Genomic DNA, 72,089 nt, shown 5'->3' with positions numbered 1-72,089 from the left:
AACCCTAACCCTAACCATAACCAAAAACCCTAACCCATCGTTTTTCCCATAGGTTTAACACGCGCCATGCCCCAATCTGTGCCGTCTTAAAAAAAAAACGCCCCCGGGCGCCGTTTTCCCTAGATACGCCACTGACACACACACACACACACACACACACACACACACACACACACACAACGGTTTGAAAGCATGAAAAACCTAGCTCTTTCAGTTACGAGTCGCAACTGACACGCACACAGACAAACACAAGGCTGGAATCAAAGCGAAAGTATGTAAACTGGTTGTATGGTCGTTACAGGAATCATATTAAGGAGATTTACAAATGCAGAATAGAGATCCGTCTGGCTTGCATTGCGAATGCATGGGTCGTGATCACGTCGATATTGTTTCCATGTACCATTAGCAGTGTTAGCGAATAAAGTGCATAGTATTAAAGGTATTACCGTTGGGAGCAGTGACTTCAAAAGGATGTTCGAATCATCACGTTTAATGCATATGTGTAGGTCAGTTGTTTCACAAAACATCCTGCCATATACAATTTTGCAATAGAGATTAAAATATAAGGTGATATCAACATTTTGCTCAATAAACCAGACCTGTAGACGGTTTATCAGATACAACTTTACTATAACAATCGATAACATAATTTTGTATATTTGATGCTACCTTGCAGCATTTCAACAGTACAATACAGCATTGATTATACAGATTAAAATTTTTACATTTTTTTCTATCCCTAACTAACACAGTTTCGGACCATTTTGAAGCACTAAAGTTGGGTTTTTATTTCATCTACAAATGGTAATGCCTTTAAGCCTGGTACATGTAACTTTGGTTGTAATATCAGGAAATAATAGGCCCTGTACTATAGGGCCTAGGAACATTTTAGTGTGTGTGTGTGTGTGTGTGTGTGTGTGTGTGTGTGTGTGTGTGTGTGTGTGTGTGTGTGTGGAGGGGTGGGTGTTATAAGAGATAGTGATCTTTGTTGGATCAACAGTCAATATCGAGTGCACCCTCTAACCTGTCCGATGTGGTAGGAAAAATCGTATAAATGGAACTGATTTTTATTCCACAAACTATTGCAATCCTCTGCAAAGATGTTGACCTGACATATTGATTTTTTTTTTCTCGCAACGATGTTCGGGAAGGAGAAGATGAAACTCTTTTTGTTTCTTTATTTTCATTTCTTTTTATGCAGTCAGTATACCTTTTGAGGAGCACTTAACGATCAATGATTCTGTTTGAATAGCTAAAAAAAAAGAATGAAAAGATGTAGTGCAGAAAAAAAATAACAAACGCTTGATCAAAGTCGGTATTTTGTTATGTCTGTTAGTTAGTAATTGCATTTCTTCTTATGTGGATAGATGAAATGCCTAAAGACTTTATTTTTCCCCTGAAACATTTCCATGAAAGGTCGAAAGCCCAGAGAGGTAGGGGTAAAATCTATAAAACTGCATCATGAAACACAAAGACACGGCCGCGGTTAATATGGAACAATCAGTGGTTGCTATTTAAAAAAGGAAGGGGAGTTTCATCATCATACTGAAAAAGTAGTTTCCGTTTTTATTTAGTCATTTATTTATTTACTTATTTATCTGTTCGCGTGTCTTCTTCTTAGTGGAATACCCTTTTTTTCAGCATGCAAAACCAGGCGAGCTCTATGTTGTGAATGCCTCCCTCGAAAGTAGGTCAATTCGAAAGGATTCAATGGCGGGGATTGACAAAGGAAACAAAACACTGACTATATACAGAGGCAAAAGAGTGAGCATGCAGGATATGAAAGTTCTTGACAAGCCAAGTGATAAAGGATGATATATACATAACTGCAAAGTTTCTTTGGTCTGTTAACATGGCAGAAAACTGCATTATGTTCCCTGCTTTTAAATTAAAGGGATGCTTTACTCAAGATAAACAAAAAACAAAACAAGAGTAGAGTCAACCAAACAACAAAGAAACAGTCGAATCAAAATCTGACAATTAGAAAGTTATTGAATTCAGTTTTAAACTTAGCCATGTTTTGGTGAAATATTGATATCATTACAAACACGAATACGCAAATAAAACCGTGTATTTGTGTCATTGCCTCACAGCTCTGCTCCTATGATAGTTTGCACATAATAATGTTTCAGCTGCTATTCAACAACTGTAACTTAATTGATCCTTCTTAGCCATGTCATCGTTTCCATAATGACATGTTTGAACTCTGGATCAGGTCGATAGAAAGCACAATATCAGTTTCATCTACACTTTGTTAGCAAAAAAAGAAAGAAACACAAGCAAACAAACAAAAACAAAAGAAGACATGAAGAAGGAGAAGAAATGTTGAGGAAATTCATTTTACTTGTGTGTACAAGCCACAGTATGTGAGATTGTCTCATTACTAATTTGTTTAATTGTGATCAATCAATGTCATTGTTCATGGAAAACACTTAATCTTATATAGAACATTAGATTCCACAGTCGGTTTTTTTTTCTCTCGTTTTTTTTTCCTATTTTCTTTTTAATCTTGTTCGTCTTAATCGATTTAAAGGACATCTGTAGCGTACTGCTTTTTCATAATGTTATTCTATCTATCTGCCAACTTCAACGTGAAGTGGATTTTCATGACAAGGGATAAGCGTTCGTCTTTCATGATTCTATTTAAAACGTAGCAATCACATGTTGAAATTTCCGCCGGTATATGGGCTGTGCAACGTACAATGATATACAGTGTACATTCTCTCTCAAACAGATCGTCAATTAGCTGGGCGAGTGTGCCACTGAAAAAAAAAAAGACGTACTTCTTTTGACCTTTCAAACAGTCCATTGTGGTCTTCTGCGTGCACATCCTTCAGAAAAGACAAAATTTGCTTTCGTATTAGATGTGCAAAAAAACAAATATGTGGTTCACGTGACAGAAGCGAATGGCTGAAGAGATACCTCAAAGACCTCAGTCGATTTACCGACATCTTTGAGCACCATCTCGATCTGGCTCTAAGTCGCTCTCTTTATACTTTCTTCAAAGCGATGCACAATAAACAAGTTTACTATATTACATGGGGAAAGCTTGAAACAGGGTATGACAGGCACACATTGTTTCGCATAAGAGATTAAAAAGAAAATTGGAAATGCGTCCTCATGACCAAATCCTCCGTTACGTGAATTAATATTTCATAGCTACCCACTTACATTTAGTTGACGACCATCACACCGTATTGCAGTTATGTTTCCGGCATCACACTGACACACATAATAAATATTCTTCTATAGACTTCAACATCATATATCACCTAACCCACGCTCTCTGCGCGATGTCGTATACGTTTCGACTGCTGTCCATTAAGTGAGAGGATAGATTTACAATGAACTTTATAATACAACTTATTTCCTGTTGCAACATTAGTTGAGGCCATCTTCCTGCAGTCAAGTTGTGTTCATGAAGATGATCCTTTTATTTTGATTAATTTCTCAAAACTTTACATTGATGGCTTCTTCTCCTATAATCATTAAATACGAAATGTATCTTTGCTTCATAATAGTATTGTGTTCTTACATATATGTTTTGTATATTTAGATTTGCATACAATCACATGCCGACACATTAAATTTTGTTTCATTGTATAATTAATGAAATGCAGAATTCAAAATGAACTGAACCACAGGGTGGTAACCGTGGTATTGTCGTACTCTGAGGATTGCATAAGAAAGTCCCCAAAATGGCACTGCGACAATTTAAAACAACTTTTTGATCGAGATAGTGTCTGACCTCAAAATGTGCCTGGATATGCTTCAGGACCTAGGGCATAATATTCAATTCAATCATAGTATATTTCCAATCAACGAAAATCAAAACATAGTACAAAGTATACATGTCATGAAATAATATTGTTCAAACATTTGCAAAAGATTCATGTAGTATCCGAGATAAATTATATAACAACATATATCTATATTTATATATACAATAATTAGGAGGAACAATACATATATACTCGTGGGCGTGTGGAAAATAGATTCGATTATGGAAAACAGTGATCCACTAAAAATCAAAGCTTGTGGGACGTGGGTCGCTAGATAAATAATAAGTAAATAATATATTATTCTAGGGTTTTTTATAGCTATTATATTTGACATAGATTATTTAAGTCATTTGTAAAGATATACATGTAGTTATATTGAGATACATAATAATATGCTGAGAGCACCATGTTCAGGTCATTGCAATTCCCAGATCATAGAGACATGGGAGACAAGTTTCCCCTCTCCCGGATCAATGCCATCATCTGTGGATCAGCTGGCTGGTCGAAAAGGCAAAGGTCTGTTCAGCTGCTTGATCTCGTGATATCATCCTCTGCCTCGCTACACAAACACTCCTGTACGCTCGTCTATATCGTACCTCCCTTCTGCAAATGAGGCTGCATCGTTTTCACGCTTTTCTTCTGAAGTCGTGTTGCTATAGCAACGTGCAACATCTCATCACTTGTGTGCTATCGTCCACCGCATCGCTAAATAATCGCCATAATCGGATACGTTGCCGAACGTTCTCGTCAATACTGCCCTTCGAGTGAGGTCCTCCATAATCATCGCCATCGGTGTCCTCAGATGGAGGAGATCCATCTGCGGCATCGTCTGCGCTGTTGTCGACATCGGACTCGCATTCCGCCGCAGGCCAGTCGATGATACTGGTGTCGTCTAACACGCCGGAGATGTCTGCCACATCGTGGTGTTTTGTGCTGCCTAGCAGCTCGTGCACTGTCGTACATAGCTGACACATAGTCAGACGGCAAGTGGGACAGAAATTACTCGCCCTACTTGGTCCATCGCGTGGGCAACTCTGGCAGGTCTCATAGCCGCGATGACGTTGTCCATGGCTGTTGCTCCTGCTGCGAGAGTCCTGCAGCTTCTGCTGGATTTGCTCCACCGTCGTGTCGGACGGCAGCTCTCCTACCCCACCGATAGGTAACGGGTAAACCTGCAGGCAGTTGGGACACTGTATCTCTCCGTGCACACAAAGTCGATGTCTTACCAAACTAATCAAGCAGCGGAGACAGTAGGTGTGATTACACCGTAACCGTCGGGCATCCTCGTAAACCCTCTTACACAGCGGACACTCGAGTCCTTGCATCCGATTTTCCATTTTGGCGCGACCTTAACATTTCATCCACTCCGTGAGAAAAAAGGTCGGATCGTAAACGTGTCACGAGATTTAGATTGTTGCAATGCCGCCATGGAGTATTATAAACACTAAGGTTCAGAGTACAGACAGGAATTTCCGGTATTAAGCACTGCTGCAGCTGCTGCTTTATGGGTATTACCATCCGTACTCTCTATACAGCTGAACGTATATTCCCTGTCAAAATCAGTTCACCAATATTCTTATTTGCCAGGCAGTCAGTGAGAGTATAAATTATGCATGATAACTAATGGCATACTGGCTAGTATTCTTAAAGCAGAGAAAGAATTCACTCTCCACTTAAATGTATCTTGAGAAGACCGAGTCCTGTGCATTGTTCTAATTAATTACCGATCACTTGTCACAAGCGAGAAGTTTTCTGGTGGTATATTTTAGCTCTATACTGCAGTGTACTGTACACGCGTATCACTTTTGACTGCCTCGCTTGTTATTTTTGATAATAGAGCAAGTCAGGAATAGATGTTATCAAATATCGTGATACTCTAAACGTTGATTGGTCATAAAAACTACATCTTGAAGTAATATCGATGCTTCGATATCGTTAGTAAGACACCGGACAGAAATTAACAGTACTTACAGCTTTCTTTCTCTACAGTATATGTCTGCATGCCTTTCGATAGAGTGTATAGTATAATACCTGCTAGTAAGAAATTACAATGACTGCATAGTTTGTCGAATGATTAGATCGCAACTTCTTTCACATAGTTACAATGCAACCTTGACAAACAAGATATACATTTTTTCCACAGGTATGCCATATGGCTCATATCAAACAGAAAGAAATAAGAACAGATGTTTGCCTGAACAAGGAGGGTACTAATGTAATATCCAGAATCTTACTGACTATGTACATCCTGTATACTAAGTTCCGTAATTATCCTTATCGATGACTTAAAGTGGAATTATACATAATGTCAGCATTGCTCCCAGAGGGAGTTCTGGCATTGTTGTAAACTACGTGTTATAGGACGATTGAGAGACATCGATTTGAAGCTTGTCCGAAGAGGTGTATCTGAAAAGAGTTGACCCTATGACCTCCAGTGACCATCTGATAAAAAGTTAATAACCATATAGCCTTATTCACATTACTGCATTGCTTCACTGGATGACCTTTCATTAGGTCTTTCCGAACAAAACTTTCTGTTGAATGGAAATAAAAAACAACAACACACAATTGAATTGAATTGAATTGAATGGAATTGAACTGAACTGAATTGAATTGAATTGAATTGAATTGAACTGGATTGGATTGACTTGAATTGAGTTGAATTGAATTGAATTGAATTGCATTTCATCAAAACTTTCTGTTGAATGGAAATAAAAAACACAATTGAATTGAATTGAATAGAATTGAACTGAACTGAAATGAAATGAAATGAATTAAATTGGATTTAATTGAATTGAATGTAATTGAATTGGATTGACTTGAATTGAGTTGAGTTGAATTGAATTGTATGGCATTGCATTGTATTGCATTGCATTGATTTTAACTGAATTGAATTGAATGATATATGCCAACCTTTTTTTTTTCGAAATCTATTTTTTTAAAGACTCGGCAGCGTGGGGTTATACAATGCAATTGGAATACAAGTACTGGTCCGAATCGGATATATTCGGAAAACCCCGTATTAGATGTTTTCAGCTTTATCAATGATGTAAGTAGGCCTACTACGAATGATAACGAACAGTTTGTTCGGACGTTTGAAAATTTTAAATCTTATTACGTATGCCAGTACAAAATTCTCATATTGTCAACGCTAGATTTCTTAGTTGTTTTTTTTTTCGTGTACAAATACTTCAACTATTCCTTTTCTAGCACATAATTATTTTAAGAAAATAAAACCAGAATGTATACGTTCTGATTTTTAAAGATTTATATAACGCTCAAAAGCCAACTTGATTTTCAATAGGTATATAATTATATTACGTAACTCAACGCTATGCATGATGGGATCAAACCTCATGTATTATTCATAAGAATGATGTTTCACTCTTTCTGTCGAGATTGGCGATGCAATCTTGCGCCTGATTGCTAAGTGTACGAGCAGCGGAAGAATCTCGACTGGAGTCGAACGCCATCGATGAGCGTATGCGTCTGTAAAACGAGGAATTTTCGCGTGGCATTTTAATTTCACGAATTTCGCGAGCACCAAAATTCGCGAAATTAAAATGCACGCGAAAGTTTTTGTCTACACTACATGCATTGAACGCCAGTGGCAATTCGCGAAAATTTCATGCCACGAAAAAGGCTGTCGGCTCCAATTCGCGAAAATTTCATGCCGCGAATATATTATGTTTCATGTCAGGCTTATGGTTTAAATGGATGATACTGTATACAATTATTGGTCGAGGTGAGGATTCAGCTTTCAATGTTTAAGCAACCACTCGATGAAATCTTAAAGAACATATACAATTCTAAGGAGAAAAGACGGTTCAACTGAAGAAAACCTGTTTTAAAATGACTGAGATATCCAACAAACAAAGTAAAACAAAGAGATCCTAATGCAAGTTGTGGCCTGTCATATTTTATGGTAGAATTGCATTCTTGAATATCTCAGCAAGTGTTATTTCAATACCAATTTACATCAAATAAACTGTGAATTCCTCTAAGAATTACATGTTCTTTCATATTTCATAACAGGTTTCTCATTATCTCACAAACATTTACACACGCAAAAATTTGGAAACCTGCAGTCCCATCTAAACCAAAACTGTATCATCATCCCTTTAACCCGGCGGGAAGCAAATGAAGATAGAACAATCGGGCCAGGCCCTCTCCCCACAGCAACGCTATTGGGTCCATAAGGCCTTACAGGATCCGGCATCAAGCGTGGACTCTTCTTCAACTAACTTACCAACGCTCCTGCTGAAATCTGTCACACCTGGCTGCGATGTGAACCCCTGAGGGATATAAAGAGCATAATACTCTGATGCAAATCTTAAAAGGGTCGTGAGATATTATGTAGGCTAGAAAGGTTTTACACGCATTCACTCTGTTTTTTTTTTAATCTGTTGAATCTGAATAATAATTGATCTCAGCCAAATCATCATGATTCTCCTTATCTATCCGTCATAAAATTTCGATATTGAAAAAAAAAAGAAAACAGCCTTTATTCGTGACCTTTGAACATTCCTGATTCTATACCTCGAAATCTATATCAAGCATGGACGTCAGGTACTTGTGCTTGGAGTCTGAAGTTCAGAGTATTGATGGAGATATTCTCCGGTAGAGCTTGTGTGCTTTCTTTCCTATAATATCTTTTCAATACGCCAGTTCGGAGTTAGCTCATGGGCACATTGCTACGAATTACCTTTCTTTTTGTCAGTCGGGGGCACTTCACTCGATTGGCAGAGCAACATAAGGCTTAATAGGCATGACGTAAGAATTAATGGGATTCATCAATCATGTTCAAGCAAAGAATGAACTTTCGTAGATCAAATGACCAAAATGATCCGTCAATTAATAATTGTGAAAGCATTCATTTCATTATTTGCATTGAATGTACTCTTTCTATTGACGTTGCCAAATACTACTTTTGCTGTCAAGTGGATGTGCTGGCAAGCAGCATGTCAAAGGATTACATGAATAATCATTACATCACAGATGCTTATCCCAATGAATTTAAAAACCAACATGCCTGTTCGTACGAATGACCTTTTTTTGTGTGTGCTCATGCACAGCGTGGAAATGCGAACTGACTTATCAATTTGTGATGTATAGATCTTTTCTTGAATCCGACTGGTCGTTTGTCAGACTTTTAATGTCGGCTTTCCTAATTGTACTTAGGCAGCTACACTGTAGGACATTATCATAACTACCTCATCTTGTACCGCATTGTACCTTGTTTGATAGACAATTAAAGTGTTCGTAAATGTTTTGTGTGCGTGTGAGTGTATGAAGGTTGTTTAAACAGGTATAGTTTCATGTTTCATGTGTGTCAATGTGTACATGTGTACGTTGGAAAGGTTATACATTGATGAGTTGATATGCAAATAAGACGTAGGTCTATAAACAATGCCGAGGCGTATAGAGTGCGTGGGAAATCTAGGAGTAAGGCGAGCAGCGGTGGTTAAAGAGGTGATATGCACGTGCACGTCACGGGTACTATGTTTATAACGGTTATATTCTATCTCGATTACAAACATCACGTGCTCCTTGCGTAAAAAGCATTTTTTTTACCATTGGGAGCAGTGATTTAAAATAATGTTTAAGTTATTACAATTGACTGATACATAAGTTTATATGTGTAGGTTGGTTGTATCACAAAACATCCTACTATATTTAAAAAAATGCAATAAAGCCGAAAGTAGAAGGAGATATCACTATTTTTCTTTATTAAACCATAATTGTAGACGGTTTAGTCTAAAAACAATGTAATTGTAATTATACTTGTTCATATTTTGTGTATAATTATTTAAAAAAACTTATAATTCATTTTAATGATAAACATTTTTGCATTGGCTGTTTCTATATCCCTCACATTTAAGATCTATTTTGAAACACTGAAGCTGGGTTTTTGTTTCATCTGCATAATATAGGGGAAAATAATGCCATTAAGTGAGGCCTGTTGTTTGTTTCGCTGAGGGCTCTTTTCCGCTTGTCGTGTCGTATTTCGGTATCTCTTTTCTTTTAGCTTGCAAAGCTAGCTTTGTTTAAAAGAAAGAAAGAAAAAAAAGGTCAACAAGCTTTCTCCATTAACTGTGCCCCAATCTCTACGAAGAAATTGTAGCAATTCTACATCAATAGCAATTAAATCTATTCATAACAAAATGATAACCACCAATATTCGCAAATGAGACTTCATCAGGATTTCACTCTCATCTCTATTTTTGTCTTTCTTTCAGTTTCTCCATAAACAACATCACTATGGAAACCAAGGGCATTCAACTGATGAAACACATTATAGCGCGTAACCGATTAAGTTCAGCACTAATTATATTGATGGAAATTCCCGTTATTTTCTGCCATATATCATATAGTTGTACTTGTTTGTGCTTTAGATAATAACAGGAAGACCATGATCACGAGCTGATTGACTTTCACATTCACTGTTGGAGGCACGAAATGCAACCCTCCCTGAAATTCATTCTATTTCTCATTATTTCATAAAAGTCACTTTTCAGGAACGTGGGAAAAAATTTTCTCCATAATTTGACGCTCACAATAATTTAGATAGAATTTTCCGAATGAAATGGACGACCCCTCATCACCTTCGTTGCCAGAGTAGGCACATTTTGCTTTCTGGCATAATTTTAGGCGCTTCGGTATCTAGCACTATGCTAGGCATAATTTGGCTGTGTTAGCATAATTCTAGCATAATATTGTTACAGAAAATAGGCCTCTGGGCGTTTTATGTACTGTGGTAGCACTTGTTTGTTTGTTTGTTTGTCTGTCTGTCAAGTGATTTGTCGACGAAATTGACAATAAAAAGTAAATACATTCGGGCATTCAAATTCAGAGTCCGAGCGATCAATTTCATTTATGGGAGTTCTATTTCTTTTACGTCAGTCAAATTCACGCTTGGGCGTTCAATTTCCAAATGCGAGCATTGCATTTCCTACTCGTGCATTCAAATTCACGCGATAGTCCTGTGATAGTCCCGATGAGCTTGTTTGGAGCGTTCAATTTCATTTTCAGGAGATCTAGTTCCTACTTTGTGCAATCAATTTAACGAGGAAAATAGAGTACACCTTTTTAAGAAAGGAAAAAAGGCATACACAACCAAAGTTCAAGATTTTTCATTGAGCAGGTGGCCCTATAATACTGCAAAATGAATACTAGTAATCTTCGTCATATTGTTAAATTCCAATATATTCAAAGATATAAAATGTTAAAGACACACATACACGGCCCCAACTAATTAAATTCAGGACGTCTTTTAAATCGAATGCAGTTATTTGGAACATGGTTGCCTATTCACGAATTTGAATGACCGACGCTTGACATGAATTTGAACGCTCAATGCTGAAATGCGAGCTGCTCTCTTAAATTTGAACGCTCTACGAGTGAATTCGAATGATCGGATTTTGAATTTGATTGCCGATTCAGTGCTGCGGGCGTGGAATGCGTGAAAATGAATGCTCGGAATAGGAACATTAATGACTGAAGTATCAAATTGTGTGTCTATATCATGTCTATATATCCATGTTATGTATGCTCTGTATATGTATGTATCGATGTTAATTATATGCATGCAGACAAATTTCCAGAAACGGACATTAAAATCGAATTGAATTGAATAGCAATGAATTGAACTGAATTGAAACCTACACATTACAAACTTGCATATACTGTTAATATAATTTAGATCGCGTATGAGCCACTGCAGATTTCCCCACCATTAATTTGACCATACACTCACTGCATCTTTCCCACTCAACGAATGATGTTGGGTCAACATTATTCAAATTCCCCCCCCCCCCCTGGAAAAGTTAATCCGTCAGAACAAGAACATTCGTCTTTTTCAGTAAAAGCTGAATTCATGCCAGCGATCCACCAAACCTCACTACAAGGAGAGGCAGAAGAAGGCGGAGAAGAAGAAGAAAAAGAAGAGGAGGGAAGAAGAAGAAAAGTAGGCCCTATCTGAGCAAATGTATGTAGGCCTACATACACAAGAGGCATGTCGTCATGAAACCCGTGTACAGGTTTCGAGAAATCATTTTGGTCGCTTCATGTCAGCTGAGCTGAATCAATCAGATTTCAAGCGTCCGCATGCATTATTTCCAATCAAGGGACACTGGTATCAGACAGTCTAGTAAGAATAAACAATGATCCGTGTATCATACCTTGGCATGGAATGAATAAGAATGACAGTATATTGTACCGTTTGTTTGCTCAGATGTTCGCCGCGTGCTCGCAAATACAAGTGACAATATTTGGCCGATTAAGCCCCGTCCCGTCTCGCCCGTAGAGTTAAACAGATACTCAAGAAGAAATAGACCTCGCCACAGCATCTTGATCAATACTAGCATTCGCAATGTCTGGGGAAAAAAGGCGATGCTTCTCAGTAAAGATGTGAGTTTTTGTGATGCACCCGAAGTTTTAGGATTCTGATACTTTTGATACTATACCTCCTTTACGCCATTCTGTGAAAGAGAGATCTGTACGTCTTATATTCCATACGTTCAGTGCTCTACAGTGTGTATCTAAAAAAAAGATAATATACGTGTATATACAGTATTATGTGTGTATATATATATATATATATATATATATATATATATATACATGTATATATATATATGGGTAAGAATTTTGAACGATGTACAATTGAGCCAAAACAAGGCAAAATTTAAAAAGTAGGAAATTCTCAAAATCATTCATCTTACCTGAAAGAGCATAACTCAAGCTTTAATATGAACCCAATTATACTAGGATTTTCCCAGGGGAACAAGTTTTTATTCACCGCTGAAGTTTACCATGTCCAGAGCAGCGAACGTCCGTGAGGAATAGTACTGCACATACATTTGAATACCATTTAACATAGTTTCCAAAGATCTGATTCAGTTCAAAATCCTAACGAAATATCTTAAGGGACATGTGTACGTGATTGCAGAATATCAAGCCTGTACTTCTAACCTGTTCGTAATGGTAGACAACTGATGATTTCACTAAATTCGTCATTTCTGTGGAAATATTGCTCCTCCGCTAAACACTTTCTTAACTTTACGCGCATTTTACAGAAACTCAATATTTTCACCTCTTATTTCACTGTCCCATACTCTAATCCTCACTCCCAAATAATAATATACCTTTTTAAGATGTATCTCATCTGGGCAGTCTCTATAACCCAACAAACATAGCATAGTTTTCATCACGGAGGTTCGCATGTAGCTCACGGACGTTCGGAACAAACAAGATATTGAACAATGCAGCTCTCTTGAGTTGGAAACGCATTCTACTCTCAACAAACAGCAATTTCATGTCGAGAACAAACTCCTCTGCAAAATCCTGAATAGATATTACCAATTCTCAATTATATAAGCTTGTTTATCTTCTCATACTGGGGAATCAAAGAAAACAATTTTTTCCATCTCTCGTAAATGAACGTACAAACGTACGTGTAATCTCAGTGACGTAGTCCATCCTTGAGAACGAATATATTTATCAAAATTTCGTTTTCATGAAGGAGAATATTCAGGTCCTAAAGTTGTTATAATTATAAAGTCTACAATGCAAAATTTGCTTTTTATATAACGAACATGGTCACAGCTAATATTGTGACAAAGAATTAATATAGAAAAACAACAGAAATGTGCTCCGTTATAGAAATACGAAGTTTAGCTGGGGAGGGCAAACGAATACGTTAGGAAGAAATCCCTCTGTGTTTGCTCCTTGTGTTACACTCTGTTATCGAGGAGAATTTGTGTTATTATATTAGTCAGAAGTGATGATTGGTTCGATACTGCGAAGTTTCGTCATAACAAGTCCATAATAAGTCCATATAACTTGGATGGATGTTTGTGACTTCGATATTATACAATATGGTTTGTTATAACAAACCTTTTGTAGCGCGTCATTTCGGAGGCTCGTTATTCATAGTTTATCAATACAAAAATTGATAGAGTTCGTATAATTATGAAGCTTTTTTTTCGGTAAATGATAGGATCTCCGAAGGTTAACCGAAAGGCTTATTAATTGGAACATGAAAAATTATGTTCGCTTATCCAATTGTGGAGAAACAAGTTAACAACTAAAATCCTCCAATTTCAAAACCTCATAATAACCGTTTTCACCTAAACGAATATTAGGCTCATTCCACTTTTAGAAGAACAGACCTAAAAACAATGATCCTTAATATCTATTTTTCGAAGAACATTTCTAATGACAAACCTGAATTAACAACAATTTTTGTTTTTCATTTTGGAATAACAAACCTTTGGACATCGGAGTAACGAATCTTTGGAAGAGCGAACGTATCAAAGTGCAACCTTAAACCTATTCTTAATCATTACTTTTTTTAACATGTGTTTTCAAAGTAAGCACAAATGCATAAACAAATTGACGATCTCTCTGTCTCTTAAATGTAAAATGAAAAAAAAATCTTGGAAAAAATTACAAATGAATATTGCTTTTCATTGATGAGTATAAAACAACATCATGTGATGATAAGCGGAGGATTTGTGTGTTTTCATCAATCAATAATTGTATACTGCATGATTTTTGTTCGCTTGTGACGGCATTTCGATGAATAAAAAACATAAACAAACAAACAAAAACTTCTCCAGAAGAATTTGGTATAACGGGAGTGCACTGGCAATTCTTTTCTCTGTGTGTTTGAGCTCGATTCCCTTCTCTGTTTCTCAGTCATTTTCATTCAACTGCTTCCACGTCCTTTTGAAACTTTTCCGTTTCTTATTCAACACATGCTCATTACAGACTTCTTCCGTCATTATCCTGAATGTGATTGCGTAGCACTTTTCGGATTTGTTTTGGTTTGTTTTGTTTTGTTTTTTGTTTTCTATTTGGTCGCAGCATGTTCAGGCTATTGAGGGAATGAGAGAAAAATCGTCATGAAGAGAAAAATAAGAATGAATTAAGGCATTTAATATCATGACAATTACAGCGAACGTCCGTTATGGAGACCAAAACTGGATGTGTTTTGTTTGAGACGGCAGCTACCATACTCAAAAGATAAACACTTAGAGCACCTGTCACTAAAAAGTGGCACTGATCCTCTTTCTCCTACTATGTAATCCACTGACTTATTCAACCAACGAACATCCGTGAAAACAACGTTTTCCGTTTGTTATTACAGGTAAATTGAGTGCTGAACGCTATTCACTTTCGGGTATGAGCGGCTCGGTGATTTGGTAATATTTTCAACTAACATTAATCTTATGTGCAGTGATATATTTGTAATTGTCAGAAATTTCCTTTCTCGGACAGAACGTCCGTGAGCGAAACTTTCAGAACCTGTAACAGTACAAATTGTCGCCAGAACCTCATTAGAAAGAAATTTAAACGCACAGAAATTATAGATTACGCAAAATTCCATTTTCCTATCACTTTGTTTTAAGTGTTTAGCTGTTTTTTGTATAATTAGAGGGAAAACAAGCGTAAAATTGTGAGTAAATTTTCAATTGTTTGTTCATCATGATCACATAACGCCTTAAAAATTCTGAAACTACTGCTCTAAACTTATTTTCTACTTTGCAAAACTTTATTTGTCGCTATTTGAGCCAAAAGTTTTAAAGAATACAGGACACTTTCGGGACAAGTTATCCCTATCGGAGGGATTGCATACGTCACGGACGTTCTCTGGAATTATCACGGACGTTCGTTCTACCACTAGGGTCATGTTCCAGGACGGATAACTAATCGGCAGAGAGTACCTAGCCTTCCTAACTCTTTCAAAAATTTGAAAAGGTATTGTCAATGCAAATTATAAGAAATTTGACATCCTTACAACATATGTATTGCTCAGAGGGGGTTCAGGAGGTGAATTTTCAGAAAAAATATTAATTATATGCTTAGTTTTTGGTGAATTGCATGGTCCAAAAACTGCGGACGAACCTCAGTCCGCTCCAAAAATGGCATGCAGCTCCTCGGCTAGAGAGCCAAAGGTAAAATGCACCTTTGCCATCGAAGCAAGATGGTGTCCCACTCGAAAACGTTTTAATCATCACGGACGTTCTTTTTTTCTTGGAGGTTCGTCTAAAAATATAATTTCGGTTCCTATTTGACAAAGGATGGACAGAAACTCAAAACAAACATATTATCGTGTTGCTAGATCTTAGTTGATTACGACTTAGAACAATATCGCCAATAACGTTTCATGGGCTACGATCTTTATTAGAAAATAGCGGAAGCACGTCCGTGACGAAAACTGAGTATAATTTTGCATAAAAGAATATTACGTCCCATGTACAGCCAGGAGACGTACAATTTTTGCAGGATATTGTCATTAGGTGGAACACCAAATTTTCGTATACGTTCAGTTGGGACAACAAAGTAGAATTTGCAGCAGCGATAGAAATAAAAGCACCACGGACGTTCGTCTGTTTAGGACTTTGATATTTTAATTGTTCTCTGTGATTTTATACGTGCTCATAAAGTTCTTATAATTTTGTGGTACATACCCATGATATGTCAGATCCAGAACATGGTCAGATATTAGATGCCACGTACCATTAAAAATGCACATCATTAGTTTGAAAAACAAAAATTATTGTGAAAATAGCGTTTTTACCGTATTTTTACGCTTTAAGTCCTTGTGAAATGAAAAATATCAGGCAAAAGTCAACCAAACCATATATTTCCTGAAAGGAAATTTACCAATCTTTGAGATGACATGAAAAAATCTGGTTTCTTAGATCATCCTGGCGTGTTCTAAGGGAAAGAATGTCATAAGGTACGAAAATTGGCAATTGTACATCGTTCAAAATTCTCACCCATATATATATATATATATATATACATGTATATATATATATATATATATATATATATATATATACATGTATATATATATATATATATATATATATATATATGATTATATACATGTATTACATATTACAAAGATTGCAATAAATTGTCTTTGAATACTGTACATGTACATGTCATTAAAAACTAAGTAGCAGTCTCGAGACAAAGTTTTACACACTCATGCAATTGTACGTAAGGTGTTGTACATGTATTAACACTAACAGGAGAAATCTCTACCTATACGATCAGTGAACACATTTTTGTTCATAAAAAATTGTTCTAAAGGTATGCAATCATAATGTACATGTACATAGCATGAACAGTTTATTTGCACGTAATGTCTTGTACAGAGCATCTTGAGTTTATTGACAGGTATACAGCTGGTATTAAAGGTGAAAAAATAATGACCACATGACTCTAGGGAAGTTGAACCAAACCCGATGATCACAACAGTGCGACTTTCATCACTGTTTGAAGTCTACACTTCTATCACACATTCGGGGGGAAAAAAGTGTAACAGATCTATAATAACTATGGCTGTCCACATACGTCTTAGCTTATTAGACTATATAAAAAAAGAATCCAAATACATGTACATAATACAGTGCACACCCATTGCAACGAACACAGTTATAGCGAAATTTTGTAACAATGAAGTTAACAGTCAGATCCCAAACTTATTACAAGTAACAGTATCTATACCGGGTGTCCCAAAAAAGCGGAACGGTGGGTTTTCAGTACTTTACGTTCTAAAAGTGATATATTTTTTGACATCATTATAAAGACCATCTTCCACAGAAGACAATGATACCAAAATCATTGAATTTGGTTCAGTACTTTTTACTCTACGCCAATTTCTGTAAATGCAGTCATTTCAAATTTCGCCGGATTTTAGCGACTTATGAGATAATAATTTGGGCGCGACACGCGATCCATACGGTGAATATTGTGTATGCTCGGTGATCCATGTCAACAAAAGATACAGCTTTCACATTGGGCGCGAGCCAGGAAAAAAAAACAGTGTGTGTGTGTGTGTGTGTGTGTATGTGCGCGCGCCCAATGCGAAAGCTGTATCTTTTGTTGACATGGATCAACGAGCTTAAACAATTCACCGTATGGAACGCTCGTCGCTCCCAAATTGTTATCTCATAATCCGGCGAAATTTGAAAATGACTGCATTTACAGAAATTGGCATAAAATAAAAAGCACTGAACCAAATATCATGATTTTGGTATCATTGTCTTCTGCGGAAGATGATCTTTCTAATGACGTCAAAAATATATAACTTTTATAACTCAAGGTACTGAAAATCCACCATTCCGCTTTTTTTTTGGGAGACCCGGTATATCTGAACATACTGAATTCGTTTGGCTATAACAAAATTTTTATATTTATAACTAAAGGAAACTGACAGTCCCACGTACAGACTTCGTTATAACTGGAGTCACCCGTATATACCATACATTTCCAAAAGCAAGTAAAATTAGGACTCTGAGAGGAAGTTTATGGCATTGCCTGTTGGACTCTAAAGAAATCTGACTCACTCTGTACGTAACGATTTAATGGAAAATGCAAAAAGTGATGAATGTATCCAATTCTCAACTAACTTATACATACTGGGTCAGAGCCTCCAGGCACATACAGTACATAGTTTACATCTTTTATGATTTGTGTCCTGCAAATGACATCTCTAACGACCATCATTCCATATCTACTTCGTGCATAATTATACAGTGTGCATACTCGTCGATGCTTGCAGTAGATATAGGCTGACTTGATTAGACATGCATTATACAACTGTACGCTTTTATAAGCTCATGATACTTCAATAAAATTTAGCATACAACATTTTACATGTAATATAACGGTTAACAGAGGGCATGAAAAACTACTCCCCCCCAAAAAAAAAAAAAAATAAAAATAAAATAAAAAATAAAAAAATAAAAAATGAACATACACGTCTACATCCCAAAATATGTCATACATATGATGGTATCCTATATCCAAAAACTGCTGTCACCTTATCAATGGAAAATATGCAACAAAGAGTGCATACAACTAGCCTGTACCAAAAATGAATATTTGTTTATAATCACTTACTGTTGTTCCATGCAAAAAAAAAATAAAAAATGAAACCACCCACTTAGGATTGACAATCACAGTGAAGTTGACAATTACATGTACAATCTATGTGGTGGATTTACTACGACTCATCCAAACAAAAATTTTGAAAACATAAAATATGAAATGTAAAAAGAGCTGTCATCTCAATCATCAATTTTGCAATAGCTCAATTTGATATCACTCACATTGATCACAAAATAATATCAATACATTCATGGCTCTGTGATTTGGGCAAGCTTTGAAAACAAGAAATAAAGGATACATATGTGCTGATGATTTCTACCCCTGGAATAGCACATTATTTCAGAATGCTGCTTTATTTCCATTCTTTCATTTTTCACAAACTACATGTTGCTATAGATAATATGGCCTGACACCATTTCAAAGTTAATAAAAAAGGATCTCACTTTGTTTCCTTATGCTGACTTTCCTCTTAATTTGCTCCTTACAATAATTTCCATAAGTTGATAGACACAAAAAGGTTTTTTTATTTTTTATTTTTATTCATCTTATTTTATTTAATCTTATTTATTTAATTTTTTGTAGGGGGCTTTTTTGTTTTTTTATTCATTCTCTTGGAATTTTTGGACGGACAAAACTTCAGGAAGGTTATCCTTCAATAAACACTTAAATCAACCAGTCTCATATCCATTGTGCCAAAACATCGCAATGTATCGTTTATCAATATGTGATTTACTGTAGTAAAATAGGTAAGAAATTACTACTTCTGTAATAACCTGCATAATTTTATAATTTACAAATCCTAACATACATAAAGGAATGTTAATTCTGGTACCATAAAAATCTATATATTTTCTTTACAATATATATCATTTGAGATACCTGATCAATTAAGATTCTTAGTCATCACTGCTGGTAATTCTGCTGGGGTTTCCAAAGTGAGATCTTCACGTTGATATATAAAAGCAATATTTACAACACCTCCTGCATGGATGGTCTGCTATGAACCTTGTGCTGCCTTTTCTAAACTCTTGGTGGCGTCCTTCAACTTTCCAACAAGATCCTAGAAATAAACAGTGGAAAATACAATGATCAAGGGGGAAGTGAAAAGAGGCATGTCAGGTATACACCTGTTGCATTCTAAATTTTACAGAATCAAAAGCACTTCATAATTCCATTTTGTGTTACATGTATTTCAATTTTTGATGGATGTGCCATGGGAAAGTAAAGGACTTTGAATACAACACAGTAAAAACAACAGCAGTCTTCCAAAATGCAGAAACATGTACAGGCAATAAAGCTGAAGAAGACCGAGTGTCGAAAGCTTCAAATAATCCGGCTGGCATCGTGTGATATCCCTCGTCATCATTTGTCACACTTAGCTATGTATATATTTTGTGAATTGGGACATGCAAGACAATTCCAAGAGTGGTTGAATTTACAGGGCCCCAGCACTAGTGGATGAGAACAATCAGTCTTGCAATATTGTAGTATCTTATATTACCTTGCAGACAATATTCATTACATTTCTGTTATGGGATGCAAAATTCTTGTGCATTGTTCCTTGCAGCAATACCCCTGGACTCGTGGCTTGCAAAAATAAATCCACTGCAAAATGCTTGCTGTACACGGTGTAGAGAGCATACTGTAAAACATGATAAATTCGCGGCATGAAATTTTCGCGAATTGGATCCGACAGCCTTTTTCGTGGCATGAAATTTTTGCGAATTGCCACTGGCGTTCAATGCATGTAGTGTAGACAAAAACTTTCGCGTGCATTTTAATTTCGCGAATTTTGGCACTCGCGAAATTCACGAAATTAAAATGCACGCGAAAATTCCTCGTTTTACAGTATTACAGTGTATCATTCCACCTTTTCCTGAGCACCTAGCAAACAAAGGGGATGGGTCCTGAACAGAACTTCTGTGTATATGGTTAGCCCTTTTCCCCGCCCTGAGCAGGATTTGGGAAGTATTAATGGTTTAGCTCTGTAATCTCACAGGTACCAAAAGAGAGGCCGAGTACTTCACAAAATCTGGGGGAGGGGGGATCTTTTATTCAAAGTGGACATACATGAACATCTCACTTCTCAACACATTGATATTTTCAGCAAAATTTTTACATTTCCTAACTCTGTGGAAATTAAAGCAGCTACTTCATTTCTCTCTCCTATCTCCATGATTTTCCAACCTTCAACTCCTCCCTCTTCCTCTTCCCTTCCATTTCATCTTTCTCCTCCTAACAATGTCTGAGCATCTTACTTGATTCTCACTCTATTCTTCCATACCAACCTTTCTGCTCCTCTTTTTACCGTCTCCACTAGTGCAACTTCAACTTCTAGCCCATTACTGTCCCCCACTCTCCACTTTTTGCCCTCCTTACAATTCCCATATGTTGCTTCCCTCTTCAATTCTCCTCTTTCTAGGCTCTTCTTCTGCCAAGCAACGATGCGGTCATGGACTTCATACACATGATGTCACTGCAAACCTTTCTCCCTCATTTACTTCACCATGCAAACCTTCAAGCAACTCATAAAGCAGCTAGTTACTATGCAAAGGAAGAAGTAGAAGAAGAAGAGGAGCAGAGTACTACCACTTTACCTGCAATTGCTCAAGAGAGCAGCAGAACTGGACATCCTTAGTTCCCTGAAGACCCTGCTCTACCTTCAGGCTGATCATGTAGGTCGGTTCATTGATCTTGTCTATGTGCTTGTTCTGCAAGAGTTAAATAGGGGCACAATCATAAAACAAATTAAATGTGGAGCAGAATGTTTGAAGTGATTCATCTTAACTGACAGACATACTGGCATCAGCTTCAAAAGAAGTGTACAGACACATGTTATGATTTTTGTAACTGACATACACATTATCAATTCCCATCATATGACTCATTCAAAAAAAAAAATCATAGTAATTATATATGTGTGTATATATGCCTATTTAGTCAGATGGCTAAAACATTAAGGGTGTAAAGTACCTAAGGAAAATTAAGACGATTTAAATGTCACAGTAATCCAGGAATCTGCTTCAATAAGGACTCTGCCCAGTTTTGGGATTTTGTGCCTGTGATGGTGCAATACAAAGCAGGCTTAGGGTATAGCACATCAAACTTCACAATGCAAAAGCTTATCATTAATTTACTGAGGTTGGCTCAATCTGCACATAATGATCAGATGAACATACAAATTTTGAACAGCAATGCATGAGCTGGTCAAGGTATAGAGATGGCTAAAAGCAGGTAAAGGCACTGGTGCATGTACAATGTACATGTACATGCACCAAACATCAGATTCTGCCCCCCCCCCCCCCCCCCCCCAGCATGACATCATGTTATTAGGGGCAATATTAAGACATAGATATATTGTAGTGTCATTTACCCATAGCGGCCTCTTCAGTGTTAACACTGCTCTCTCTCACAGGGCCCTGCCATTATCAGTAACCCCAGCATTGCCAGTTACCCATTTCTACACACTTGGGTGATGATCTGATGAGGGACAAAGAGGCGCGGGCAAAATATCTGGTCCAAGGATGAGCGCACTGCGCAGGATTCGAACCAGAGACACCTTGTGCACAAATATCACCATGCACGGTTCCTGCAGCAGACTAGGCCAAGTTAAAATCTCTACTTGGGGGCGGCGCAGCCGTGGGGGCCCCCACACTTTTTGTGCACCATACAAAGGAATACATAAGGTGTCTCGGGCCCGCACACTTTTTTCAACCCGGAAGTACGTAAGTGGCACTAAAATGGGAGGGGAGAGAATGAGCTGAGGACCTTTTTTTTTTTCTTTTTTTTGCTTGTCAGCTGAAGAAACCCGGAAGTGGACGCGGGGACGGGGAGAGATGAGCTGAGGCCCTTTTTTTTTTTTTTTTTTTTTTTTTTTTGCTTGTTAGCTTATGAAACCCGGAAGTGGGCCCCCACACTTTTGAAAACAGTGCGCTGGCCCTGCTACTATCTCATTTTATTCTACCAACTGTTTTTGCTCTCACGTAAACCTGTACCGCTGACCCTTCTTTAGACCACCCTGAAGCCAATCTAATGCCGAGATTAGTAATCATTAAAGCAATGAGGGCAGTCACTGCTGCACTTGAAAATGGCTGAAAACACCTTTACGAAACAGGCCCCAGATCAGCAAAAAATATGGTGCAACTTTTGCCATAGTCCATGCTACTGCACACCAGTGCATTTGGTATTATGATAATATCTAATGTACTGCATTTTGTACTTGATGACACATGGAGGAAAACATCCCAGTGACCAGCCACAACAAAAGGATCCTAAAGTCATTGACGGCTGAGCCGAGAAAATCAAGTTTGAAGTCAGATCATCAAAATCAGTCAAAACGATCATACAATTTTTGTTTTTGACGTAATTTTGTTGTCTAAAGTATCATCTATCATCAGCCGAAATTTCGAAGCTACATGATCAAAGGAAAGGCAAGATATTATGGCCATGACTTTCCAACTTTCAACGAACAGAAGTGTGTCCAAAGATTTGGATTTAGTGCCGCAGCTAGACTCTGTCCCTAGCAACGAGGGAGTGATCTTATTGGTCAGTGTGTGGCATTCTGGTTACTGATTCGTAGTGCGTAGACCGCTGGTGCTAAGCTTGAATGAACATCGCGGAGGTTGCTAGGAGTATACCTTCTATTGTCAAGAGGTGAAAACTGCTTTGCCTCCCCTTGATCATAATAGTGTCTGAAGGGAAACTTTGAAGGCGGTTTTCTCGAAATTCTGATTTCCTAAATCACTCGACATGAGCTAATAAAATCATCGATATCTCCACAACCAAGTACTTTTATGAGTCGTGTTATACATGTATATGAAATTAAAGTGGAAGAGTAAGGAAATAATGTCATGTCATTTTGAGAAAATTGTCCTCCCCCAACTTTCGGATCCTTTTGTTGTAGCGGGTCACATATTGAGGTTAAAAAAGAAAAGAAAAAAAAAAGATATCCCCCAAAACACACACAAATGCAAGCAAAAGCAAAAGCAAAAGCCTGACATACATGTATATTTTGTTACCATCTCACACATTACCTTCAGATAGAAGTCTAATCGCCAATCAACATCCACGATGTGAGGAGGGGCGTGGCCAACATTGCTAAGCAATGCCCTGATTTCTTCTTTCCTCTCTTGGAAGAGCTTGATGAAAGCATCTATCCTGTCCTGGCTAAACTTGCAATCCTCTAGAGTGGAGCTGATAGCCAGATATACATAAAAAATGACAGAACACTGTAAATATTTGCTGTCGGGTCTATGCTGAAATCGATACAGAACAGAAGAATATAGCAAGGCTCACATAGTGAGTTTGGCTGAGAAGGTTTATGCGGTCAGCTGTATGCAACACACAGCACTTCATGACTAGACATTTCTACATGTACCAACATAGAGTGTGTACATGTACATGTACAAGTGTATATGGGACTAAGATCATCAACCCTTCAAGTTCTTTCAGAATTTTGCGGCAAGAAATTATGATTTTGTCATAAAATTGGCACCTTGGACTTTCACTGCAAAAGAAAAGTTTTGGATTGGAGAGATATTGGATGGAACTGATCAAATTCACTGAATTTGCACAAACCACTACGAAGCTACAAAAATTTGCCAATCTCAAAGACTAACCTTATGGTGTCACTGTCTGCATCATGTTTGGCTGCTTCCAGGACAAGAGTGCAGAGGGCTGCATAGCTTTGCTTCAAAACACCCTGCTCAATGGCTGAAAGCTGAGAATCTACACACAGACAGAGGAAAATCAACACAAGTATGATAATTAAGCAATAAATGAAACATACCAATATTATGAAATGACACTCTAACTGTATAAAAGCCCAACAAAGGCTGCTAAACAAGTACTACATTTACAGTATTTTGCAATCACAGCTGAAAATGAGTCTGACACAGGTTCTGTACTTTTGTCCACAACTCGGTAATTTGCTTTCATTACATCCTTGCTTGGTAAATCTCCCAGCTCTTTTCAAAAGTTACTAGCATTTACGGTAAATGACTGGGGTATACGACATGTGCAACTATGACCATGTGCAGATCTAAGCATATCGCAGATCTCGGGTGAAGTTTATTCTCCAGCTTCCCCATTACCCTCCCCAACACCCTAAAGTCCCTAGTCTACAAAAAAAAAAAAATAATAATAATAATAATAAAAAATAATGAAAACAAGACAAGTCACAAAACAAAACAAACCCCCCCCCCCCACCAAATTATTATCGATAATAAAAATCCTGGATTACTGATCCTCATAATACTACTAATAATATGAATTTCATCAATAATAGTAAAGTAATAGAACACAATATCGTAAGATTCGTATTTAACTTTTTTACATATGTATATCATCATATATAGATCTATTTCAATTTATATAGTTCTACTTAAATTCGACGATTCTGGAGATTAGATTATGTTGAGCCGTTCTTTCTGCAATTCTCTGAGTGCCTTTGTGGGCTTTAATGCCCTAAACGAGATTCTTTTTGCCTGTCAACAGAGAGGCAGACAGGTTGGTAGTCCACCTGTGTGAAGGCAGTCAAGCGGTAGGCCTACATTGTATCCCCCTTTCCACGGTCAACTACATGCGCCAGTGAACAATGGAAATATCGATCGGGTGTAAGGTATGAATAGAGCGTGCGCCGATGAGCTCACAGAATCTTTTGTTCTTCTACACAGAACCAGGCACCTGAATGGGGTGACTGGGATCAGCGAACACAAATATCGAACTGATCTCAGCCTTGATCACTATATGTACATGTTCGTACGAATTTACAGCAGAACAAACAAAGACTAAATCAGGAAAAAAAGGTAAATAATAGCGTAATACTGTGAAATACGCATTTTTCGAACAGAGAGGAGAATAAATGCAGATCTATAGAATAAACTAATATCTTTTTATCAAACCCACTTTTCTGGGCATTCTAACACAAAGAAACACGAATTCAGGCCAAGAAAGCAGGCAATCTTGTCTTCATCTTGGGAACCTGGTACACCAGGTTCCCGTATCAGTAGACAGAAAGATCCATCTGTCCGGAGGACTCTTTTGTATTTTGCCATTAACGCTGTCCTCCGTAGACAGACGGAAGGTTGTAGTACCCATTGCTGTGTGGATGTTCTTAACCACTGTCTCTATGGAAAATTGGGTGAGGTACCTCACCCTTCTCGATTGCGTCTAATTCACGGCCCTAGGTCGGCTAATTTAAGCTTGAATAGTTAAATCAACTATTCAAGAATAGACTACACTCACCAGATTAATGGATAATCCAATATTTCAGTAGAATTTTCAACGCAAAACACACATCAACCAGCCCGTCGCGTCGTCACATTCAAACTGCAGAAACATACAGTATGAATCTATTAGCCAATCACATGCGAGGTAGTTTCTACGTGTTTTTTTTACTAAAAAAAGTACCTCGCATGTGATTGGTTTACAGATTCAAAATGGCGACCTACGGCTAGCGAACGGCGATGTTGCGATATGGATAAAATTTCTGCATTTATAACCGCGTTACTGTGAGTATTTCGATTGCAAAATGTGAGAAATTAACCCCAAATATTGCTGCATAATGTGTCATGTCATGTCAAACTTGTTTGAATGTAAAAAAGCTGTCTGAAATTTGGTTTATCGTAACGTTTGATCTGTGCGCGTTGCTCCACACAGGAGCTGGGATCATTGACTTCGGTCTGTATACGGAGGGGATCCGTGAAGCCAGACGCAGTCTCCGCGGAACATTCCCCGACGGACAGATACAGACCGATCTTTCGGTCAAGTATATCAGTTGCTCCCACGCACGGGAACCTGGTTCCCGTAATTTATAACGCCTTAACGACGCCGTCAACGTCGACGGGTTAAGTTCTGGAGTTTGTATACCCTGACTGAACAGTATCCAAATATGTTCGAAAGTTATGCTAATGAAACAGTTACCATTCACATTCACTGTATCAGTTAGTGTTTGCCGTGTTGTCTTCGGTCAGAATATGACATTGCAATGGTCATGGATCAAGAAACAGCTGACTCCTAAGGCGAGGCAGAGCTCCGACTAAAGAGTCCGAGCTCTGCGAGAAAAATCGTCTCCAACGGCAAACGCATATCTCAGCACACGGGACTACACAATGTGATAGTCTATTGAGTCCACACTTACCGTTGTTGCTGCTTCCAGATTTAGCGACATCCGTGAAGACTTTGTTCAAGAATAAATCGTAAGCTTTGTCCGGTACTCTAGCAGAACTACCAGCAAGTTGTAAACCCTCTTGAATTTCATATGAAATTTCCATTTTGGCTTTTCAGAATACAGCCTCCTCCTTCTACGCCGACTACGCCTCCACAGCACAGGCGACAATTAATAAGGTGGCGCTAAATCGCAAATCTTATTGGTATGACCCACACGTGACTACTAGTACTTTAGAATTATCTTGGGGCAAACAATGTACAATGTAATGGCTTTGCACGTGGTAGGCTTGTGGCTCTCTCGGTTTCTAATATAAATGCAGAAACGCTATGATCCCGAACGAAAATACAAACAGACAGTGCGATGAGACGAAATAGACAGTCATCATAATTATCATTATTCATCCATAACTGGACTCATTTGACGGTATAAGCCTGATGCATATACACATTTTGTATTCTCATATATTCGGCGATATGTGGTATTCTCTCCGTCATATTTCTGATGTTTTTATCCATTAATAACTTTACTTTCTTTCTTTTTACCGTGCTTTAGAGTGATAAATAAGTCCGAATTGATATGTCGACTAAAGATGACAAATTCTTCCATTTCTTCCTCTGCCAAACAATGTAGCCTTCATTATTTTCTTGACAGCAAACTTTAGAATGCTTTCCTCTCTCCCTCTCTCTCTCTCTCTCTCTCTCTCTCTCTCTCTCTCCCTCCTTCATTCACACTGCGCAACTCTGTTTTGGTTTTTGAAGTCATACAACTGACAAAGGAAATCTTTCATCGTTTAAAACAATTATAGCTTCTTTTTTAATATCAGCTTCGGAAAATACTTCGAATGATTCATTTGAATGAAACATTATGGGAACAAAAATAACATTGCCAAGAAACAAATTCCATACGGAGAATATTGAACAAATAAATCATCTCCACGTCGATTGAACATCAAGTCACATATTTTTACATGGCTTATGATTAGAGTGAATGATTCACATTATCATCCTCACAGGGGCGTCACCAGCCTTTTTCAAGGGGGGGGGGGGGGGGTACGTTTATATTTCTGGTTCTACTTCCGGGTTTCATCAGCTGACAAGCAAAACAACAACAACAACAAACAAACAAACAAAAAAACTTATGGTCTCTAACCCGCGCGCATGCGAGGGAGCGAAGTGACCGAGACCGTAGCGGGGGAGGGTCTGGGACGGGGTGTCCCACCTCCGAGATTTTTATTTACTTTTTCTTTAAGGGTCTGAAGGGGGCATGCGTTCGCACCAACGCACCCCCCCCCCCCCCCCCCGTGACGCCCATGTCCTCACCAGCTCTCTCGTTGACCTGCATCAAGATTATCATGTAAACCTCAAAAGAAACAAATTACGAAAACGAAAACAAAACAGAACAAAGAATCTGATCCCCAAACACGGCCGCTACTTCATCGTCGCAGTACATGTATGTATGGGGCCTACTTCCAGTTCCACTCAGCGTGCGTATTAATTACATCAGCACACTCAATGAACTACTGTACATAGAACCCGCAAGTTGCTTGAATGTGTTAAAGAGAGAAATGGACATGGTAGAACAGTGCATGAGAGGATATGACCTGGTCCAAAATTATACTGGTTTGGAATTCCCGCAAACAAATAATAATAATGATGATAATAATAATAATAATAATAATAATGATAATAATAATAATAATAATAACAATAATAATAATAATAATAATAATGAATACCACGTGTGGCTGATTCAGTGTGTCTTTACTTCCCGTATAATAATAGCAAGTGCCATTAATATAACCCTCACAATGCTCACAAGGCTTTGTAATCATCGCTCTAATTCAATGTAGTGTATCAAAGTTCCCATCCTAATGATCTAAGATACGGAAGTCTGTACAAGAAGTAAACTTTGCTTTGTTATTCTTGAATGATGAGAGGTTCACAAGCTGCAACATTAAAGCGGTTGTTTTATAAATCTCTAATACCTTGCAGCTCTGTGCCAACATGTATCATAGCTCTGTGCCAACATGTATCATTTTTGTCCCTCGCCGCTACACATTTGACATTTTACATACTTTGCCCAGCTCCAGGGGAATAATATTGTTATAATAATAATATTTCTTTTCCATGACAGCTACTTCATTTAGCTCAAAACAAAACAGTCTCAGTTTATTTCATCTAATCACGGCAATTTGCTTCTGCAAAGCTGTTCTGCAAATCAGTGAAACATATCCTGATGAAAATCTTCAAGAAACAATCTAATTCGCTGTATAGGCCTACTATTATAGGCTCGCTGGGTTGCGACTATACAGCCGTTACTATGCTATTATGAAAGTGACGATTTTGCACTTTCGATTGTGGGTACATCCCTGCACGATTTATGACCGCGATTTATTACAGCAAATAGATAATTCAAAACTATGTTCCCTTTTAACTCCCTTTCCTAACACGCTATGCAAACTGATATGATCCTACCTGATAAAGAATAAAGAATAATGAATAAAAAGGACGCACACAAAGCTGAGAGAAGAATTGAAAATGGTAATTGAAAACGGTAATGTTCAAAATAAATCTTAATGGTGGATACATAATCACTCCCTACAACATGGTACCTCCGCACCATTACAGCGCCTATGCAGCAATCTCCATCTTAAGTTTTCGACCAGAGAGAGCACAGATAGATTAGATCAGAGAAAGTATATAATGAAGACATTTAAATTAATCATGAATACCTACTGAGCTCATACCATTTTTAAAGAGCGTGGGCTTTTATTCACTGGGTCGTCTATCAAGAAACCATGGATCTAGCGTCACTATCATTTATTACCCTCATGAGAGACAAAGTCTTGGTCATTAATCCATGCGGAATAAGATCCGGTTGGCTCACGTTGCTTATTAGGCTGCGTTCACATAAAAGTATACTATTTGGGTATTCGTGCTCGTTTTTCGAGGGCACGCGAATAGCTTGAATCGAACGATAGGATTTCCTCACACCGGTTCACATAGGAGGGCACTATTCGAAAGTACCGAATAGCTGCGAATAGTATAGCAAAGTGGGAATCGAGCTTGTTCGATTTTCTTGCAGCGTATACCGTCTCTTGTTTATGAAATAATGACACTTTTGGTCTGGATTTGCCCTTTAGCAAAAATAAGCATGTTGACTGACATTCTGATGCAGTTTAAAAATTGTTAATAAGATTTGCTGGGATGTAGGAGGAAGAAATCCTCACTGCATGGGATGGCGAGTTGACGGTGCGGGTGATGGTGTACTCGGTGCCCGAATAGCGAATAGCGAATAGCGAATACCGAATACTTCTATGTGAACGCAGCCTTATGGACAAATGCACCCGGCAAACGCGTTGGATTTTATCGGCTGAAGGATACATTGGCGGACTACATCGGCCGCTCATTAATGTCGTGCCACACATGCATCATGCTACACAGCATATGATATGAAAATGACTATGAAAATGAGAGGCCACAGTTCGTGACAGTGTACAGCCTTAAACAAAGGCACTTTCCACTGCATGTTTCATTGACTGCTTATTTTGCGCAGGCCTTATACCAGCGAGCTGCTGGAAATTTACTACGGATTCCGAGTTCAGTGAGAAGCATAACCGAGAGCGCCTTGCTCAAAGGCTACATAAGACTTCTTATGGCTTCGTTCAAAACATACTCGCATCCGATGAATAACATACTAACCAGGGAGGACGTGTGCAGAAGAAAAATTATGATAATGATGATAATGATAACAATTATGGTATCATTATAATTATCATCATCATCATCATCATCATTAAAAAATGTATTAAGGGGCGGTGCATACAGAAGGAGTCATTCTAGAGCATACAGTGTCAGTGTTGTCTCAAAGAAAAATTGTTACGCATTGTATTTCGTGACAATGTCAGATAAGATCATTAGGAGTTGACGATTTTTTTCTTCTTGTATACATGTTATTGACATATTATTGGTTCCTCTCTTATTCCCCGGCTGGACTGTACCTTACTTTTTGTTTTGTTTTGTTTTGTTTTGTTTTGTTTTGTTTTGTTTTGTTTTGTTTTGTTTTGTTTTGTTTTGTTTTATGTCGCCTTACACGGGGAGCAGAATTTCCGTGTGTGAAACGTCATTCATAGGTTTTGAACAGTAACATACTCGCTGAAAATGAAAATGGCGGCACAGCTAGTATAGACTTATATATATGTCGGGTTCACTGCCGTAATGTGACAAAATATATGCACCCAATAATGATAAAGCTTCTTTAGAATGTGAATGAAAGGTACTAGAGGTACTCCGACGAAATACACTGTAATGGTATATATCAGATATATAGGACGTACTGATTCTCTAATAGCGGAACTAAAAAGGCAGTTTGAGCTGGAATCGTACAAATATCACGAAGACACCACATGTGATCTTACGAAATACAATTCGCCATTAACCGCAAGGGATGATTACAGAGAGCAACACTTTTTTTGTTCTCAACTTTTTCCTGCACCAAGGCTGTCCATGACAACGACTCAAATGGTTGTACGTCTGCATGACCAACTCTGGCTGCTGAGCATTCTTAACTGACGTAAAATATTAATATCATTAATGATAAAGAAAATGATAATAATAATAACAATAATAATAATAATAATAATAATAATAATAATAATAATAATAATAATAACAATATTTCATTATCATCAACACATAACACCCAATAATTGACACTGTAATCTTCCGATGATAGGTGTAGTTACTAAACTTGACGACCAACAAAGAAATAAACCTACGGGAAATACCACTGTATGTCTCATACTGTGATAGGTAATTAGTTCTTTCCAGTAGACAACTAACGTATTTGCAGTATCATTCAAGCACATGGAGCAACGAATATCTAATATTTTGCAGGGAATTTCTCGCCAAACATTCTTTCATCTTCTCTCAATATCCCGTCTTCCAAAACCTGTAGTGCAGGGAAATTCATTAAAATTAGTTCATTTAACATCTCTCAAGCTTTGGAAATATATTTTTTTGTTACTGCAGATGGTATTGTTTTGATTACTCTCTCTCTCTCTCTCTCTCTCTCTCTCTCTCTCTCTCTCTCTCTTTAGGGCTCCCAAACTAATGGAATGCACATTCTTCTTAAAGGGGATGGTTATTAGTACCTGATCAGTGGGAATCAGCTGGAATGCTGGGGGATGATTGTTCCAATCCTTGTGGGATTCATTTAAGAGTACATTTATTGTTGTGTGAAAATTATTTGCTTCAGAATGGTCTCATATTCAAGTAATATGCAGTTTAATCGCCCCGTCACTCTACAGCATGCTAACCTGGAAACATTAAATTGCACATTACTTGAATATGAGACCATTCTGAAGCAAATAATTTTCACACAACAATAGACTCATAATGTTCTCTTAAATGAATCCCACAAGGATTGGAACAATCATCCCCCAGCATTCCCACTGATTCCCACTGATCAGTTACTAGCCATCCCCTTTAAACCACGATAGTCTTTACAACATCTTGAAAAAATCCCAAGTGCATTACAGTATATATATTGAGCGCATGAAATATCTTATCACCATATAACTTCATTCCAACTGGCAGGAATGACAATGATTCTAAGATGTAAGCATTAAAAGAAAATCTTGTTTAAAACACTTGATTTTTCTTCAAAACGAGTCAGAAAAACAACAAGTGAAAAAAAGTAGCAAACTCACGAACGAATAGTCATAGAGCATTATCATATAATTCCAATTCGACCGAAGACATTTTCGGGTTAATCAACTCTTCTTCATCATGGTCAACTGATTCCGTGTATTACAGGTAGTTGTCAGATTTGTGTATTACAAGCATCATGAGACGTTACGTCATCAAAACGGATCTCTGATTAATGGGTTACAACTCTGCAGGATAACTGTAGAAATTTACGAAAGCACAATTTTGGAAACTGCTGTACAATTCCTAATTCAATAACTACTGTCAACCACTTACGATCATTCGGAATACCCAAAATAGATTATGTTAGCAAAACATTGCAGAAGTTGACGCTCAATTTTGGTTCATTCTGCCGAACACTTACTCATGTTTCCTTTTCAGCTTATGCAAAATGTTTGCAAATATCAGGCAAATAGGACAAAGAATAATTATTATTAACACCTTCGTCTTTATACAATACTCGCAAGAGCTTTCTTTCTTTCGCGTTTTAAAACGAAAAGAAGCCATGACACGGGTTTGCCGCATTCTGCTGGGATGACAACGTCGAAAACGTGTGAAACCATTATCAGCATTGAAACGGAATGGTTCTTGCCCTCCACATTATCAATGGCAATTTCAGAATAGGCATTTTTGCTGAAATGAGTCCGAAAAATTTCCGGAGCAAATGCATTCGCTTTCCTTTGATACATGACACCATTCGTCAAGCTACTCTTCACTGTCAAATATAGGTTCTTGGAAGAAAAAAAAAAACAACTCTGAAAAAAAAAAATCCTCAAAGAGACCGTAATATAACGCTAGTGTTATCAAATGCTATAAAATAACGCTCCTGAAATAATGGTGATTTTCACTTTTTATTACTTTCAATAATTTCGGTTTGGATCGTGCATTCGGCAACTGGTAAGAGGAACCGCGGTGAAACGTAGCTTCAAACAAACAAACACAATACATCACAAATACGTCCATGAGACTAACACTCTGCCATCGTGAAGATGATGGCATTGGTTGGTCTTTCTCGTGTCGCAGAACTGTTCCATAATCAAATATACAACATGCCCTCGGTGACTGTACGTCACTAGCGCACTTCTGCGATTCGTTTCTTGATCCTTGTAAAGAACGACACAGTCGTAAGACTACAATAACTGAAAAAAAAAGAAAGAAAAACAAATTGCGATGCCCCGAACGGAAATGATTACAAATAAAACCATCAAGCTGCGTTTTCTGTTCATCGTTCATATACATCCGTAAAATACATAAAGATCCGACAGAGAAAGCTAACTGGACTTTGTTTGAAATTATTTTCAACAAAGGTAGAGCTGTCACTTCTCGAGGAAAACAAGAGAAACAAGGAAAAAACATCACTGAGGAGTCTATGTGCGCAAAAGTTCCACAACAGTTATTCGACAAGGAATTCCGCATTATGCGCTACAATAATGGATCCTTCATGCGGTCGTACGATGAGTCACTGCTACGTCCGATTCGCGACGATGGGCGTTGAGGGCGGAGCGACACCAGAACTCGATTTCGCTGCTCCTGACGACGTTGCGGCTTTCGCGTGCGCGGACGACGGCGGCGGCTGTAGCGGTGGCGGCGACGTGTTTTCTTGCGCACCGTGGGGGTCCTTCGATACGTCCTTCCGCTGCTGTGCCAGTGAGTCCGTTATCTTCTCTCCCAAGGGATCGCTTTTCCGCGGAACTTTCTCGGGTATGACGGAAGTATTTTTGTCCGTCAGTGTTCGCTTGGGTGCTTTGATAACGGGCTGGTAGACGCGGTACACCAGTGGCAAAGGTCCAACCTTGTGAAATGGAGGAAAATTACGTAAAGGCATGATGTTGCGAGAAATCATTTATAGAATAAGTTCCTCGTGTATTTAGTAATAATATGATAGTGAAAGGAAGAGAACAAGTTATAAAACAAAAGTCATGACTCTAATTTAACGCCAACGACTCCGCTTGCACCGAGATTGTTCTGAGAACCTTTGAGAACATGCAAATCAATAAACATGTAATTCAGGGCACCATTTCATAAGAAGTTGATATGATGGCAACTCTTGCTGGAATAGCAATTATCATGGTAAAAACGTGTGTTTTTTTTTTCTACTATGGTAAGTTGTTGTTCCCACCAAGAATTAGCATCCTAACATCTTTAATGAAATGGGACTCAGATTTTATTAATCAACAGATTTCTTAATGACATATATGCGGGCACACATAGACTCATTTTTTTTTTCTTTTTAATTCGACACTATAATCTACCCCATGCAGTGTACGATGCTTATCTATATCCAGAGATTAACGCTATCATTATTCTGTTTGATCACAACATTTACATCAATGTGCTGGTAGCACCATGAGTACCAACAATGGGGGGGGGGGGGGGGATATTTCGCCAAAATCACAAAAAAAGTCCTTGTTGGCCGCCAAAGGTGGTGTATTATTAAGCGGCAGACGCCCTTGTTGAGCCGGCAGTTTACAGGATAAAACATTGTTTGGGTTAGCGAGTAACAGTGATGCTCACTAACAACGAGTAACGGTGCAGAGTAATGTTACTACAAGGTCAAGTTGATTTTATTATAGATATAGTAAAACTAAATCCCCTTAACAGTGTGTTTCATTGGAATTAGACATCACACAGCATGCTTAAGTTTCGGAATTTCAGTTTCAAATTTTTCTTCCCCAAAAAACAGCCACCATTAGAAAATAAGATGATATATGTCCACCATTCGCTTGTAAAAGAATCTTTCTTTTTTTCGACACAATTTCATTAAAATATCAATAACAATGTCATGAACATCGAAATTTGAGCGGTTTTTTTCTTTTTGTGTGTGTGGTGAAGTTGTAACAATTTAACAATAACTTTGCAAAAGGGAAGAGATAATGTTTGAGTAACTGGCAAATTAGAAATGCTTTCTCACTGCTCATATTTTCAGAACAAATCATGAGTTATAGCGTGACAAAACTTATCTCCTTGACTTAGCTTGCGCGTGAATGTCAGCGATGTCCATATTTTTGCAGAAAATATGTCAATTTTGAACATTCTATGAATTTCTTAGCTATTGTCCTAATTGATTTGATAAAAGTTATGTGGCTCTGTTTGATTTTACCCTCCTTATAATGGAGCCAACTTGAACAATGCGTGGTGTTTTCCTTTAAAGGAAATCAAAACCCGAAGAGCACAGTGGATTGAGTGAAAGCAGCAACATTAATAAAACACATCAGTGAAAGTTTGAGGAAAATCGGACAATCGATGCAAAAGTTATGAATTTGGAACTGCTGGATGAGACTACTAAAGTTCATGACGTCATGTGTGGACAACAATATAGAGAAAATATAGAGGGAATTCCACAAAAATCGTTTTTCATGAAAATTACACATTCCAACAATTTGATACTGCATACTATATTAAGGGTATTATTCCACCTGCTTTCTGAAAGCGCTTAGTCAAGTGCTCTTTCATTATATTATGCTAGAAAAGTGAAATCCTGTTCAATATTCTTCATATTTTCTTTATAATAGTTGTCCACACATGATGTCATAAACTCAAGTAGTCTCCTCATCCAGCGGTTCCAACAGCAAAATTTTAAAAATTTATAACTTTTGCATCAATTGTTCGATTTTCCTCAAACTTTAACTGATGTGTTCTACTCGTAAATGTTGCTGCTTTCAATCAATCCACATTTCTCTTTGGGTTTTGGTTTCCGTTAAGACACTCACTCTTCCCCATGTGTAGATGTACGCTACGTCCATGAGTGTGTAGTCGTCCGGTAGTAACTCGTCCTCGCTCCCTCTGTACATTACCTCGATCTGCGCAGTAAACAAGGGAATCGTATACGAAAGTAATCACAATAAAGCATTCAACGTGCGCGCATCGCTTCACCAGTCCGAATGCACTTCTGCTTGGTATCTTTTGTTGTATTACTAGTACATCATTATTTCACATTCGAAAACATTGAAATGGAATACAAAGTTTAATTTTTAGTTTACTTTGTTTGCATTTTCTCTGTTAGGAAACCATTTAAGCTTGCTGGTGCCTTTTCACATAATTCTTTCCGTCTCACATGTTTTAATAAAGTAGATGTTATTTTTTCTCACTACATTTATAGATCTATGGATAGATAGCTAGATAGATAGGTAGACAGATATATAGACAGATAGATAGATAGATAGATAGATAGATGATAGGTAGGTAGATGATATATAGATAGATAAATAGATAGATAGATAGATAGATAGATAGATAGATAGATAGATAGATAAATAAATAAATAAATAACAGTGCAGTGAAAGCCCCATAGCCTGTAAGCAGTCGAATGTGGATGGACATTTTATCAAGCCGTCTGTCGGATATATATAATCATATTTTTTTTGGAATTTTTTTTTAGCTACTAAAATCTTTGCACCTGATTTTATGAGAGCAAATCTGACGGAAAAATATCTGACAGAACGCTTGAAAAGACCCACCCCCCACCATCGGAGTCTTTGGAGATTTTCTCTCTCGCCCCCATCTCCTGCCCCCCCCCCCCCCTCTCTCTCTCTCTCTCTCTCTCTCTGCGTCGGTGTCTTTGTAACACAAAGGAAACAAACTGTTTTTGTTTTCACATGGCTATGGTAGGCCCAAGTGTGTAATGCCGTTATTGATCAGAGCACGAGCAAAGGAGATGCGCCTTTGCCTTCGACCAAAGCGACACCTCCTCCGGCGACTTCTTCTCCGCAGAGGGCACATTTTGTGGAAGGGACTAAAGTTGGCAAAGTGACTGGAAGCAAGACTAATGCGCAGAGAGTGTGCTCATTCATGCAAAGCATATTCCCTTTTGTCAAAGAGCGGTGGTGACTGTATTAAAGATGGTGAGTAAAATGTTCGATCCTCACGAAATAGACACTGCAATTGTTTCTGTGAGTCCAGCATAATATTGTTTGTCTTCTATCTTTTTTTTTCCTCTCTTTGTTTTTCTGTGTGTCCTCTATCCTTGTGTGTGTGTGTGTGTGTGTGTGTGTGTGTGTTCGTGTGTGAGTGTGTGTGTGTGTGTGTGTGTGTGTGTTCCTTTTCTCCTCTATTTACCTGATACGCCAGTGACAAGCCGAATTTATGCCTGATGAACTTCTTTATGTGGCCGATAGAGACAGCTGCGGGACAGCGCAAATACCGCTTATCAACAATCTGCGGAGGAAGACAAAACGAACAACGACTTCACAAAAGGTTCGGAAGAGTGCGGGAACTGAAGAATAGTTCTTTTCAGTAAAAAAGAAGACATGCCAGGCTCGGGATGTGCTATCGGAACGCGACGTCACGGTAACTGCATTGAGCCTTGACTTTTGGCGTAACGAACTTTATCAGAGCAAAAAAGAAACAATGCAGAATTTGGGAAGACTTTGTTTTTGACATACTGAATTGATTCGGCTCTATTCAACAAAATAACATTGACGGAACCGCAGAAAACATACAAACCAATGCGCAAACCCTACAATGTTATAGTAAAAATCACACCATTATGAAGCAGGCAGAGAGATATAACAAATACCGGTATAAAGATGTTGATTACGACTATTGAATTAGCGAACACAAAAAGGACATTTGGCAGTTCTATACCATCATAACGCATACTCTTTTCTTCTGTAGTTTAAATCAGACACAATTATGAAACGCAATTACGAGAGAAACTGCAAATTCCTCAAGTCTTTACAGTAGTCGCGGTAGATCACAAGCGACTTTGTTTTTTAAAAATCCATTTGCTGAAGAGTTCAGACATTGAAAAGCTTGAAATGATATTGCAATACAAAGACAAAAATAAAGGGAAAGTAATGCGGTCGAAGTAAAAGCAATGACCAACTGTTTGGCTCATATCGTAAATCGACAATATATTGACAAAAATATGATTTTAACGTTTCGACTTGAAGAGAAAATGACATCATGAAATCATGAGTGCAACGACATTCAAAATGTATGCCTAACTAAGCGGAAATGGAGATGTCAAGTAGAACACTCACCTCGTCCGAGATTCCCTTTGCGTCGCCATTTGCTCTCGTTTTACCGTTAATGGGACCCTCTGTTGACCCGTTTGGTTTCCCTTTTAACCGCTCCTGCGCTTGGTTATCAGCTGCTTCGGTGTTGCCTCCGGCTTTCTTCTCTGTAGCTTTCGCTTCGGTGGCCTGACTCCGATTAGCGTGAACCTCCGCACCAACCGCGGCGTTCCCGCTAACGCTTCCACCTGACGCGGTACCCACCGCTGCGCGATCTGAAGCGATGGTCTTGTCCGCTGCCTGGCCGCCACTCTCCCCTCCGACGGGATCTCCCCCACCGCCGCCGTCCGCAGTACTCCCGCTCTCGCTGCTGGTGTCGCTGCAGCTGCTACTGGCGCTACTGCTATTGCTGCTAGAAGACGCGGCGTCTCCGTTGCCGATGTGGCGGGCGAGCGCCGCAGTGGGCTTAGGTTTGGGGATGTGGATACTCTGGTGATAGTATTCAAGCGACAGGCTGAGGTGTTCGTCGTCGGTGTAAATGATGAGTTCCTGTTCGTCCATCTCGCCGCGCTCTTCCCGCGACACATTTGAAGACAGGCTAGTACCTGAAGACAGAGAGGAATAACACATTATTGTATTGACGACGATAATTACTAAACAATTTAGTAGACGAACCATTTCAATATGCGTTTATTTCATGATGATCAAAATAATATTTGTATATTATGTGTATGTATAGCATGTTTGTGCAGATGTGTATTTCCGTTGTTTGTTATTCATTTCATGTACCTTTTTGTAGTTACTTTATTGTATTATCCGAATATGCCCTTTCACCTCCTTGTAGAGACGATTACTGTTACATTGTACTTTGTTCTGATTTTAGATAATTTTGGATATGGAAAATAAATGAAATACGTGAAATGAATAAACACATGAAAGAAAGAAATGGATGAAGGATGAATGAATGAATGAATGAATAGATGGACTATAAAAACAGTTATTCATCCGGGGATCCCCTGCTCAGATTTACTACGCATCGTTCTTCCAGGGAGCCCGATCATGACCATTATCACTCCAGCACTGTCAGGTCCAAATTCATACACGTGGGATGTGTGGGACACAGTGGGGTAGGCAAACGTCTGGTTCAAAAATGTTCTCGGCGGGCAAGACAGAAACCCTGGATCTACTGAACAAGAAGTCTACAGCCTTGCCATTAGTTTTATACGTGTACCTCATCGTACCTCAACTGCCTTTGTGCCATAACCTCTCACATCACATAGCATATCAAAAGTTGAGGTAGGTGACATTAAATCCACGTCTGATTAAAGCTAACTTTTTTTTTTAGTGCGCGTATGTGACGAATTTTCCCGAGGAAGAGGGTGTGATGGCTGCGATTCGACGCGACATTTGATCAGATTTTAGTACAAGATTTCAACAATCGTAGTCAAACAAAAAGATAATGTTGAATTATTACGTAATACTGTTATAGGTTCAGAAAGTCATTTTGGAACTGGAATATACAGTACAGATATATACACGCAGCTACCCGATTTGCGCCTTTGTTGTTTCTTGTCTTGCTGGTATGTAGGGCCTACAAAGAAAAAAAACACACACAAGCAAAACAGCAATACTTCCAGAACACCTATTGACACAAAACACTTACTGGCTTGTGGGTGCGTCTTGTAGAATTCTCGTCTCCTTTTCATTTCACCTGAAATAATAAAAACAAATATACGCCAACTCGTTTACAACTTTGCTGCAAAATTTACAGGATAAAGATGCACGCCAGCCTGCTCATATCACGCATGACTTACAGGTGTAGCGAATTCAGGAGATCTTACATGATATGTCTGCGTACAATATGATTTACTAATCATTCCTATGAAATTACGTATAGTGGGCTATTTTGCATAGAGGCACACAGTATATTCATTACAGAAAAGATTGTTACCAATATACAGAATTTCACGGGGCCAAAACAGTAGTCCCACACGCTAAAATTACTAATAATCACTAATTGTTACTAACAGATGGCAGTTACTAAATATCTGATGGAAATCGAGTACATGAGATAATAATTGACGCCGCTGCCAACGTAAAGAAAAGAACCCGAGATGATAAAAACTTGCGGAACTCAAAAACAACATTGTCTTCTCGCAAGAAATCTCAACCGTACGACTGTACGTGGTCCCAGGTACGTTACGCAGAGGAGGTGGTACCGGAGGCGATGTGGGGAAGCGCGCCGGCGCCTCCCCACATCGCCTCCGGTACGCTGCGGCGATGCGTCGGCAGTGTTAAGCCCCGTTTTAACAGACTTTATACCGCGGCGACGTCGCGGCAACGTCGCGGCAACGTCCGGAAAACAAAATTCCTCGCCTCGGACAATAAAACAGCAGGAAATTACCAAAGTAAAAAGCAAAAGTTAACCGCGACAACGTCAGAGCAACAACCGTTTTAATAGACAGGATGAAAAAAAAAAGAAAAAAAAAAATTGCCCGGACTCTGCCGCGGTAACTCTAGTTTGAAAGGCTCTGTCAAAACGGGGCTTCCGAATGTGATATTCGCTGCCCCGACACCGTTGCTGCGCTTTTGAAATTGGAAGGTATTATTACTTTTCATGCAAAATCTGCATAAAGGAATAAAGCGCTCACTGAATTGTCTTCATAACTACGAGTTCAACAACTGGTTTTCTTAGGCTTGATTCAATGTCTGACTTTGATCCCAGCAGGGGCGCATTATTTTCGACGCTCAATGCTATTCGATTCTACCTGGAGCGTAAATCAAGGTTAGGATGCTATATTTTTAGTCAATTGGAGAGCTGAATGTTGGACTAACCTTTGAACATACTTGGAACTAATTTGTACACGAGGTTCTGTAGAGTCTTGTCGGACCTAAGCAGGAAGAGAGAAGATCGATATCACATAAACTGCGTATAATACTGACATCATACTCATCAACATTCTGCCAATCATACGAAAGCAGTAAAAGGTCATTTCCATTCTGTATGGGGGCATTTCAAGAAGTGTTTTGTCAGATATTTGCTCTGACAAACTGTTATAAGCTACTGAAATCCTAGCATCTGATTGGCTTAGAGCTTTGTTGGACAAATTAATTGTCGGACAAAACGTTTCATGAAATGCCTCCCCTCCCCCCACCCCCAACCCGATCTCTCAAACAACATACCCGTCCGTTTTTCGACACCCGTGGCATGGATGATAAAAACATAGTGATTTTGAATATTATGAGACATGGAAAATAGCAATCTCTTGACTTATACCACACTGATGACAATGCGAGCCGTCCTGGATTCTGAATGATCATCCGTTCTACAAGAAAGCACCCCCGGTGAATGAAACTGGTATTTAATCAAAATCTAACCACACGTTAAACGCGATTGCAATACAGTTGCTCTACCGGGAACCAATTTCATGCAGGTGGTTTCAATTGCAGTAGTGCAGTTGCCACAAGAAGTAGGTTCTCACAGAAGATTGGTTTCTGCTTAAACCCTTTCAGTGCCAGTGAATCGATATTGTGCACAAATTTCCACCCAAAAGCCCATGAGCATGTGATATAATATTATGGCACTGTTAAAGAGCCGGTAGAGTACGGATGCATGGGTGGCCTGATTGAATCGGTGTCAATTCGCTACCAATCGGGGTTTATTCGAAAACCACGAATAGCGCCCGTCAGCAAATTGGCATTGAAGCGAGCATCGGTAACGGTCGAATCCATTCGAGATTCTTCGGCCGTGTGTGTTCTTACAAAGGGGATAAGTGATAAAGCTATACACAATTCGTTACGAGGATTCTCGAATATATCCGAGCCGGCTTAGCCTTCCCACTCCATATCCCCATCCTATCGGGTCTTAAAACGTCATCTCTTGCGGAAATATCTTTTTTCTCGGTGTGTGGTGTCAGTGGCATTTACAGAGACGGGGGTCCTCTGAAAGCTAGAACGCTGAAAGTGCATGGATACCTGATGTTTAACAGCGGCCGAGTCTTGTGGACCTGTGTGTCGCACACGGGGCATTGTTTGCTGCCGATGTGGAAATACCTCACGATGCAACTCCGACAGACTGCAACCAGGGAGAAAAAAGAAAAACAAACACAAAAAACGTATATACGTATAATTATACCATCAGCCTCGCCCAAGTCGACCTCGCTTTGGTTGATTAATCGGCTTCAGTGCTTTGCTTGCATCACGAACAAGTTTCATTATCGTTAATGTTAATTAATCAAACGTATTTTATAAGGTTTGGTTATAACAAGATACTGTAATAATGGTAATCACAGTTGGATGATAACCTAGTATTCTAATGAAGTTTTATAGAACATACATTTTGCATTTTTGATTTTTTATCATGGCTACTACTAAAACACTGATCAATTCAGTGCTTATTTACGTCGATGTAGGGCAATTTGTCAATCAGTTGCAATGAAAACATCTCGACGGAAGAAAATTCATGAATTTGAATAACAAAGCAGTACCCGCTGCACGCTATAAGGATTAGAACCAACACTTGCTTTCGGGCGAAAGCTCGGTGGTCTAGTGGAGATGACGCCTGTCCGGTGATCAGGAGGTCGTAGGTTCGAATCCTGCTCGAGTATGTACGCCCATGATTTTTTATCATGGCTACTACTAAAACACTGATCAATTCAGTGCTTATTTACGTCGATGTAGGGCAATTTGTCAATCAGTTGCAATGAAAACATCTCGACGGAAGAAAATTCATGAATTTGAATAACAAAGCAGTACCCGCTGCACGCTATAAGGATTAGAACCAACACTTGCTTTCGGGCGAAAGCTCGGTGGTCTAGTGGAGATGACGCCTGTCCGGTGATCAGGAGGTCGTAGGTTCGAATCCTGCTCGAGTATGTACGCCCATGATTTTTTATCATGGCTACTACTAAAACACTGATCAATTCAGTGCTTATTTACGTCGATGTAGGGCAATTTGTCAATCAGTTGCAATGAAAACATCTCGACGGAAGAAAATTCATGAATTTGAATAACAAAGCAGTACCCGCTGCACGCTATAAGGATTAGAACCAACACTTGCTTTCGGGCGAAAGCTCGGTGGTCTAGTGGAGATGACGCCTGTCCGGTGATCAGGAGGTCGTAGGTTCGAATCCTGCTCGAGTATGTACGCCCATGATTTTTTATCATGGCTACTACTAAAACACTGATCAATTCAGTGCTTATTTACGTCGATGTAGGGCAATTTGTCAATCAGTTGCAATGAAAACATCTCGACGGAAGAAAATTCATGAATTTGAATAACAAAGCAGTACCCGCTGCACGCTATAAGGATTAGAACCAACACTTGCTTTCGGGCGAAAGCTCGGTGGTCTAGTGGAGATGACGCCTGTCCGGTGATCAGGAGGTCGTAGGTTCGAATCCTGCTCGAGTATGTACGCCCATGATTTTTTATCATGGCTACTACTAAAACACTGATCAATTCAGTGCTTATTTACGTCGATGTAGGGCAATTTGTCAATCAGTTGCAATGAAAACATCTCGACGGAAGAAAATTCATGAATTTGAATAACAAAGCAGTACCCGCTGCACGCTATAAGGATTAGAACCAACACTTGCTTTCGGGCGAAAGCTCGGTGGTCTAGTGGAGATGACGCCTGTCCGGTGATCAGGAGGTCGTAGGTTCGAATCCTGCTCGAGTATGTACGCCCATGATTTTTTATCATGGCTACTACTAAAACACTGATCAATTCAGTGCTTATTTACGTCGATGTAGGGCAATTTGTCAATCAGTTGCAATGAAAACATCTCGACGGAAGAAAATTCATGAATTTGAATAACAAAGCAGTATCCGCTGCACGCTATAAGGATTAGAACCAACACTTGCTTTCGGGCGAAAGCTCGGTGGTCTAGTGGAGATGACGCCTGTCCGGTGATCAGGAGGTCGTAGGTTCGAATCCTGCTCGAGTATGTACGCCCATGATTTTTTATCATGGCTACTACTAAAACACTGATCAATTCAGTGCTTATTTACGTCGATGTAGGGCAATTTGTCAATCAGTTGCAATGAAAACATCTCGACGGAAGAAAATTCATGAATTTGAATAACAAAGCAGTACCCGCTGCACGCTATAAGGATTAGAACCAACACTTGCTTTCGGGCGAAAGCTCGGTGGTCTAGTGGAGATGACGCCTGTCCGGTGATCAGGAGGTCGTAGGTTCGAATCCTGCTCGAGTATGTACGCCCATGATTTTTTATCATGGCTACTACTAAAACACTGATCAATTCAGTGCTTATTTACGTCGATGTAGGGCAATTTGTCAATCAGTTGCAATGAAAACATCTCGACGGAAGAAAATTCATGAATTTGAATAACAAAGCAGTACCCGCTGCACGCTATAAGGATTAGAACCAACACTTGCTTTCGGGCGAAAGCTCGGTGGTCTAGTGGAGATGACGCCTGTCCGGTGATCAGGAGGTCGTAGGTTCGAATCCTGCTCGAGTATGTACGCCCATGATTTTTTATCATGGCTACTACTAAAACACTGATCAATTCAGTGCTTATTTACGTCGATGTAGGGCAATTTGTCAATCAGTTGCAATGAAAACATCTCGACGGAAGAAAATTCATGAATTTGAATAACAAAGCAGTACCCGCTGCACGCTATAAGGATTAGAACCAACACTTGCTTTCGGGCGAAAGCTCGGTGGTCTAGTGGAGATGACGCCTGTCCGGTGATCAGGAGGTCGTAGGTTCGAATCCTGCTCGAGTATGTACGCCCATGATTTTTTATCATGGCTACTACTAAAACACTGATCAATTCAGTGCTTATTTACGTCGATGTAGGGCAATTTGTCAATCAGTTGCAATGAAAACATCTCGACGGAAGAAAATTCATGAATTTGAATAACAAAGCAGTACCCGCTGCACGCTATAAGGATTAGAACCAACACTTGCTTTCGGGCGAAAGCTCGGTGGTCTAGTGGAGATGACGCCTGTCCGGTGATCAGGAGGTCGTAGGTTCGAATCCTGCTCGAGTATGTACGCCCATGATTTTTTATCATGGCTACTACTAAAACACTGATCAATTCAGTGCTTATTTACGTCGATGTAGGGCAATTTGTCAATCAGTTGCAATGAAAACATCTCGACGGAAGAAAATTCATGAATTTGAATAACAAAGCAGTACCCGCTGCACGCTATAAGGATTAGAACCAACACTTGCTTTCGGGCGAAAGCTCGGTGGTCTAGTGGAGATGACGCCTGTCCGGTGATCAGGAGGTCGTAGGTTCGAATCCTGCTCGAGTATGTACGCCCATGATTTTTTTTTATCATGGCTACTACTAAAACACTGATCAATTCAGTGCTTATTTACGTCGATGTAGGGCAATTTGTCAATCAGTTGCAATGAAAACATCTCGACGGAAGAAAATTCATGAATTTGAATAACAAAGCAGTACCCGCTGCACGCTATAAGGATTAGAACCAACACTTGCTTTCGGGCGAAAGCTCGGTGGTCTAGTGGAGATGACGCCTGTCCGGTGATCAGGAGGTCGTAGGTTCGAATCCTGCTCGAGTATGTACGCCCATGATTTTTTATCATGGCTACTACTAAAACACTGATCAATTCAGTGCTTATTTACGTCGATGTAGGGCAATTTGTCAATCAGTTGCAATGAAAACATCTCGACGGAAGAAAATTCATGAATTTGAATACATTTTGCATTTTAAGACTTATTTCGAGTTTTGTTATGTTCTTTCTTTGTAAGAGTAAAATTCACTAGATAAGTGATTCTCGGTTTACAAAGCAGTCTTACCGCTCTTGTCATCTGTAACCACGTCTTAATGACGCGTCTGTGAAGAATATTTGAGAATTTTCTTTAGGAGACCTATACAATTGTCTTGCCTGTCACTGAACTGCAGTCTGATTTTTTTTTTCTTTACTGATGGCTGCACTAAGGCTAAATTTTCGTTCTCTAACGTTTCTATGACAGTTTCTATTGAGACTCTCAAGTGCGTGCCCCAGTTCTCCAATCTATCCTACTTTACCCCATGTAATTTCCCACTTCACACCGGAATGTCCCATATCACCCCACACTTAAGGCTTTGAAAAATCATATGCCAAATAGAGTTACAGGAATTAGGAATACAATATCAAGCATCGTGTATGTATAAATCAAAATATGTAATAACACGAATATTTTGTGTTGTCGTTGTAATAATCAGCTGCGTGAGATGACTATCAGAAACACATACGGAGTTACAAGCAAAACTATAACATCACTTATAATTATGCCGTTTCATTTAAACCATTTAAACAGTCCGTTCATATTATCAAGTTTAATCTAATCTAAATTTCATGTGAAATACGTAATTGAGAATTATTTTTCCCCCTAAGTTTTCGAGTCCATAGAGGTTTTTTTTTTTCTTTTCACGTCTTAAACTATGAATTGAATTGAATTGAATTGAAACAATTTTGTTATTGTAGTTGAATTAATAAATGGAATTCTTCCTATGTTGATGTTCTTTCTGATCATGCGCAAACTACCACCTGACACCATTCATTTTCATCACACTCACACGAATGGAGACACTCGATAATGGTGGTGGCATCGACGAGGTAGCCCTTGCACAGCGTACACGTCAAGTGACGGTTGAGATCGGTGATCTTCAGCCGCGTCTTCCGATGCATGGTGGCGGGGCTACAGGTGTGGGAAAGACAGATGTAGGTGGATACACAGAGATAGAAAGATAGATAGATAGATAGATAGATAGATAGACAGACAGACAGATAGGTAGATAGATAGATAGATAGATAGATAGATATAGAGAGATAGACAGACAGATAGATAGATAGATAGACAGAGACAGACAGATAGGTAGGTAGATAGATAGATAGATAGATAGATATAGAGAGATAGACAGGCAGATAGATAGATAGATAGACAGATAGATAGACAGACAGACAGATAGGTAGATAGATAGATAGATAGATAGATAGATATAGAGAGATAGACAGGCAGATAGATAGATAGATGGATAGATAGATATAGAGAGATAGACAGACAGACAGACAGACAGATAGATAGATAGATAGATATATATATATATATAGAGATAGACAGACAGATAGATAGATAATAGAGATCGACAGACAGATGAATAAGGTACAGAAACAGACAAAAGACAGAAGAGGGAGAGAGAGAGAGACAAAACAGAATCTTATTACTACAAGGTTCAGTATATTAAGGTCATCATGTTTATTCACTACATCATTACTTTTCATTTCTTCGTGTCATTGCCACATTTTATAAAAAATTAAGTTCTTTCAAATGGGTTGTGTCGTTTTTATAATATCAATTTCAGTTCTATAGTTCACTTCAATTTCATTTTTTTCTCCTATTTCTCAAAAAAAAAAATACTGATATTCCCCAAAAATATACAATTACAAAAGTTAAAAGTATACAAATTAGGTGAGACATTCACCTGAACGCACGACTGTCTTGATATGAAAATAAACGTGGTGGTATGTGTTGGTTATTATCTTGCAAAGCAGGAGAAATATGAAATATAACGGGAATTACATAAAAGCAAGCTTGTCAAGTCGTCTACAGAAATCGTCCTCAGATACAAGAAAACTGACATATCGTGCACCAATTTGTTCACACCTTTTGTTCATCAGCATACCGTTGACCAAGAATACGTCGGACAATTATATTGTCCAACATATATTGCAAAGATAAGAAAACGTGTGTTTTTACGATGGGTATATCTCACAATTCACAGGTACGTTATATTACGTTTGCAGATCCTTTTCATTTGACCGACGCACGCAATACTGTTGATCTTTTTATTTTCCTTATGATAGTTGTTCCTGGAGAAAAAGACGGAAAATGGTCATCCCCCCCCCCAAAAAAAAAAAAAAAAAAAAAAAAAAGGTGAAATGTTTGTACATAAACGCCATTAAACGACTGGACATCGAAATAATACCGTTGAGAATGCTGCCAGTTACGGCAGTCGCCAGGTGAGATGCCATAGACACTAGCGAAAGAGCATGATGTGAATCCGCGAACGACAAGAGGGCTTGCATTTATAACGGCACAGAATACCTTAGCAGTATCTCCAAACTTCCTCCGTGCGTGGTGACCTCAACCGAGCCTGAAGTACCGGAAGTCATTATGCCGCCGTAATGAATTGGATCCGACAAGCAGTATTCCCAAACCTGCGCCCATGAGCTCGCCGTCCCCGAGTTGTATTCAAAGTGACTGATTTCCTAATTGTTGGCGTGTATCCACGAACTACATGTACCAAACGTGCTACTGACTGTCAGTCTGGTCTTCGTATTCATCCGGTGCTGACGCAGTTTCACGCTCTACTGCCGGGACGTACGATTTTCTCTGTTTTTTGTTTTGTTTTTTTCCTTTTTGCTTTAATTCGGTTGTCTTGTTCATAATTAGTTTCACCCTCCCTGCCTGCTGCGAGCGTGACGTAGTAACTAAATCAGCGAACACGGTTCGTTAGAATTCAGCATCAAAATTATTCAAGACATTACCTACAGAAGCAAGATCCGTAACTTCAATTAGCGCATTCTCTAAAGCCGTTTCGCACCGTTGTTTTGTAAATCATTCACCATGATTATATCAATTTTTCCTATTTCGCAATGACCGTAAGGATATACCGTCTCACTAAACTTGTCAGCCGCCGTTTATACTATTCTTTTATCCATACTTCTACTCAGTGTTTATCTTTTCTCGCATTCTCCCAGTGTGTTTTTGTTCCTTATGATGACTTACATGTTTTCATTTGTACTCATATTGATTGTATGACTCTTGTATTATTTTTTTTTTGTTAAATAAAACCATTCCACGGCTTTTTATGTACCGTATCACGATGACCGTGGGTAAATAAATATGCTCAAGCTGACACTCACACTCAGATCAATTCTCCACTCTTCTGTTCATGTCTTCATTTTCTAAAACTTCATTTCCAGATAGGACCGTTTCATCCCGCACCGAGTTCAGAAAGACAGCACTCTACATTAATTGGATATTGTGATACCAGTTCTAAAAAGGTCATGTCACTGTGTGCAGTCAAACACGGCCTTTGTGCAAACGGTTTGTTACCTCCATACAGCAACGCACGACAGACCATGCGTATAGATATTCCATTAAGAACATGAACAACACTCCTATATCGTTTAATCATGTGACTGTGGTTAAGGAGCAAAACAGAATTAATGTTTGTCAAAAGAGTCGTTTGTAAGCAAACAATCACAAGAGAGACGGCTGTAAGTCCCACCCGAAAGAAGAGTTAGTGAGTGTAGGAGTGCTACATGATTCTGGACACATGCAAATATACAGAACGAGTCTCGCAGACTTGAAGTCCTGAGGCATAGAGGTGCACTGATTTATCCTGAGGCTGTTTGTCCTCAGCAAAATTTCCTACAAAGAATATTATTCACTTAAAGCATGTTCAAATCAACTAGGAGAACCAATAGAAATAATAGGAATGGAAGAGGCCAACGAAAATTATAAGAACTTAATCCACAGAACAAAAAAAATGAAAACATGTACAGGAAGAAAATGGCAACTAGCTGGGGGATTACCTATTTAAACACTGAATACTGGACACAAGAATCAAATGCGGGGATGCAATGAATGAACACAATCTGAATAGGAAAGGAATCTAGAGAAGAGGTCAATGAGAATGGGTGACAAACTAAAAGTCTACACAAACCGAACCGAACCATATATCAACCTTGGACTTGAAAGAAGGCAAACTGGACAAGTGCTGAGTATACGTGGATTGAGTGAATGCGGCAATGTTAGTAGAACACATCAGTGAAAGTTTGAGGAAAATCGGACAATCCTTTCAAATGTTTTGAATTTTTAAAGTTTTAGTGCCGCCATCGTTGGATGAGAAGACTACTACAGTGCTGTGAGATGTCACACGCGTAGAACGAAAAAAATATAAATATATAATGTAAAATATTATGATAGGTTTTACTGATGGCGTGCAAAGGTATACTTATCACATGACACCAGGAATGTAAAAAAAACACACAAAAAACCTATAAAATGTAATTAAATTGTTTAAAAATGATTTTGGCACACAAAAAGGGAAACAATATCAAGTTTACTTTTTTTTTCTTTCAAAAAGATGTTAACCCGTCATCCACACGCGGACTTTCGACATCCTGCCCTTCTAATAATACTCGCAAACCACAACTTCACTTGTGTGCAGTCTGTGGCCTGTAGTACTCAGTATTACATTTCTTCATATTAGATTGCGGTTAGATTAACCAACTTTGATATAAGGTTTGATCATCGAAAGCGGGCTAAATATAGTCACGAGTTAACCTGCGAGTGCCAGGTATAAGTAGGTTACGCCCCTAACAAAAAAGTCCTGTGGTACTCCCTGTGGTACTTGTCGGTACCACACAATGTACCACACACTTGTAATGTTACCACAGGAACTGTGTGGTACTGTACCACAGGCTTGTAGGGTACTCCCTGTAGTACTTGTCAGTACCACACAATGTACCACATAAATAAATGTTACCACAGGAACTGTGTGGTACTGTTTTACAGGCTCATGTGGTACTCCCTGTGGTACTGGTTGGTACTACACAATGTACCACACAAATATATGTTAACACAGGAACTGTGTGGTACTGTGTCACAGGATCGTGTAGTACTCTGGGATGTACCACAGGGCAGTACCACAGGACATTACCACAGGAAAGTTCCACAGGACAGTACCACAAGACAGTATACACACAAATTGTCCTGTGGTATTTTGGGATGTATACCACACAACAGTTCCACAGGACAGTACCACATGAATTGCCCTGTGGTATTTTGGGACGTACCACAGGAGAGTACAACAGGAAAGTACCACAGGATAGTACCACTGGACAGTACCACACGACTTGTTCTGTGGTATTTTAGGACGTACCACAGGACAGTACCACAGGGCAGTTCCACAGGACAGTACCACAGGATAGTACCACAGGACAGTACCACAGGAATTGTCCTGTGGTATTTTGGGACGTACCACAGGATAGTACCACAGGACAGTACCTCACAACTTGTCCTGTGGTATTTTGGGACGTACCACAGGACAGTACCACAGGGCAGTACCACAGGACAGTACCACAGGAAAGTACCACAGGAAAGTACCACAGGACAGTACCACACGACTTGTCCTGTGGTATTTTGGGACGTACCACAGGGCAGTACCACAGGACAGTACCACAGGAAAGTACCACATGACTCGTCCTGTGGTATTTTGGGACGTACCACAGGACAGTACCACAGGGCAGTACCACAGGAAAGTACCACAGGGCAGTACCACAGGAAAGTACCACAGGACAGTACCACACGACTTGTCCTATGGTATTTTGGGACATACCACAGGACAGTACCACAGGAATTGTCCTGTGGTATTTTGGGACATACCACAGGACAGTACCACAGGACAGTACCTCACGACTTGTCCTGTGGTATTTTGGGACGTACCACAGGACAGTACCACAGGGCAGTACCACAGGACAATACCACAGGGCAGTACCACAGGACAGTACCACAGGATAGTACCACAGGACAGTACCACACGACTTGTCCTGTGGTATTTTGGGACGTACCACAGGGCAGTACCACAGGATAGTACCACAGGATAGTACCACAGTACAGTACCACACGACTTGTCCTGTGGTAATTTGGGACGTACCACAGGACAGTACCACAGGATAGTACCACAGGACAGTACCACACGACCTGTCCTGTGGTATTTTGGGACGTACCACAGGACAGTACCACAGGGCAGTACCACAGGGCAGTACCACAGGACAATACCACAGGAAAGTACCACAGGATAGTACCACAGGACAGTACCACATGACTTGTCCTGTGGTATTTTGGGACGTACCACAGGACAGTACCACACGAATTGTCCTGTGGAATTTTGGGACGTACCACAGGACAGTACGACAGGAATTCCTGTGGTAATTTTCGATGTATACCACAGGAGAGTACCACAGGAACTGTCCAAAATCCCACAGGAAAATCATAATATGGTGCTATTCCAAACAGAAGTACCACACAGCAAATTAAATTCGTAAGTACCACAGAAAAATGCTACAGGATATTCTGTTTTTTTTTCTTAACATTTTATACCAGAGGACTATCACATCAAGAGAATATCAAACAGCAGTACCACACAGGAGTACCACACAGGAAAATTGTAAGGCAGAATCAACTGAAATTTATAACAAAAATACAAACAAAAAAGCACATATTAATATTCCTCAATTAATTGATAGATGAGTTATGCTGTGAATTATAACAATTGATTTGCCATTACTTATCCTGTCCTATACTCCTACAGTATTACCTATTTAGTGAAAGTGCTGATGTAAAGCATGAGAAATTTCATAAGGACTTCTGTGGTACTCCTGTGGTACTCCTGTGGTACTCCTGTGGTACAATTTTTTACATAGCTCATGAATATTCATAAAAAGCACTCTAGATTTTAGAAAATACATATATGACTTAAAAAGTCAAAGTATTAATGATGGAACTTACTTTGAACTTTATGAAAGATTGTCTAATTATGTTATGTTATTCCCAACATCATAGATATTGTTATGAAAGTGTAATTTCATATCTTGATAATAAAGTATAATCGAGTCAGTAACCATGCCTTAATGCTTTACGGATAGACGGCCATATATATATGTACTGATAGGGTCGAGGGCTACCTAGGAATAGAATATGACTATATAGATCTATTATAGGACTAGATTGGCACTTGGCCATTAGACTCTCGTTTGAGGTTATATGTTAGGAGTAGGACAGGTTATTAAGTAGGGCCATATTTGTCCTAAAATCCATCACTCACCTATCAGAAATATTCCTTGAAATGTGGCTAAAAGTCTCCCAGATTTTTTTTTTTCGATCTATCCTGTGTGATACTCTCCTGTGGTACCATGGAAATGCTGTGTGGTACTGCTCTGTGGTAATGCTGTGTGGTAATGATCGACCTGTGGTACTGTCCCAAAATACCACAGGACAGTTCCTGTGGTACTGTTCTGTGGTACTAGTCCTGTGGTACTGCCCTGTGGTACGTCCCAAAATACCACAGGAATTATACTGCCCTGTGGTACGTCCCAAAATACCACAGGAATTCCTGTGGTACTGTCCTGTGGTACTGTTCTGTGGTACCGGTCCTGTGGTACTTTCCTGTGGTACTGCCCTGTGGTACGTCCCAAAATACCACAGGAATTCCTGTGGTACTGTCCTGTGGTATGTCCCAAAATACCACAGGACAATTCCTGTGGTACTGTCCTGTGGTACTGTCCTGTGGTACTGTCCTGTGGTACCGTCCTGTGGTAATTACCACAGGAGTACCACAGGACTTTTTCGTAAGGGGCTGTTCTCCATGAGAGTATAGAAAACATCGTCCATGAAAATAAACGACATTTATTAGAATAGAGTCATTGAATTCGGATCAGACACAGAGTTATATTGGTGACATGATTGTGACCATTGTATAGTAAAAAAAAAAAAATATTTGTTATGACTTAATTGCTCTGACACACGAAATAATATAAACCTTTTTTTTTTCTCTATTCTATCTAATCTCCCCCTTTTGACCTCCATCCATCTACCTCAACGTCACTCCCTCTATCTCTATCAATATCAGCCACTTTATCTCTCTCAATATCTATCTCTCTACAGCTCACTCAAATCTCTCTCTCTCAATATCTCTCTTCTATTTCTCTCAACATCTCACTGTATATATATCTCTCAATATCTCTCACTTTATCTCTCTCCCTATCTTTCTATAGATCTCTTAACATCTCTCTCTCGGTATCTCTCTTCTATCTCTCTCAATATCTTTCAATTATCTCTCTCTCTCTCTGCTTGATACAGGACCCTGAAAGGACCGTAGTACCATTAACCCATCAATTTCTGAGGGAATTTGTTGCAAAATATTCATCTTGTCATCATTAAACTGACATTCTGAATTTCACTGCTTGCAGTGGAGGATTAAAGGAACCGCATGGTTAAATTTATCAAATCTGCAACAACAAAAAATCACACAGAATCTCACAAATATATCATCGAAAACAGATGTATATGCGCCCCGATATGCGCTCAAGTTAATTTCCTCTGCAATCATTCTTTTAGAACGATACAAACTCATGCTGTTATTTCCTCCCGTAAATCTGAAGGTCTTTCTTGTTTCTGCACATAATCAGACGAAACGCCTATAGAAACTATACACATCCTTATCAGTCGAATGTCGGGTTCTCCCGCCATCAATTAAGTTACCGTCTTGAATTACTGCTGCACATTACCTTTCCTCGTGATGCCTGTATCGTCTACAAGGCTACTCAAAAAACTATGAGGCTAAAAGTATTAATACCAAACATCATTAATTTATTCTATATTTCCAGGTTGAGATCATTTCGACGTAATGATGGAAAGTCAACTGAAGTCAATTATGTGAATTATAATCGGTTACGAAAGAAACGTTTACGCTCACGCAAATACAGGCATACCGGGTGTTTGTCCACATCTGTGCGGAAGAGCGAGGCTTGAATCTCCACGAACACCAGTCCACCGCGCCGCGGAATCCCATTCATTCACCTAGAATGCTGTATGGGGAAATCCCCTTAGTCACGTGTCGTTACCACACAAAGCTGACCGAATCCGCGCGCAACAGACTGTCGATCATATTCAATACACATGTACCAGGGAGGGATCTCTCTTCCGCCTCCCTGCATGTACTGAGTTCTAGCATAATATCGAGTGCAGTTCCAGCAACTTGATGTGTCAGAGAAGATGACAACTTTCCAATGTAGTTAGATCGCCAAATGTACTCCGATTAGCAGCTGGAAAATACGATGATGATTGCCAATGGCATGGTAATGATGTAGATTTATTCGTTGCGTACAAACGAGATGGTCATCAAAGACATATACATCGATGCAAATATGCTTTAACGAAAAACTAGCATTCCCTTCTTTGTATCACATGGCGCGTGTCTGCTCATGCGCAAAGCTGCAGATATTATGACCTCGCCTATCTGTTTGAACTTCCCTGCCAATATTTGCATTTGATGTCACTCCCGCCCGTTGATCAAGCCGTCTGATAGAGCCATCATCCAATGGATGTCGGTTTTACAAGCAATATGAGGATTGTGATACTAGTAGTAGCATCCATTATGCCCTATAAGTCAGTGGATATTCGACACGCGATAGGAGCAAACTATATGCACAGCAAGTCAGCGATCACAGTATACCTGTGAGGAAACGGAAATATCATGCGACACCTAGACGTTAGAGCTCAGAAGTGAAATGTACACTGCGGGCAAGGACGCTTAATGTGTAATCTATAATATCCGCATTCAGAGTGATACCGCATACCTATATTAGTCCTTCTAGCGTTGTTGTTCTTACCGTTGTTCTTGATAAGTCTGGCGTGCATGCGTAATTATAGAAGTGATTCCATTAAAGGCAATCGAAGTATTGAGTTCAAGTGGTGTTTGCACGTGCGGACGAACGCATGCGACATCCATGTTACAATCCAACATCGGAATAAGCCGAGAGTTGGTCTCTTTCCAGCTCCCTCAATGTCCCTGAAATAAGCACTAATTACCACACCTGATGTTTGAGCGCGAGCACGCGTACGTGTATACCGAACTTCCTTTTTGCTATAATACAACCAGCGACGTGAGACCAAGGAGGTTCTAGAGCTGGCGTTCCAATTGGCTTTTACCATTCAAACAGCTGTCAGTTTTCCAGGGATGCACACAAGAATTCTACAGGTGCATTAAATGTGCCTTTGATGATCGGGGTTTTATGCGGCCACCTTTCTGAGCAATCTGAAGATTTATTTCGGAATATATAATATAGATAAACTCGGGTATATTTTGCTCGTTTATTCATTAACGTTACTGACATTTCACCTACCGATCTAACAACTAAATCAAACGTCAATCCCGTCCAAAACTCATAATGTGCAAAAGTGTTAATCCAGAGCTGTATATGTTGCGAATGTTTATAGAACTGTACCCTCCTGGAAAACAGATTTTACTTTTTCGATTATTTCCGACAAAGTTAATGACCTGATGAAGTATTATGATCTGCAAGTATAGTTCTTTATAAATTAATATGCCTGACATGCCTGATTAGTGTCTAGGCATGTCTAGTCGAAAATTTTGATTTGTTTTTCCTAAATCTTTGCGCACTTTCTATTCAGGCATCCCAATGTCTTGATCATTATATTATGTTGGGATGGGGAACAGTAATGTGTATGTATGTGGTTGTGTGGACACGTGCGTGTTAGATTATATACATTACTAATATCATTTGCGTAATGCAAAATAGAAACATTTTTTTGTATTCAATTCAATTCAAATCAAATTTCATTTCCAATATCACAGTTTTGTTGTCGATAAAGCTCAAGAAAACAAAACGTACAATGTATTAAAACAATTATGTAAACATATAAAACTATTTGTTCTATCCTGTAAAAGTGGTTTCTTTCGCGTACAGAAACTTTCGCGGTTTCCATCGGTGCCGACTTTTTCGCGTGTGTTTAAATTCGCGGTCGGTAATGATAGCGCTGTAACAAGCGACGAGTTCAAAACATCTTCGCGTGATGTTAAATTCGCGGTTCAACCTCAAAGCGCGAAAAGCGCGAAAATAAAACCATCGCGAATGAAACCATTTATACAGAAATAATTGTGTTACTAAAAAAGAGAGGCCCAGGTGAAAGACAAGGTTGTAGAGATACGGGCCACTCAATAAATTGAACTTACAGCAGAAAAAAAAAATAGAATAGGAAGGGAACGAAAGTACACACACATGCACACGGATGCTCGGGGGAAACAAAGACGTAGACAGGACAAACTATACGAGAGACAGTATGGGAAGGGGCAGAGTATAGAGGAGAAGGAACGAAGGGAAGTAAAAGAAGGAAGGGAAGTAAAAGAAGGAAGGAAGGAAGGACTATTTGAGAGGAAGCAGGGGTCCGCTGCACATGCAGAGCTATTGCCAGACACTAATATGAGCTCCCTCGTGGAGACACTTTACAATGACAACGTTTGATCTGTTTGTGTTATCGCTTGATTTGATGCCAGTATTGCCTGAGGCATTTTTTGTTGTTCTTGGTAAGGCACCATTTACTCGTATTTTTGTTCTCCATAAGAGTAACAACAGCAAAATATAAGATTCAGTTCGTGTTATTTTGAATTGCAATTCCGTCAAATTTTACCCCACATTGTCTTTCGTTATGCATCTCTTTCGCTTGTGTATGTCTGAGCCCCATTACACCAATGTGACCCATTTGGATGATGTTGCACATTAACAACTTCTACTGAGTAATGATTAATATGAATAATTCTATTTTGTTCGGTATCGTCGTTTAGTACGGGGTAATTGGTTATATCGTATGTTCGTACACTTGTTTGTCAATATTGATTGCAAAACAAAGTCTCGCATCAACACTATGTCCATGATACTCGCCGACAGGTAATATGAAGCCATATATGCACAAATATCGCCACCACGAACATGACGCCGGATATTGATTAAGCTATTACGTTTCCTGACCGTAATTACCGTCACAAGGATGGAGAGAGCTCGTTTATACGCGCGTGGAAGATTGATTTGCGTCTTATCCATCAATTTTACCTTGATAACGCATACACGTAAAGGAGTGTGCATGGCTATCGAACCACGGTTTCAGTCTATATTCCTCCTACTACGGCTACGGCATAAATCGGCAACCTCATATCTTCCGCCTTTTTAAGATATGGACAGCATTTTCCTGTCCGGTATTTCTTCCAGAGTTACATTTCTTCATTAATCTTGATTGAGACAATAGACATATGTATATAAAATTATTTAAACGAAGTGCTCTGCAATTACCATATGGTAACATGATAACACCATATGTATTACGTACATTCTTTTTTTTTTCTTTAACGTATTCATCTCCAACCGAACAGATCAACGGCATTGTATTCTATAGTAGTCGGACCTTTACCAAAAATTTCACGTAAATAGCGAGAAAATCGTAAATTTGATCGTACTTCGGCTGGTCTAATCAATTTTTATTAGTGCTTGTCTACAATGGTATGAAGTACGTTATACGTCATTAAAGCAGCACAAGCTATTGTGCTTTTTGCAAGAGGAAAAAAACAACGTAGCCAACAAGGACATTCGTATGATTCAGAACCAATCAAGTAAAAAGAAAACAAACAAACAAACAAACAAAAACAAACCAAAAAACCAAAAAACCCTCTTCCACGTGCACTATGGAAACGATGACCGGGCAGATATTTTGATTTGTTGCAGATGATAGGCCCCACATGTAACCTTGGCTATATAGTATACTACTCAATCACAGGAGTTGGTTCCAACATACAATAAAACATAAATGGAATGTCATTATAGTGTAACGACTCACATTATACTCCGAAATGAAATCCGGGTTAATGCTGGGATTTCCATTGCGCGCTGTGCACCATCGTTTCAATCACGGCAAAGGATTGCGAAATCCTTCTCGGAAGTACACTGTATGTATTATTTTTTTTCTTTCTTTCTTTCTTTCGCCTTTTGTCAATCATTGATTGGAAGTTCATTTAGCAATTAATGCGCGAAGTAGCAAGATGGAACTATAGGTATACTGTACATTGCCCGGTTGTTTGATCTTCGTTTAACCATTGAAAGATTAGGCGGGTTTCGTGAACTCCAAACTCCTCCAGAAAATCTGTTTCTTTCCAGCTGTGAACTTGATTTGAGAGGAAGAGAGAGAAGGGGGGGGGGGGAGGAAGAAACGTATCTGTGCTTAAGCTTCCAAATCTATTTTATAATGTTGCATTTGCCTCTAAAAGGATTGGTTTTGAAATCAAATTTGATCTGTTACTATGCATTTTAGGTCTATGTACGGGGAAGCCTATAATAACTACGGTGGTAATCACGTCTGTTTGGGACATGGTGCACTTTCACGGAAGAGATTGCCGCGGTATATCTCAAATTGTGTTCTGTTTGGGGTTTTTTTTTCTCAAATTTTCACATTAGTAAAATAAAGCTGAGGTATACAAAGAGCGTACAATAAAACAAGGTATACAAGAACATGACAAAATAATGTTATAGAAGCAAAGGGTCCAGTGAAATACACAAAATTGGTGTAAATATAATAGACGCATTGGTGGAGATGAAAAGTGGGCTTTTAACTTTTTGCGAGATACCAAGAAAACACTTATGATATAGTACAGAGCATACCATTTAAAGAGGAAGTTTATTTGATGAAAATCGGGTTTGGAATGACTGAAACATCCAAAAACAAAGTAAAACAAAGCGATCTTTACAAAGTGTGGGTCCCACACTTTATTAGAATCGCTCTGTTTTGGATATCTCAGCCATTTCAACATCAATGCTCTTTCATATTTCATAAGAGGTTTCTCATTATCTCACCAAAAAAATGTTAGAAACCTGAAATTAGGTCTCAACCAAAACTATACAATCCCTTTAAACCCTATAGTTATGGATTTTTAAAGTTTCGGTGCAGCTATCGCTAAATGAGAAGACTACATACAGTTTGTGACGTCACATATGAAAAACGATATAAAGAAAATATCAAGATTCAACATATTTTCACTTTTCTAGCAAAAGGAAAGAGCACTTCATTTATACCTCTTTCAGAAATCAGGAGGAATAATACTAATACCCTTCAAGTTAAAAATGTGTCAGTACTAATAAGTCGAGGGGATTTCGGGAAATTTTCTTTATATTTTCTTCATAATGTGAAGTCATGTCTTTGTTTGTTTGTTTGTTTGCTTGTTTGCTTGCTTGCTTTTCAATCTATGCGATAAATCTTGGGATGCCTCAACAAGGGTCTCCAGCGGTGTCTATTTGAGCGCCCGAAGCACTTCAATACATTTTCATCACAAGCTTTTAGGGCTTCAAAATCAGAGAAAAATCGAGTAAATGATTGTTTGCAAAAGTAAGCAAAGTTTCACATTGCACTACATAGACATAAATATTACAAGTGAAATACGATAATACCAATACCAATACGCTAATGAACGTCTTCGTGACCCGTACAATTATAGATAGTATTGTGTATTCCATTATACCTTAATTCTATTATTATTTTGGTTTGTTGTTCTTTCTTTCGTATCGATAAATACGTGTGTCGATAAATATTAACTATATCTTTTTCAAACGAATTTCCATTCAATATAATCATCCTTTGATACATCTTCACAGAAAACATCTTATATCATCAATTCCGTCTCATAAATCTATTTAAATGTATCCAGAAGTATACACTGTATCTAATTGAAATGTTGTAGAGTAGAATCAGAGCATACTTCAGAGCATGATTCAATTATATTTTTTTTTCTTGAATGACGGAGCTAAGATTCTTCTGTCGAAACAAAACGCAACGTGTTTGTTCATACCTTTAGTTAATTTTCCTTGCAATCAGTGTCATTATACAAGTGTGTATAGTTTTAAAAAAAATCTGCAGGGGAAACTCCTATTGCTAAATACAATCGACCAACACCATGATCTTAGATTTTCGTGAAAAACCCGTTTTTTTAACAAATGAAAGAGTTGCGAGTTGTTCACATTAAATAAATTTGCAACTAATGTGATTAAGACCAATACCATTATTTGAAGGAGACAAGTAAACGATAACCTTCCGTAACATTCTTTCTGATGTCCGATTTATTTCTTGATTTTGTATCATCAGTTACAGTTGACTTGGGATGAAAATACGCAGTAAGCAAAGGCCATACCTGTATACCCGCCCTTTAGAGATAAACCCTACTCCGCGTCCAGTTGACTTTACACTTTATGGAATAGGAAGTGCGAATATATCTTTCGAAAGAGTTGAATCTTTGACAATCCTGTACACTGTATGCGCAAAATATGATTTAAGACGATGATGTAATCGTGCCACAACTCTTCCATTCATTAAAAAAAATACTCACACTTATTTCTTTTAACATTTCACTGTGACTCTCCTTTTTCGAAGTTATAATTGCTCGATCATAACAGAACTAATGCGATTCGTTTGAATTGCCTTTCAAAATGAAGTTAATGGAGATTGGTATTAAGCTAAGAGAGATTTCTGAAGATGTAATATCTCCTCAATACATATTTCGGAGTTATAAAATGACGGCGCTCGTTATAGTTTGGGGAAGCCAAATGAAACTTTCCATAACTCTCTTGCCTCAAGTCAAACTTTCATAATACATAAAAAATATGTATACTTCTTTTATACCTTTGTGTTTGAGTTTATGGTATCCATAATGTATAGCCAACTAGAACATGAAGTTTCTCTTTACTTTGAGTTAGTTTTCGATTTCTATACATTCCCTTAAATCGCGATTACTGAATATACAACTAAGCATTGTCCTCCATTACCTCGAAATCCCCATCAAAACACGTTCTTAGAAAGTTTAGGATTGAGTGCCTGTTTCCGCTTTAGTGCTCGTGAGACAATCGAGAGGAAATGCAGCGCACAAGATAGAGAATCAAAAAGAAGAAAGATTTTCAACATCGACATACATTCAATTTATGGCAGTCGTGGCGATATCATGCGTTCATTCATTTCATTTCATTTCAAACATTTATTGTCCATATCACGGATATTTGTTTTGTTCATATGCTCTTCTTATCTAATTTCAGGCATCTTTTTAAGGGGTTGTTTCGTTTTGTTTTTGTTTTGATAATCATTTCCCGTATTTCAACAAGCAGAGCAAAAACGTTTTCTTTCGTTGGTGCCCTCGGTTGCTCTTACTTCTTTGTTCTTTGCGGTTCCAGAATTTTCCGAAGCCTGCTTATTGCTATCTTTATAACAGATGGTTACATCGACAACACATTCAAGATTAAGTCACCGTTTTTCTCTCATGTCATATATAGACACAATTTTTTGTACACACCTCTGAGCTTTTGCATTACAATGAATCTAACGAGTCCCAGCAAGTCGAATACTAGTATGAGATATACGCAGTCAAATAATTAGAGGTGTCAATTTCCTGATGTCGCGATGATGATTTTTGTAGCGAAATTCCTCCAGGATTTGAAGGATTAAACGTGTAATGAAGGGGCTGTCAATGAGTTTCGAAACATTCTCAGCAATTGAGCATTCAATTCCGGGTAACGATGTCCTCGTGCACTCGATCGTTCCCAGAAAACCTTCACACCAAATTCTGTCTAGACGCTCTCTGTGTGTAGGATTCGCTGGCTACCTGACGCACTGAATCCAATAAAATCATGTTATCGCGTTCGGAGCTAGAAAGAACTTCCACATCCTCCATTTGTCATGATATATTAGTTTTACGCATGATATAAGTCAACGATTGAGATTGCTTGGTTGCTATAACAAAGTACGAGGGTATATCCTCACTGACACAGCTGTAAGAGTCGGCATAATTATGATCTTGATTGATCCGATGGTTAAACAGCTTGCGGGATTGCTCAGGCACACACATGAATGAGGGAAATTGCATCACTCTACATCACCCTCACCTCCGCGAGATAAGCCAGACAGTATACACGAGCAAGAAGAGCCTTGTGCGCAGGATCGGAGTGCGTTATTTCATTGCGGAGCTCCCTGTCAGAGCGTGCTGGTATACCCAAGGAGGTATACCTCCTCGGTATACCTTTGGGTTCCCGTTCGCGTTCGTCGCACGCTCGCACAGACGTGCCAACTCCATAGACGCTGTGTGGTGAGAGAAAAGAGAGTATAGCGTTCGCCGTTGTTTACCTGCGCGATCGACCTATCACACGTCAGACGCCCACGGAGCAAGGATCACCCTTCGCCTCAAGCTTGTCACAGACAAATCGAGTATATTTACTATACAACACAGACATTCTGTAAGTGTATCTCGAATTCGATACGGCTTTGCCTAACTCGTGAATACAACCATTGTTATGATTGTCTCGTCAACGGGGAAAAAGCACGGTCATATTCTGTCTCAAGGGAACGTCGAACTTGCCATTACACTTTGTTCTCCAATTACTGTACATCATTTTCCATACCAATAAATCATATGCAAGTTTAAATCTGAAGTATACCCAGCCATTTTAAAACATCTGGAAGGAACAGACGAGATAACCTTATCCAATATAAAACAAAACATACGTGTACGCTACTCACAAACTCACAAAGAATCACCTGAGATACGTAGGCCCTACCTACTAGCGGGGCTATAAACATTCTATTTTCATTCAAAATATCACGGCACACGAAAATAAACCAAATGTATCGAAGGGAAGAAAACAAGCGCACAAACACCATACATTAACGGGAGAATCGATGCGAGTGAGCCGCATGCAGCGAGGGAAAAAAGTAAATAAATAAATCAGCTGTTGCCAAAATAAAAGGAACATTCTGGACCATTCATTCCATTCGAACGGCTTCAGACGAACCCAAAATTCGTGTCATTACACAATGCACTCCTTGCAAAACGTGAGTATTTTCATTCTCATTGAAGCAATGCAGAAGCATAGAAGTTTCCGTAAGAGTCATTTTATAGCATGTATCTTTACACTATATACTCGTTGCGACGGGTTTTGTAAACTTAATAGGAAAGCAACTATAATGTGTCGTTGACATTTAGGTCTTCCTGACAACAACTTCGAAACCACATCTCCTTACAGACTATTATAAAGGGGACCCATCACATGGACGCAGATTCATCGATTAATTTCCTATGAAGAGTGCTGTGACCTATAATGGTGAAACTTTTATCTCTCAGCATCTCCACCAAAAGTTGGCAGAATCTGTATTCACAGGTAGTGCCAACTTTATGGCACGAACTTCGATAAAAAGATTTCAGTTTTCATCTGGCAGACCGATTTACCGAGAGATGATGATAAGAAATGAGCGGGAAGACTGAGAGTGAAACACCTCTTCCAGATTAAAGGAAAATCACCTTAAATTTGCACGTATAAATTCATCGCATGTAACTGAGGATCAATATCAGCGATTCGTTGAAAACTTCTACAAAATCAGACAAAACATAACTAAGTCGTTAATGCATCCACTTAGATATTGCACAATCTTTATTCCATGGACATTATTACAAAGGAAACGTTGTGGTTTAATCAACTCTTACTGAAAAAAAAAACTTTCACTACACTACATTATCATTATTACATCCATCTGCACATTCTAAATGCACACACGTCAGATAAAAGTAAACACAATCTACGCTCCTTACAAATAATGTTTCTATTTTATTTTCAAATGAAACAATGCAAAGATTCAGTTAGATATAATGGATTGTGTCACATGTACACTTGAATCACTTTATACATGTACTGATATCGCAAGCTATATAGCATGTTATGAATTCAGTTTCCTGACTCGCGGACTGACAGTGTGTTTTGCTCCCTCCCTGACCACTTTACCTGCCATTTGTTTACACCTTCACTATACTGCTTGCATTATTTAAAAGATAATTATCACCGTCGGTGGTGATTAAAGGCTTAAAGTGAAAATACAAAAGGGACAGCGCATTTTCAATGAAGCAGTATGACGGTATCATCCTCTCTTTTGTATATCCCAGTATACACACACGGCAGGAGAAAAAAAATTCTGGGGCCCGTTGCATAAAAGTTACAATTATGGTAACTTTGCCATCCAGTGGTAACTACCATCCTGGCAACAATACTCAACAGCCAATCAAAATCAAGAATTCCATGGAAGTTACCATTGGATGGCAAAGTTACCATAATAGTAAATTGTATGCATCGGGCCCCAGGTGTAATCAAACTATCAGGAAAAAAAAATGCAAAGGGGAGATGTGATCTAGGATGAATTTCACGACATAATTTATGTAAAAACAAACAAACAAACAAACAAACACACAAACAAAGAAAGAAACAAACAATGGTTGTAGCATACCAGAGACAATTTAAAGAGGTGAGCGGTAAACCGGTTTATACTAAAATTCTGTGCAAAAGGTTACGGCAAATATTCCTATAGCCACCTGAACAATTTCGTCCAACACTTGACAACAGATGTTTACTGCAAGATGCTGATCAGAGAGGTATAGTGAATTAAAACTTGTTTATTGAACAACCCGTAATACTACATGTATATACATTTACAGTGGAAACTTTTATCTGTGATACAGGTTAAAGGCTTTATTTACTATTTACAGATGAAACAAGAACCCATCTATAGTGCCTCAAAATAGTTCTAAAATGTGAGTTAGGGATAGAAACAACCAATGACAAAATGTTAATCAGTATAATCAATGTTAAGTATTGTTAAATATACAAAATTTGAACAATAGTTATAATAAAATTGTTTCTGGAATATACTGTCTACAGATATAGTTTAAGGAAAAATAGTAATATATCCCTATACTTTGGGATTAAAGGTCCTGCTTACCTTTGGTAACAGTGATTTTAAAAAATTTCAAGATATGACATTTAATGCATAAGTGTACGTCTGTTGTACCACAAAACATCCTATCATATACAATTTTCATGATAAAGCCTAACGTATAAGGAGATATCTGTATTTTTCTTTATAAACTATAACAGTAGACGGCTTAGTCTGAAAACATTTCTATTATAACTAGTATTCACATTTTGTATATTTAACAATACTTAACATCGATTTTACCGATTCAAATTTTTTTTCGTGGTTGTTTCTATCCCTAACTCACGGTTTAGAACTATTCTAAAGCACTAATGGTGGGTTTTTGTTTCATCTGCAAATAGTAAATTATGCCTTTAATCGCGAAATTGTATATGGTAAAATGTTTTGTGATAGAACTCACACATACTTACATGCATCAAATGTGATAACTCGAACATTTTGAAATCATTTCTCCTAATGGTAAACAATACCTTTAACTAATGAATTCATAGACCGGTAACATTTCAGAAAAATGCGACTTACTATTCCAGTGGTTTTAAGTATACTTCACAACGCTTCACGACCATTGGCTGGTTATCAAATCTGTGACTCTAATTATTCTCAGGGAGATTTAGAAAGAACTGATCAAAGGAGTATAAGCTTCAGTGCTGTCATAGGACCTATACATGAAATCATACATTCTTGAACTCCAAGTTTCATAAGATTTTCGTTGGAGAATGACTTACGCAACAAACTATGCAAATGAGATGCGGTGAAGGTATTATCGCGTCACAGCTCTTCCGTGGGTTTACATAAAAAGTATTATCATGATTATCGGAGAAAAAAAAATGGTCGATAATCTATTGTGACTACACGCCCCCTCATCTCCTTGTATCTTCAATGCAAGTCTGTTTCATCCCTGCTGCGATTCACCTACAATATATATGTTTGTCATTCCATTGGAAAAAAAAAAGATAAATGTAGTAATTTGCGCTACAATGATTGCAGGTATTTAAATGAAAAGCCTTACTAGAGGTGATGGTATTATTGCATACACATTATAGTAATCAAGTTTATATTGAATATACATAATGATTATATCTGCAACCGAAATCGATCTTACCACCTGGAATTACGTTAGACTTTGATATTTCACAACTGTCTCATTTCATGCCCGAGTTTAATGACACTTATAAACATCGTTCAAATTGTTTTACTTTTGATGGAAAGAACTTACATTTTCTTTGGAAACCCGCGATTTTTACACAAGCTTCAGCTTTTCATAGGTTTCCTTCATGTTTCTCTATGTTCTTTTACATCTACAATATCAACATATTTTATAACCAATAAAATACGACTTTCACGGTATATTTCTTTGGTGGTATGTTACAAATTGTGTTTTTCCCATTTTGCCATTCGTGCATGTTATGTCTTTTGTGTAAGAACAATGTATTGTATATCTTTGAGAAATATGAAAATAAAATACACTGAAAACTGAAATATAAAACTATATTTCATTTGAGCACCACTGAAACCTGGATGGCATTTTTACCTCCAACGTTAGATCAAGCATATAGAGAGAAGCAATGGCATGAAATAATATGGACATTTTGATAAGTACATATTCCCCGTTGGCAAAGATTTCAATCCAATACCAAACGTAACTAATTCTTGTTTTGTTTCTCGAAATGCCCCTATCTCTTTGGTTGAATGAGAGTGTACTGTTATTGATTGTTGTTTGGTGTAAGCTCAATCTGTGAAAAACAAAAATTGAATTATCGATTTAAAAAAAAGCGTCAGCCTCTAAAATGATCTGGAAGCATAGAACAAGTACAATCCTCTGCCCAACCCAAGAGAGGAAAACTATTTATATCCACCATGAGTCATAACTCACGCTTACCTTTCAATAAGCCCATAATGTTGTGTCTTTATACTTCTGTTGTCACACTAGGATTTTATATCACGGCCAGACAACTATCACTTCTTCAAAGATTATCTTGGCAAGCACGTGTTTTGGCAGGGAATGATTCATACCAAGTTTTAATGTAGGGTCTATACATAATCATGTATATGTTATTATATAATATGCATAAACTTAGTTTCACGAATATGGAACAGATCCAGGGTAAATAAACTTTACTGTAGTTGTCGCAGCGTTCATGAATTCGAGTAGTTTATCCCCCCCCCCCTCCACACACACACACACAAATCTACAGAATCAAGCGTGTACAATTATATTCGATACGAATAATATCATGTGCACATATTGTTGTATAGATATACTTGAATATATTTATAGATAGGAACACTCTAAATTCCTTAGATTAAAATAGATTGTAGTCAGGGACCAATTCAAAAGTTGGATTGAAGTTTTCAATCTAATAGAGTTAGAGTTCAATCTTATTCGATTGAAACTTTCAATCAAATTTTGGACTGGTCCCTGACTACAATCTATTATAGATTCTATCTACGGAATTTAGAGAGAAGGCCTACCATCACTGATAGAGAGTGTTAACATGGCAAGATTTAATACCACAGGTAATGAATATTCGTATCACTGTATATAATCATATCGGCCTTACTTCTACATCTATTTTTATTAAAAAAACCCAAAATATTGTGCAAGACTGTTAATAATACGACAAACCTTGTGATAACAGAGGAGTTAGTTTTCTATATGCAGATATGGTATAAATATAATATTATTAATGATCTCCTTTATCAAACCCTTTTGTGAGGAAAGTACACTGTAAATGGAAATAAACTTTTTGTGGTTCTCGCCGTGTAAATAGGCTTTATATTCGAATTTGCGTGTTATATATGTCATGCATACATGCTAACATCATGAAACTGTAAGTTATTGCAATGTTATTCACCATAAAAAAGTCAATCTTTTGACCCTTTTTCCTTCCAGTTTTTTTACTTGATTTTGCATTATTGAGAAAGTGAAACCGTGCATGGGATTACGGAAAAAAAAAAGATCTTAAAAAGCTCCGTTCATCAATAACAGAGTTCCATTAGGAATTTTTCTATTTCCGAAAGACAAAACTGATCACCAAGTCGTAAAATTTTCTTTTCGTTTATACGTGTCGTTGCAAAGGCATTGTGACTGTTACTGTCATTCAAGCTTATAGGCTCCATATTACAGTGTATATACACTGAGAACCTGCTTGTGACAAACCGTATGATGCTACGGACATTTTCTTTAGCCAGGGAGTAAGATAACTCACTACCCCTTTGTATATGGACCCATATCACATTATGAAAGAATGCATATTGATATGTTGTTATGACATACCGCTTTCTGATTCAAAAACAAAAAACCTCGTAGAAGCATTGTGGGCGGTTTACCGCTAACTGTACACCTTCTGCATGTACTGCATGGCGAATAACTGAAACTAGCATCCATTTCGACGTAATCATTCAGAATATCTTTCCTTCCTTGTTCTTGATCATTTCGGTTTAACATTGGATTGCTGCCAATTTGTGACGTGTAGTGTTTGTGTAGTGTTTACGTCGTATTTATTGCCTATGATTGCATGTATGGCATTGCGGACGAGTATGAAAGGGGAAAAAATACAATGCGCCTTCACCTCTTTGGCAGTAACAAAGCATACATACACACGATCCGCGGCACGTCCGTGCGTCAGGGGGCGTGTGAGGGGCGACGACTGCCTTGGCAGCACGCCTGGCTCGACTCCCTCGAGGTGAGAGTGGGGCATGCATGCCACGGCCACCGACACAGCGCTCCGAGCGAATTCAGGGCTCTTTAATACGTCTGTCTAGTGGAAGGTAAACTCGACTTTACGAAATTCACTTCACAGAACAAAGAAATAATCTAGTGTATTCCCCCCCCCCCTTTTTTCCCCCTGCAATGTTTTCTGTTATCCATTGCAAGCTGTCACACTGAGGGCAGATAGCTTTATCAGAAGATGTTGTTGGAATAAATGTGTCGTCGCAGTCTACTCTTCTCATCTCATCTTCTTATCACTGTTGGTACCCAGAAAAAGGAACAGTGAAACCCTTCCCATCATCGGGGGCTATTTTTTTTCTCTTAATTTCTTGAATCCATGCCGACATCTTAATACAACAATAATTATAGTAATGATCAAAATGAACAAACTACACAATAAACACTAAACTAATACATTGTAGTATCAAGACTGTAATCACATGCCAAACACTGAAGAGGGAAACATTTCAGTTTCGATAATATACAATGTATATCTCGACCAATTTCAGTTTCCATGTATTAAAATATTGTATCACACGATACACAATTAGAATGTCCATGCATGGTTAATTGACTACGTATGTAACATGTGGTAACATGGAACAAATATAACAAAGACCATGCACTTCCCGACACGACTCTCTAATTTGGCTTTCTTTGAGCAAGAGCATGTTCATTTTTTTTTTTTTTATATTCTTTCAAAATTCAGGAGTGATCCTCAAAATCTGCATCAGCAAATATTAAACTTTAGACATGGAAATTAAATTTTAAAAAGAAAACGCAAACATGTCGGCCCTACATGAATTGCATGTTTTAATTTACTCCAAACGAGAAATTTAATGTAAAAAAAGTGTGTGACTGTTTTAGTCCTCTTCTCTACAAAATCCAACAAATTTGGCCATAACGCAATGATTTTAGGGCATTAACAAAAAAAAAATGAAGTAGAGTTTCTTGCAGCTGCTGAAAACAAAACTTAAAGTTAGGATTATAAAACTTCTAAAGACATTCAAAGGCATTCAAAAATATGAAGAGTTTTATCGCGAAACGAGCTAACTCCGTTCTTGTTAAAGGGAATGGCTAGTATAGCTGATCAGTGGGAATGCTGGAGGATGATTGTTCCAATCTATTGTGGGATCCACAAAACATCCTACCATATATATATATATATATTTTTTTTTTTTTGCAATGAAGCCGAAAATATGATGAGATATCAGTATTTTTCTCAATAAACCGTAACCGTAGACGGTTTAGTCTGGAAACATTTTTACTATAACTATTGTTCATATTTCTTTTCGATTTCACTGATTCAAATTTTTACAGCACTGTTTCTAACCCTAACTCACATTTTAGAACTATTTTAAAGCATAATGCTGGGTTTTTGTTTCATCTACAAATGGTAAATTATGCCTTTAAACTGCACATTACTTGAATATGAGATCATTCTGAAGCAAATAATTTTCACACAACAATAGATATATAATGTACTCTTAAATGAATCCAACAAGGATTGAAACAATCATCCCCCAGCATTCCCACTGATTCCCACTGATCAGTTACTAGCCATCCCCATTAAGTTGAGATATTTGTGATTAAAGCTGATAAAAAACAGAGCAAATAATAAGAAAATACATGATATTTTTAATCATAACTTCTAAAATATTCCTTGTTCAGACACAAGTGAGGTATTACTGGAAGGGTTAAATTCTGCTCTATCTGCTGACGAACTTACTTTGAATTGTTTAAAAATTGCGCTTAGCTCATTTTACAATGAAACTCTTTATATCATAACATGAGGCTTTTTTAAATTGGATAAAATGAACGATGTTGTGTTTCAATCGTGCATCTATAATAATACAAATCAGAAGTACTTTTCGTTTGAACTCTCTCGCGAATCGACTGTATACATTGCGATGTTCGCCATCTCGATTTCGCAGTTTCATGAATTCGCGCATCCTGCGGCGCAACTGTTGATAGTGGATATACGCTGTTGTACTTTTCTTATGAATTATGAAATACTAGTAGAATATTGAGAAAGTGGTCGGGAAATAACATGCATGATACTCGCTACATTCTGCTCTATACCAAGACGTTGCTGCCCAGGTCACGACATGGGTCTGGTTCGTAATGAACCGTGTTACTCCAACGCATGTCATGCGTCGCAAATGAATACGGATGGATGCGATGGAATCAGTATGATACTTGAGGCATGAAAATTTAACGAATATACTCAATTCGTTCTCCAATCTACTGCCGAATAATAGTTAGTGATGAAATGTCACCGGACCTTTAGCGTTTAGGCAACGAAAGAAATGAGCGCATACAACATGTTTTGGTGTGCGCGTATGTGTTTCTGTGTTTAGTTTGTTTTATTTTGTTTTCTTTCAGTGATTACATTAGCAAGTTCATGTGCTGTTTTGATAAGATTAATTTGTTTTGAACGGATT

The 72,089-nt window shown here is 38.4% G+C and overlaps 2 protein-coding genes across 2 annotated transcripts; both read right to left on the bottom strand.

Moving 5' to 3' along the window:
- Window positions 1–19,622: 19,622 nt before the first annotated feature.
- On the bottom strand, window positions 19,623–26,968 carry LOC139725691 (COMM domain-containing protein 3-like). Its single transcript, XM_071636774.1, has 5 exons — window positions 26,836–26,968; window positions 24,314–24,422; window positions 23,729–23,888; window positions 21,293–21,406; window positions 19,623–19,755 (listed from the first exon to the last, which is right to left on the bottom strand). The coding sequence occupies exons 1-5, from the start codon at window positions 26,966–26,968 to the stop codon at window positions 19,693–19,695; spliced, it is 579 nt and encodes a 192-aa protein (XP_071492875.1). The 3' UTR covers window positions 19,623–19,692.
- A 7,070-nt stretch (window positions 26,969–34,038) lies between these two features.
- LOC139725699 (uncharacterized) lies at window positions 34,039–55,081 on the bottom strand. Its single transcript, XM_071636781.1, has 9 exons — window positions 55,073–55,081; window positions 47,086–47,207; window positions 42,503–42,602; window positions 41,363–41,418; window positions 40,191–40,238; window positions 38,555–39,132; window positions 37,629–37,727; window positions 36,284–36,373; window positions 34,039–34,365 (listed from the first exon to the last, which is right to left on the bottom strand). Exons 2-9 carry the CDS (start codon window positions 47,195–47,197, stop codon window positions 34,039–34,041), a joined length of 1,410 nt encoding a protein of 469 aa, XP_071492882.1. The 5' UTR covers window positions 47,198–47,207; window positions 55,073–55,081.
- Window positions 55,082–72,089: the final 17,008 nt, after the last annotated feature.

The sequence above is a fragment of the Diadema antillarum genome, unplaced genomic scaffold (assembly GCF_040938485.1).
Source record: "Diadema antillarum isolate AM-2024a unplaced genomic scaffold, OU_Dant_1.0 seq00000054_RagTag, whole genome shotgun sequence".
Classification (NCBI taxonomy): domain Eukaryota; kingdom Metazoa; phylum Echinodermata; class Echinoidea; order Diadematoida; family Diadematidae; genus Diadema; species Diadema antillarum.
The sequence above is the reverse complement of the archived record's forward strand: the minus strand, read 5'-3'. Positions and strand labels throughout refer to the sequence as shown.

Coding starts and splice junctions, on each gene's coding strand:
- LOC139725699 (XM_071636781.1), bottom strand. CDS start 47,197: ATGCATCGGAAGACGCGGCTGAAGATCACCGATCTCAACCGTCACTTG. Junction 39,133..40,190: donor CAAGACGCACCCACAAGCCA/GTAAGTGTTTTG, acceptor CTCTGTCTTCAG/GTACTAGCCTGTCTTCAAAT. Junction 37,728..38,554: donor CAAAGGGAATCTCGGACGAG/GTGAGTGTTCTA, acceptor CTTCCTCCGCAG/ATTGTTGATAAGCGGTATTT.
- LOC139725691 (XM_071636774.1), bottom strand. CDS start 26,968: ATGGAAATTTCATATGAAATTCAAGAGGGTTTACAACTTGCTGGTAGT. Junction 24,423..26,835: donor ATCTGGAAGCAGCAACAACG/GTAAGTGTGGAC, acceptor GTCTGTGTGTAG/ATTCTCAGCTTTCAGCCATT. Junction 21,407..23,728: donor GATTAGACTTCTATCTGAAG/GTAATGTGTGAG, acceptor TAACTCTTGCAG/AACAAGCACATAGACAAGAT.